Raw genomic sequence first — 61,589 nt, 5'->3', positions numbered from 1 at the left:
ACACTTTCCCATCCCAGCTAAATTTACAGCTACTGACAGATTTCTGAATGAGCAGCTTGAAAAAGTTGGTGTCAAGCGTCAGCTTGCCCCGTTCCCAGCAGCATCAGCACCGCAGCGCTTGGCCTCGTGGCTCTGTCAGTCCCCAGCACAGGTCAGTACTCTTTACCCTTTGGGCGAGAGCTTAGAGCTCCCAACCAACAAAATCACCATTCAGCTATTTCCTCTGCTTTCCAAAGAAAGTCACTTGGACAAGCCAACCAACATTCTTATTTTTTGAGACATTCAATCTTTTGTATTAAGTAACTTGCCTTGTAGGGCAGATTCATTATCCCACACTCCTGACTCGGACATGAGAGGTGAATCTGAGCACTAAGGATCAGTTCTGTGTTCTCTGTAGAACAAGAGAAGCTCGTTGTAGAGGAGCAGTGAAATATCCCCGTCAGCAGCAGGACGTGAGGCCTGAAGGGCCATCCATGCCCCCAGTAAAAGCAGCAGCCGAGACTGAAGATCCCACTGCTGATAGCTCAATGGCCATGTGCTAATGCATTCCTCCTGTGCTGTGGGAAGACAGTGGTTCAGGAACTTCTTCCACCTGTGCCTCTGCAGTTCCCCCACTGCCGCTGCCCCCTGCACACCTCTGAGGACACTGAACTTCCCCAGCCCTATTCTTGCCTTTCCTTCTTTCCAAATAGAATTTCATCCCATTATTCAACAACAACAACATCAAACTTCCAAGACAGCAAGTTGCTAACAACCCAGCTGCTGCTGGATGCTGCTGAGCATTCCCCCCTCCTAGCAGGCTGTGCACCCAGCACCCCACTTCCCATTCTGCTTCCAGGATGCCACCACCAGCAGCCATGGCTGCATGGGAGCCTTTCAAGGCCTGAGCTGCTGTGCTGCGCAGGGAAGCCCGAGCTGCCGCCGGCACAGCTCAGGCCATCACATTAATAGGGGTTGATTTGCAAACGGCGTCGCTCCCCCTGGCCCCCCTCTGCCCGACTCCCGTTTCTCCGCTCAATGGCACAGATGCTGCTTTGTGCTGCCCAGGACCAAGCGGCTATTAGCAGCAAATCCAGTGAGGGAAATTAATGAAGGCGACTACTAATAAAAGGCAGCTCAGGACAGCCGTACCAACTTGCTCCGAGCAGTAATTAACTTTTTTAAAACTCGCAAAGGTAAATATGCCATCGGCTTTGGTCCGGTCGCTCTTCCTTTTAATAAAAGCAGGGGGTGGGAGGAGGCTGGGGAGGCCACCGACACCATCCTGCTGTCGGTCCCGCTGCTCAGAACTGAGCCTGTTTTCCTCAGAGCAGCTTTTCAGGCACCCCAGCAGCGTGTTGAGCTGCTGAGTGGCACAAGTGGTGTGAGAGAAAGCATTGCCAGAAGTTGCTGACTGCCACGAGCAGCCTGGGACTGGCACGGCTTTCCCCAGGCACACACACACACACACACACACACTTTCATGGAGAAACCTGCCCTACACATATTTTGCAGTGTGCTATCCCTAAAGTGCCATTCCATTTCTCTAAGTTATATATGTAACTTCATATGGAAATGAAAGATGCAATGGTTTAATGGCCCCAGTAATCATCCCTTTTGAATTATCATAGAATAATAGAATGGCATGGGTTGGAGGGGACCTCAAATCACATTAAGTTCTAACCTCCTGTCATGGGCTGGTTGCCCCCCACCAGCACAGGCTGCCCAGGGCCCCATCTAACCTGGTCCTGAGTGCATCCAGGTTTGGGGCAGCCATAACTTCTCTGTACAGCAGTGCCACCACCTCACCACCCTCTGAGTAAAAAATATCTTCCTAACACCTAAGCTAAATTTCCCCTGTTTTAGTTTAAAGTAATTCCCCCTTGTCCTGTCAGACCATGTGAATGTTGGCCCCTCTCCTGTCTGTAAGCTCCCTTCAAGTGTTGGAAAGCCCTGTAAGCACTGGAAGGCCTTCTCCAAGTTGAACAAGACCAACTTTCTCAGCCTTTCTTTATAGGAGAGGTGTTCCTGTCTTCTGATCATCTGTGTGGCCCTCCTCCAATTAAAAATCATTATGCAAGACCTAATGTATCCAGTGCTGAAAATTAGCCAGTGTATGCTTAATTACTCAAGGTTATATACATTTCATATCAAAGCCATCAGAGCACACCAGAGGATGAAACCCTCACCTGCTGCTCCCCACCCCAACAGCATTGCTTCTCCACCATCATAAAACCAAAGTACTTCTGTGGCAATGAAATCATTACAAGATGATTTCTGCCCTGAGAAAAGGAAACATATGGCCTGGTTGTGCATCCCACACATGTGGGAAGGAGAGGAAGGGCCACAAAGCTAGGCTGTGGAGCACAGGTGGTGTGCTGCGAGTCCATGTTGGGGTGACAGCAGAGCCAAGGTGCAGGCCTGAGCCATGGGAACAGACTGCAGTGCCCGTGGTCCCTCCACACACCTTCTGGGGAGACTCCTAGCAGTGGGGTTCATACCATGGACAGAGAATGGCACCCTGGCAGCGGGATGAGCCGGGACCCCAATCCCAGCCCACATCCATGGGGCCGAACCATTACAGCGGGTCCTTCCCAGCACCCCCGGGGCCACCGCACTGGCAGGCCGCATCCTTCCCCGTCCCTTCTGGCCCACAGAAGGTCTGGGGGATGCAGCTCCGTGCTCTGGCCACATCAAAGCGCTGATTATGCAAATGTGCCCACTTTTTTTTTCTTCTTCTTCTTCTTCTTTTTTTTTTTTTTCCTTTTTTTTTTCCCTCCAGGAATTATTTATCACACAATAACTCCCCTGCCAGGGGGTGAAACAATAGCTGGGGCTGATAGCTGTGCTCGCCCGAGGCTACGGGGCAGGGGGTGAGTTTTATTGGGCTAACCTAATTTCACTAATTCTCTTTTCACACGTTGGGCTTTTTTTTCCCTTTCTTTTCCCCTTCGGGGATGCTGCTCGCAGGGCTGGGTTTCACGCTCCCGGGGCCCATGTTATTGAATTAACACGTTCGGACACCTCCGCTGGTTCCTAATGATTTCCAGGTGTTTGTGCCCAGAAGTCACCTGGCACTGCTGGGTGCGTACCATGGTGCCCAAAGGCCTGTGAGTGCACCAGACGTACCCAGGCCTCATCTGGGAACCAAGCATCAGTGTGGGGGGGGAGGGTGCCCCGCAATGAGGGGAGGTGGTGGAGTGGGCGGGATGGAAGGAGAGAGGCAGTGAGATGCATTCTGTGCAGTGGCTTTGATAGGGTTCCAAAGCACTACAGAATGACCTAAAATTCAGGTTGGACACTGGGAGAAAAATCCTTCTCTGAGGCATTGGCACGGGCTGCCCAGGGAGGTGGTGGAGTCAATGGTGTTCAACCCAGAGGTGTTCAAGAACTGTGTGGACGTGGCACTGAGGAACACGTGTTAGTGGGCATGGTGGGGATGAATTGATGGTTGGATGAGGTGATCTGAGAGGTCATTTCCAACCTTAATGACTCTGCCACATGGTTCATCCTTCTGCTTTATTTCTAAAGAAGCAAATCAACATTTCAGCACGTCATCCTCCCAGAAGATGCTCCAGCATCTCCAAGCACAAGAGCACAACCGAACCACCCACGCTGCACAGCCCGCGTGGCACTTGGGTTCACCCCCTCCACATCCCACAGCCCCCACGCCAAGCTGCAGTGGGGGCGAGGGCGTTTGTCCCCCCAACAGATGGTGCGTAAGCCATGAAAAAGAGCAACCCCGGTGATGAAAATACGAAAATTAGATACTTTATTTATATTTTATGAGGAGAACAATCCCTTCGCTCTTCAGCTGTAAATACATACTAGAATAGACTCTGTAAATTATACAAAAAAAATACATCTTTTCCATGAAATCTTTCTTTATAATAAATAAATGTGAACACGTGTGTGGCGGATCGCTGTAATGTCCCGTGTCTGTTTGGGTTTTCAGTCCGTTGATTTATTTTTAATCTCCTGAAAGAAGGGGGGAGTTCCTCGTCCCCTAAAGGTCGAAATAAATAATGCATGAGGCGCTCCTCCCTCCCACCCACCCCTTCCCTTCCCTCTACAGTTTTTCCTTTTGATAGAGAGTTCAGCCTAAATTTCCACGCTTGCATTCAGCCTTGACAAAGCCTACAAATTATACAATGACTTCTAACCTGGACCCCTAAGAACACAACTTTTTCTTTTCTTTTTTTTTTTTTCTTAAACTTTTTTTCTCCGCTCCCCCCTCGTAAATCACGGAGACAGCTGCGGAGCGGCGAGGGGCAGAGCCGGGCAAAGTGCACGTCGGAGGAGCGAGGGCCGCCCGGGCCGCACTAGAGGCAGCGATGGGGCGGCGGCGGAGGGGCGAAGCGGCCCCGCGGGGGCGGCCAGCGCTCGGCGTCCGAGGCGGAGCCGGAGGGGCTGCCGGGCGATAAAGTGCAGGCGTAGGGCGAGGCGGACGGCGCGGGGCTGGCTCCGCCGCTCCACGACGAGGCGGGCGAGGGGCTGCCCTCGGCGGCCGCTCCCGGCGCGGTCTCCGCGGCTCCCCCGAGGCGGGCGGCCCCGGCCAGGCGCAGCGTCTCGGTGAGCGCCCAGATGTAGTTGTGGGCGAAGCGCAGCGTCTCGATCTTGGTGAGCTTGGCGTCCTCGGGGAAGGTGGGCAGCACGTCGCGCAGCGCGTCCAGCGCCGCGTTCAGGTTGTGCATGCGGTTGCGCTCGCGGTTGTTGGCTTTCAGCCGCCGGCTCCGCTTGATGCGCTGCGCCGTCTCCGCCGTGCGCGCGGCCCGCGGGGGCCCTCGCTGCCGCCCCGCCCGCCGCGCTCCGTCCTGCGGCCGCCGCGGCCGCCCGTCCTCGTCGTCCTCCTCCTCCTCGCCGGCGCTGGACGGCGGCGAGGCCGAGGGGGCTGGCGAGGCGAGACGCAGCAGCAGCAGCTCGTCCTCCGCCGCGGGCGCCGGGCTCTCCGCCTTCACCGGCATCCTGCGGGGGCGGGGGAGGAGGGGGGGGGCGCGGCCGCGGGTTGACGGCCGTCGGGCGGTCGGGGGGCGGTGGCACGCGCCCCGGCGGCGTCGGAGCGGCCCCGGGCCCGGCGGCTGCGTGTCTGGCACACGACCCCGCTAACGCCCCTTATATACCCCGCGGGGAACAATCAAACCTGCCCCGCCGGCGGCCCCCCCCGCCCCCGGCCCCGCCGCCGCGCCATTGGTGCCTCGCGCTCGGCTGGAGCGTGCCGCTAATTTATTAATGAATGGCGGGAGGGGGTCGGGGAGAAGAGGGGGGGGACGCGAGACGCCGGCGGCCAATCGGGGCGCCCCGCGAGCCACGCGCGCCGGAGCCGGCTCCCTTTCAGCGCTCCATTCAGCGGCCGCGGGCGGGGGGCTGCCCCGCGGGGCCGGGGTGGGGGGGGAGGGATCGCGCGTCCCCACGGGGATAGCGGGGCCGGGGCGGGCGGTACCCGGGGGACGGCGCGCCCCTAAAGCTGTGAGGCGGCTCCGCCGTTCGGACCCGCGGCAGCCCGCTCCCGCCGGCCCGGAGCCGCAGCTGTCAGTGCGGCAGGGAGCGGAGGGCCACTCCCGGGCCCGGTTTGCTGGCCGGGGCCGACGGGACGCGGTGGCTTGGGGTAAAAATAGGAGGCTTTAAACTAGAGCTTGCTTTGCGGCCCGTGGGAAAAGCCCCACTTGGATCTTCGTGACGGAGCTGAGATGTACGTGGGTATCCCACAGTGCAAAACACGTGAGCGCACACAGAATCATTGGCGTCGGATGGAAGGAACCTTCCACCCAGCACCAGCCCCATGCTGTGGGCCGGGTACCTTGCACCAGCTTAGGCTGCCCAGGGCCCCATCCAGCCTGGCCTTAGGCACCTCCAGGGATGGGGCAGCCACGACCTTTTTTGGGCAGCTGTGCCAGGGCCTCACTGCCCTCTGGGTAAAGAGTTTCCTCCTAATGTCTAACCTAAATCTCCCCTCTTTTAGTTTAAAGCCATTCCTCCTATTGCTCTTGCTGTCCCCAGCCCCGTTCTTGCTACTTTGGTGCTGCACAGACTGGACATCCACCCCGTGTGACAGTTAGCTGATCTGTTACAAAAAGCCTGTGACTCTGCCAAGTGCCTTGAATGCGTTTCCCCCTTGTGAGAAAGGGGGATCCCTATGCACGGCACGGGGCGGCAGCAGCCCACACTCGCCCAGCAGGACAGAGGCCCGGCGCTGTGTGGGGTGAGGGCTGGGCAGGGCCGGGGTGAGGGCCTGAACTGTCCCCCGGGGTCAAACTGTTCAACTTCAGCCCCTTTGCCAAACTCAATCCTACTTTATGGGAACAAAGGGGTGAAGTAGGCGATGATCAAGAAATGGGAGCACAATGATTTAAGCTTATCACACGGCCCAGAAATAAAGGATGCTGAGCTGGTGTGCGGGAGAGGGGGTGACCTTCAGAAGGGCTTTGTTTGCTATAAGAAGATTGAACTCAGAGGCGACCCGAGAGCCCTAAAAGTTTAGGGTCTGTGTTGCTGAGAGACCTTTGGACACGGCCCGTCCACGCTCCGACCTCACAAGTTGTGAGTGCCTCTGCTGGCCCTGTGGCCCGGCAGGGTGGGAGCAGCAGGCCCTGGGCTCCTAGGGCTCCAGAGGGTCCGTGGGACTGAGCCCCCATGTCCCTAATACCCGGGTGCCCAGCTTGTGGCACGGTGGCCCAGCCTTTAACCTGGGGGTCATTACACAGCCCCTTCCCAGAGGGTGAATGAAGGGTGCTCGGCAGGGGGGAGGCCTGGCACGCTGCAGCCAGAAACACCGCTGGGAGGGAAGGGCAGGCCCCTGTATTTGGGGTTCCTTTGAGATCAGACCCTCCCAGGCAATGCTGCCCCGGCATCCTGGCCCAGCCCCCCTTGCGGACGAGCCCCCAGTTGGGCTGATTGTTCCTGCTATTTGCATGGCAGGTGCAGGCTGCGGAGTGATTTTGCGATGCGGAGCCCCGCTGCCCCCCCCCCCCCCTCGAGGATTTGCCTCCCCCACCTCCTCCCTGTGAAAAAGGGCTGCCGGTGCCTTCCTTTCCCATGAAGAAGAGAAGAAGCTTGAGGATCGCGTGAACACGCTTCAGTTTTCTTATTCTTTTCTATAGATGTGGGGAAAAGAACAGCCGATTGTGTGAAAAACCCGGTGCCTGCAAAAAGGGACATTGGCCATCCAGGCGAAGGTGCGCGAGGGAGAGCACTAATCGCTGAACCAGGAGACAAATACGATTACCAGCTCCGAGCCTTGAGTCAGAAAGTCTCATAGACTTTAAGATGTTAATCCCCGACATAATCCTTCCTTTGGCGTGTAGGAATAGTGCAGCCACAAGAGTTGTTTTGTTATTTATATTGGCGTTTAATAAAACTCAGCCAGCGGTGAATGGGCTGCCCACTCTCCAATGGTAATTAATTCCCTATTTCAGTGACCCAATTGTGCTGGGATAGAGCAGTGGGACAGTCCCACTGCCCCAACCCGCCTTTGTGCAGCTACACAGCTCTCGTGCTTCAACAGCTATGGAAACTCATTCTTTTGATGTCATTCAATGAGTTTTCCTTGGGCATCTTCTAAACTTCAAGGACCCTTTTCTTTCTCAAACGCATGAAAAGCAGGACTAGCTTGACCACCTCTGTAGAATTTAATGATTTGGTGAAAGGGCCTTTTGGGGGGTTTGTGTAAGGAAAGAGAGAAAGAAAATTTGGCAGGCTGCTATCAAATGGGGCTGTCCAAGCCATTCAGCTCGTGGTGCACACGGGGCAGAGGAGCCATGCTTCCTTACACAGGGCACTGCCGTACCTCTCAGCCCTGGCATGCATGCACGTTTGCCATGAGCACGTAGCGTGCACCCTCGGCCCCAAAAACACCTCACCTTCAGGAAGACACTTTGGTCCCCCAAAGGGAAAAAACGTTTGAGTGCCCCAGAAGGCAACGTGTTGCTGCCGAGCCCAGGGCCTCGTGGCCTGGCAGCGCGTGGCCGTGGGGCGGCCACAGGAGTGTGCAAAACGGGCACGTGAAGGACACGGCCCTGCCCTGCCCAGCGCGGGCAGCCCCTTCTATGTCTTTATACATGCTCCCGAAAAAACCCCTCCGCAAGTCACAAACAATTCAGAATTCACTAAGAAAACACAGAGTGAACCATATGGCCGGGGTGGCTCGAGTTGGCTGCATTTTCCCCCAGACAAAGAAGGGATTGAGAGTTGAAGGAAAGGAGAAAAAAACCAACTTTCCGGCTGATGAAGCTGTTGTCTGGAGGCAATGATCCCAAATCTCAAGGCTTTATTCCAGGCCCCGACTGAGACGTGATATGTCATATGATTAGCATCTTTCATATTTACAAGAGCAGTGTGGGCTGCAGGGCTTTAGAGAAAGGCGAGAGAAAGAGGGGGCATATGCTGAAATGGATTTAGCATTTGAAAGAGAGAAAAGAGATCGGATAAATACACTTAAACGAGGATTTAGTTTTACTCCCGTTGCGTCCTAATGGATTGTTGATTGAGATTTTAGGGAGCGGGAGCCGAGGTGTCAGCATCCCTGCACGGCGCGGTGTGAGCCGCTCCCAGCGGCGGGCGGCGCCCCCTGGCGGCACGGCGGGGCTGGGACGCGCCGGGCGCGGCTGCTGCCGGCAAGGATTTCATAGAGCAAGGGCGTGCCATTTTCTCTGAAAACACGACCTGCGTTAGGTCCTTCTGTCTCTGCCGTGCTCTCGGCTTTGACTGATGTGTAAATACGCAAGGCGACACTTGTTCTTAACAATAGGCTGCTGTTCTTCAGGCTTGATGCAGATATAACAAAACACTAGAAATGCAATCAGGTACTTCATAAGCTTAGTGACTGATAATTAATACTAATATAATTGAAGGGATTTCAGATACCTTGCAGATGCTGTATTCCTTAGTTTTAGTCATTAAACAAGGGGCTGCCAAAACAGAAGAATCAGCACGGATACGAATAAGATTTCCCCACATTAATTTACAGCAGTGCTGGTTCATTTTTCATAGGCACACCATGTAATGCCAAAAATAAAACGTGCACATTTTATTTTTCCTTTTTCTTACTCTTTTCCTCTTCCTTCTTTTCCTCCAAGTAATTGTTAAGAATGTTGTTTAGCTGCTGCTCACACTGGCTCATGTGTTGCAATCCGTTTTCCCATCCTGAAAGCAACATTCAATAGGATAATTACATCTCACTTCACAGCATCCATCATTAGTCTGTGGCAGAGAGAACATTTATTTCCCAAAACATATTGAATGGCTACTATGCTTCTACTTGGAACACTGTTGTTCTTCAGAGTGCAGCCAGCTTCCTTTGATGCCAACCAAGCAGATAGAATAAAATTAGTATTTTGGCACTACTTCTTGTCGTGAATCCTTTACCTGTTCTTCTGAAGACTAAAAAATTCTGTAGTATCTGCTAAAGCGAGGCCCTTTCCATGCAAAGGGCAGACATATCTACAAAGACAGCACAGCAGGTGCTGGGGAGTTAGATTTAAACAGTTTACTGAAGATATTTTAGAAATTGGGACCTATTCTCCTTCTCCCTCCTCAAATTCAATGAGAATTGCTAAGGCTAAAGTTAAGATGAAACGTACTCAATGCTGTGAGGTACGAACTGTCCCGTTTCAAATTAAGTGAGAAACTATGAACTGTTTTTCCAAAGTATGCGTAGCACAGGGAAGTGAAAGATACAGAGAACTAAGGGGCTGTTCAGGCATTTTAAACACCTTCTGGCAAAGGTGCGAGGAGGTGAGAGAGGCACCATAAAGTTTTTTTGGTTTGGTTGTTTTTCAGCAGGATTAGCCTTGGAGTGTGTAAATACTTAGTCCCATTACTGGATAACAAAGATACTTAACATATAAAAGCAGTTTGCAGATAAAACAAGTGACTTTTTTTTGCTGGCAATCTACTTGCAATATGCAATATATGTAGGAAATATACTGTATTTTGTATGGTATGCATACTACACATTATGTAGAGTGTATACTGACTGCATAGTATATATACTGCTATATACATCACACTGTATTATTTTAAAATAGGAGCTACGTGTTTTTGAAAATAAAGGAAAAGGATGTAATACCTTTGCAGTGATTAATTACTCTTTCGTAGAGTCTGTTCTTACTTAAGCAGGCTAGATTTCCAACAATCAGCAAATGCCTCTTTGCCCTTGTTAGTGCAACATTCATTCTCTTTTCTGAGTCCGTGAATCCAGTTTGTTTTGTTCTTACACATGACAGAACAATGATTTCCTTCTCAGCTCCTTGGAATGCATCCACAGTGGACACCTGGACAGCCTTCATTGGAAAAGCCTCAGAGTGTACACTCCTAAGCAAGTTCTGTATCTGTAGACAAATGAATGTGGATGTTGATGAGTTATGCTGCTCTGTCAATTTTTTGTCTTGAGCAAAAGCTTTGAACAAGTCTGAGTCTACACAAGATGCAAACTAAGGAACTGCTAGCTACAGTAAAATATTATGGAATGAGCCTGCATTTGGTAAAACAGCAGTGTACTCAGTGTGGCAAACTGTGCTTGCACTTAGTAGTCACAGCAGCCCATGTCATGCCTTGAATGACTGAGTGGGATACAACTCCAGCCTTGCTATGCAGACCTCCCCATTATCTGTCCTTGTCATGCATATCAATCTGTAACAGCACCCAAATCATATATTAAAATTATCTATTGTTTAATTTTCCAAATTTTCTAAGCATGCAGGAGAAAGTGAATGGTTTTTGTTTGTTTGTTTTTAATTAAAAAAAAAAAAAAGTAAAGATTTGGACCAGAGGAATAAAACAGATGTTTTTAATTTTTTCGTTTTTAAACAAGAAAGATAGATTAAACTCTGGTTTACCTTTCATCACTTGTTTCTCACTTCTAGTTCACTATTCCTGGTTAAAATTGAGCCTATGTTAGAATAAATGCATACATTTAAAACTGTTCTACTGATGGTACATTGTACAAACCTTGCACATCTGTGATTTATAAAAAGTAATCACACCAACTGCAGATCCATCTATTCCACTTGCAATCAGAGACTGGATAAGCTTGACTGTAAAATGAACTTCCGCCATGTTATAAAAGCTGTTGTCTCTTTCAATCTGGAAATAGGGAAGATTTCTAATTTAGCTCTTATTAATAGCAGTTAAAATCCACTTTACTGCACAGTAAGAATGCAAGAAGAATGGAGGAAATCCTACACAATATTGCCTTTTTAAGTAAGAAATTTTGAGAAAACTTACTTGCTCCAGCCCATTAACACTATAAAAACATAGTGTTGGAAGCCAATCCAGTAAAGGACTTCTTTCCTTCTCGGAAACACCATCTATCAGGTTTCCTTCATAGAACAGCTCATTGGCTATGGCACTGATAGCAGGGTGGCATCGGTACTGTGTCCGCAGCAGTACTGTTTTATGTCCCTAAAGGATTATGATGTAGAACATGAACAGGGAGAAGAATTACTACCTACCTTACATACCTCAGTACTAGGTCAAACAAGAAATTAATAGGAACAATTCCTGTAGAAGCTGACTAAACCTTCACACTTGAACAAAAGTTAGAACAAATACAGTAGCCTCTACTTGTTCACATGGATTGAAACCTTCACAAAGAAATCAGAAGAAATAGTCTGTCATTGTTTCTCACTTTTGTTTTACATTTGTTATGTAATGTCTGTGCATTGTGCAAATCATATTTACAGAAACATGCAACAAAGTGGAATCTGCTTGATTGAAAAGCAGGCTGAAACACTGATTCTCTGACATCTAAATCAGAAGTCTCACAGTGGACTTAGAATTTTATCTTCCATCTTTAGAAAAGATGTGGTTAGCAGTACATACCATTAAGCAAAGCCGATCAAAGAGAGTCTGCTCCAGTCCTTTTTCGTGAACACTCTCAGACCCTTGAATAGTTGGTGGTAATTGTTTAGGATCTCCAACAAGGACTAGCTTTTCACACTGAAACCTAAATAAGAATGTTATAAAAAATAAAAGCTTTTAATAAAGGTTCTAAAAAAGGAAGTTAAACTATTTGTAATGAAACTGCAATCTCTTTTTATGGTGCGGGTTGCTTTCTATCAGGCTCCCTTCTCCATCACTCTTCCCCCCAAAGTTAAAATAACACGGTAACTCAAAAGTTTCTAACAGTAGGCCTCAATTTGTAATTGTATTTTACTTGTAAGGCGAGGCCTTAGAGTCTGTGTTCTTAAAAAGACATCCAAGTTTGGTAATTTAAAAATAAAGTTTGGTTTGCTAACTAAAAGTTACTTCTCAGCTGAAACACAGAAGGCTGATGGTACCTTGCAATAGGAAGGAGAGAAGCAGGTTCGGTCATCTGACTGCACTCATCCAGCACTACTACAGGAAACTTAAGAGTATTCAAGCAAGGGAATGGGCAGGCAGCGCAGGTCACTCCAACCACTTTTACCTTTGTTGTTAGTAAAGGAAAAAGTGATAGAGAAACATTATGGTCATTCAGCAGTCTCTTTGCAGTATATAACTATAACTCTGGCAATGGAATACACTTCAATGAACTTTCAGCTGTTCTACTACATGCTATGTCATACTCAGTCTCAAAAAATTAAACTCCAACTCCAGGTAAAATACACCATGTACACACAGAGGTGGATCCAAGGTTAACAGTTCTCATGCTTGGTGTGTTTCTATGTTAGAGCCACTCATAGATTCGTGGATTTTAAAGTCCAGAGCAGGTCTGGCACAGAAAGAGTTCAAATTACCTTCAAAACCCTTTTAGCCCCAGTAGCAAAAATGGCAGCAATGAATCACTGGGAACAAGCACAAAAAAACCACAACGCTCAGATCAGCTTTGTTACGATTGCTCTACAAGAAGCTCAAATCATCTGAGTCTGGAAATGAGGAAAAAAAGCAAATAACTGGAGATCAGAAGGTTTTCCTACAGGAAGCGGTACTTTTAAAATGTAAAGCTTTGTTGAAAAGTCACTTCAAAATATATTTGAAATGTTCGGACTTCATGGCAGCTGATTCTCAGTTCTAGGTTAACTAGATGTAGTTAATTCCTTACCTTTCACCTTTAAGACTATATAAATTTTACTCTTGAAGTGACATTGCAGACAAGCAACATTCAGTATTTTTTCTCTGCCTCTTTGTAGACTGTAGTGGTAATATTAAAAGAGACTGCATTAAATTCAAAATAGATTTCTATCTCATAATTTATCATTGAATAGGAGCTGAAAGTAAAACTCAAGTCACAAGCATGTAAGTCACTAGGCTATACTTGTAGAATCAGAGCTGTCCTACTCTGAACATTCATTTCAAAATTGAGATGCTTGGCAATCTCTCAGCATGAGAGAGGATTTCCAGTTCCCATTTGCTGGCCCTTTCAGTTAAGGCATACCAAAAGATTGCTTTTCCATCCCACCCAGTTGGACTGTACCTGTTGCAATGCAGTTTTATTGGTCCCCAGTTTATGTCGCTCAATGCTCTTCCGTACATATATTCTTTCAGCTGGAGCTAAATTTTCTTTCATGAGAGCAAGAAGTTCTTTTAACTGTTCATTTTCATTTCCTGAGCCAGCATGCAAACTTTAAGATTTCATAACATGCATTAAAATGACTAAAAATAACATTGTTTTCAGTGTTTAGTCAACACGCAATATACAAAAATAATTGTGCAACACAAGTGTTTTACAACAATTTATTAACCTATACCAGCTGAGATAAACTAATAAAATACTTGTTTTATAACAGACCTTCATCCTACCAGCTCAGACCCACTGCTCAAACCAAAGATGTATGTGCAGTAAGTGACTCCCCCAAGCTCTTACAGTTGATATCAGCATGGAGTAGAAGGGTGGAGAAAATTTTCTTTCTATGCTTTTTTTTTGTACCCTTGGTATTCTGTATACACCAAGGGATGGAAATTTTATCTTTGTTCACCTTGAACTGCACTTAATTCCCTCCACTGTTTTGAAAGCACTATGTAAATAGCTTAGTTTTAAATAGTCAGAAGACTGCATGCAGCAGAGAGAACTCGGGTAAGAAGTACAGTATTCACAAGCTGTTACTATTAATTCTCAGAGCATTAAATGTAGTACTTCCTCCTAGTTCTTATCACTACAACAATACATATATATCCCAAGTCTGTCTTTTTTGCTTTCCTCTTGTGTAAACTGCCAAATCTCTGTCGTTAATTTGTTGTAGATTGATTTCCATTTAAAAGCATTACCCCCATTCAGCAACAAGTCATGTGCCTAAATCAAGATAAAATTTATCTGCTGTGTGGGGGTAGGTGGAAAGAATAAGATAGTCATATTACAATCTCATTTTGAATGACTTCAGGATAGTTATTTCATAGCACGTGTGCTGCCCAGAACCATATAACTGGTCAGATCCCACAAGGATTCTTACCTATAGGGAAGAATTGCTTTGGCGATTTTCCTAATACTTCCCACTCTGATAAAATCCTCAAACCCAAGATCAAGTAGACTTCAAAGAAAAAGAGATTATACGCATTAGGAAAAGGTAGACATTAATTCTGAGACGATTTTTTTTGCTTGAAAAGACATCAGAACACTGAAGAATATAAACTTAAGCAACTTACCAAATAAAGTAACATGAACCACAAATCAAATAAATCGAAATCAGAACAAATCACACCTCATTGTGATTTGTCTCAAAAAATGCTCAATTCTTTTATGGTTCTCGATTTGTATTCAGACTTTCTCCCTTTATCTGTCTTAATCTCTTAACATTTTTTCTTTCCTTGGTATTTGGTGAAGCTTCCCAGGTCTGATCTTCCCCCTGCCACTGTTATTTCCTTAAGCTTCCTGAGCATTCCTAATTTCAGTCATTGGTGGATTCTAACAGTAAACGGGAAGACTGTGTGAGATTAGTCTCATATAAAATAGTACAGCTAGTCTTACATGGTCTCCTAGAATAGGCAGACTGTGCAAAGGAGCAGGAGTAAAGTTAAAGCTCTAATTGCAACATTTACAGGGAAAGCATGCAATCTTTCTGAGGTATTATACTGGAAATGCCAACATAATTATCAGTAACATTTAAATGCTTTGTTGTCTTTTGAACAACCATTTGTGAAAGAAATGAAGTTGTGAATAAGAAGTTCAGGGTAACCTACCACAGCAATATCCTGTCAACAGCAACATTAGTGGAAGAAGCAATCAGAAGTTTCCATGGAGCTAGCTCTGGATCCTCCTTAGCTTCACTCCTTTCGAAGAGCTGAACCAGGAACAAGATCACAACAGACAGCAAATAGCTCTTTCCAGCTCCAAAAACACCTGGTACGTTAGAAGAAAAAGCCAGAAGTTAAACATGAAGACTTTCTACAAATACTATAGGTATAGAAATACTAGAAATCAGCTATTCTAATAATTTTATCTTGTGAAAACATTGTGCTATAATTCCCATAAAAACATTGCTTGCACTTGCTTCAGTAGCTGAAAGTATCCAGGGGTAACCAGCTGGCTTACACTTTACTGCATGTGTTGTTTTGTTGTTGCTTCTTATTTGTACACATCCCTCATACACAATCAAAAATTAGAAAAAAATCATCATAATCTCAAATCACATTCTCATTAGATTAACGCACTAATAGCTTAACTAAATTTCAGGCAGTATAAAGGTAATCCATATGAAAACTATTACTATTGCTCATGCATTTATTTTGCCAGGATCCAAAAACTTACGGTAACTCCTTCTCAATACCAATTTGAAAAAAACATTAAAATAAAAGTTTTAATTAAGATGTTACTCATGCAGGCATGCATAACAAAAAGAGATAAAACAAGGATATAAGGAAATGCAGAACAAGGAAAAAATAGTAAGAACAATTGTATATAATAATTTAGCAAAGCTTATACATGACAACAAGTATTTTAATATGAAAAAAGAAGCAGAAGACAATTCTAAGTTAATAGAGATTTTGCTAGGAAAGATATCTATACATAGTGTAAAATACTGCAAAAAGGCAGGATGCAAATTCAAGGATCAGAAGCTCTATGTGGACAGAATAGGTTACAGTTCTAAGTCAAGGTCCCTATCAGAATGGCCTCTTGCAAGGAATGATTTTAAGGAAATGCATGAGCAAGGAGAGTACAGTGGTTAAAGAAGTGTTGAAAATGATATTCCATACGCAGAGGCAGTTGATTCAACACCTCTTTTTTAAAGATAAGTCAATGTTTACCCAGACTTAAGGATCTCTTTTTAAGTCTGTGTAGGACTGTAAATAAATGATTAATAGAAAGGCAGCAAGACTACTGTTTCATCACTGAGAGAATTTAGGGATGTTTCATCAATGCTGGTGTTGCATATCAACGAGCATTTTTGCAAAGAATAAAGCAAAATAGCAATTTTTGCAGTTATTTGCTATATACCATGTATGATTGTGATAGGAAAAATCTGACGTTCTTCCACAGCTTTCATATTTTCATGTGAGGTCATCATCTGAGCTATGTGAATCAGAGAGGTAGCTTGATCTGGATTCAATGAGAACGTCAGGATCATCTTTTCAGCTAGTTCCATTGCTACTTCAGCACTGACAGATCCATACATCTTTTTGTGTACCAGCCTCATGTCAGGTGGAATAAATTTTCTTTTGTTGATTCTCCTAGTAGGTTTTTCAGAATCAGGATTCCTGAGAAAAATACAACAGACAAAAGATGTGCTGTAACACTGCATACGTTATCAATTGCATCTCACTGTTATGACATTCTCTCGCCTGATGTCAAAATGCTGATGCTTTATAACTGTAGACATAAATAGAAGTTGCTGCCCTCTTCACCCTGGACTGTATATTCCTGTATTACCGCCTCTTATTACTTCTTAAGGGAAGCCTGTATCATACAATGTAGGCTTTTGGCTTTTATCCTACTTAGTGGAAGATTATACTTTCCTCTGACTTACTCAAGGCTGACAGAATTAAGAGTGGTAGAACCATGCAGTCAGAGGTAGCAGGGGTTCACGTAAGTACTTGCTTTATACTGTGAATCACAGAATCATATAAAGGTTGGAAAAGACCTCAAGGATCATCTTGTCCAACTGTCTATGTACCACCAGTATCGCCCACTAAACCATGTCCCTCAGTACTACATCAATGTGTTTCTCAAACACCTCCAGGGATGGGAACTCCACCACTACTCTGGGAGTCCACTTTTTAATGGAGTAAACTCAGTGTCATCATCCCCCCACCCCGTACCTATTTACATACGTAAATACATTACATTAACACTGAAACAGTTACTTACATTTTTAATAGATATGGCATTAGTGGTAAAGTAGATGGGCTGAAGTATTCCTCCATATTTCTTAATGATATAAGCTCACCACTGGCATTACAAGCGAGCAAAGCATGAACTGATGCTGAAAAGGCCACAGAAAAATAAAATTAAGAAAAAATGAAATAAGCCAAACTTTCAAATCAGGTAGAGAAATTAATTAGAAAACAGTAAATTAGTCCTGCTGTATTATTTATGATCACAAATTAAGTCAGGATGAAAAACTTGCTAAGGAAAAAATATATGAAACTATGATTTAATAACACTGAGATAATAAAGTTATGTATTACATTTCCCAGACACTGTGAAGCTTGTGAGATTCAGTCCTGCAATTCACATGCAGGGAACAAACAAAACCAAGCCTCCAATTACATTTGAAGTCCATGATTTTGATAGCAAGTATGCCACAAAAACATGTGTGCCATCCTACTTATTTTTATGAGTGTAATTCAGAATAAGTTTAATCTTAACATAGGCTCACAGAAATGTGCTTTACAGGAACTCTATAACAATTACATAGAAAACCTAAACAGGATTAATTTGTTGACTTAAAACACTCAATTAACCTGATTGAGTAGTATGAATAAAAACATCTCTTTGTGATCAAGCACACGATTTTCACACTGTATTCTAGCTCTAGAATGGCTGTGCATTATTATATAATGCATTTATCTCTTTATTTTTAATTAGTTTCATTCAATAGAAAAAATAAACGTTTTGCATCGCCTTTGGCAGCAAATTTGTTGCTCCTCTGTGAGATCTGTGGCAAGACACACACTGTTTCTCTGTACTTAAAGCCCATGCTCACTAACCTTACAAAATGCTTTATTGAGAGAATTTCGAGAGAATATTGAGAGAATTATAAAATGCTTATATTACAAAATGCTGGTGACAAAATATGAAAGAAATACCCCAAACAAAAATGTTAAAACCGAAATACAGGATAGTAGCAATTTACTTGAGAATATCTTGCTAAAAAAATATAGTAGTGGTTTAAAATTAAAAACTACACCAATACTATAATTTTGTTTGAAATATGATGATAGTAACATGAATTAGAGAGTAGTTTGGGGTTTTTTTCTGATTTTTTAATCATTATTTTTTTTCAGTTATTCCAGACTGCAGCAACAAATGCTCCAGGAAGAACACTGGGATGGCCAAATCACAGACTTAATACTCTTTTTATGTAAGTACAGATTTTATGTAGTGAATTGCTTGAGCTTTTTGCATAAGGACAGTAACAACACATACCTACCTGTTACCTCCACTCTCACAGCCAACATGCACTCTCTGTATTATCCTCATTTCCATCATCCACTCAGAGTTTACCAGTTACTTTGCAGCTTTCAATGCATTACGTATGGTATTCAAATTACAGATTAAAAAAAAATTACTGTGAATAAAGTCATACACTAAATTTGAGTTTCTCAATACAGTAGTTGAAAACAACAGTTATATTCCATATTTCTTACTTTTTTTAGAATAAAACTTACTATGTGAGTGCCAGTTTGAGGGGTAATAGCCTGTCAGTGGTAATAATTCTACTTCGTTATTATGGGTTGGTCCAAAGAAAGCACTACTTGCAATGAAAGTATCAAGGGAATCAAAATTCAAAGTCTTCGAAACAACCCAGATATCATCTGTGAAAACAATACAGAGATCTCATAAACTTCTAAATATCTAATATTTTAAAACAAAATGAAGTCAGATAAAAAAGCAAAACATCTACTAGGTTGTAAATTAAATGAGTGCTAACATGAAAGTGAGGGGTATTAGAATGTCCTAAACACTTTTTATTTGGGAACGGAACTAACATAACTTAAATTATCACTTTGTCAAGTCCTCCCTGTATAAAATTCATCGTAGTGGTATAGTTCTCTCCTTAATGCACTTAATGTCATGTAACTTCTGACAAATCCTAAGCATTATCAATTTTGACAGTATTCAGAGCAAATCACTTCATTATACTGAAGATCTAGTTAACTACTTGGTTTTCTCCCCTTTCAAAAGGGGCCCATATTGTAACCCACAAATGTCTGGCTTTCCTAGGCATACCTGCTGAGGCTAGGCCATACAGATTTACCTGTAACAAAAATGGCTTGCAAATTTTCTATTCACAAGTTTTGCTTTCACAGAGTATCAGAATTTAAAATAGCAAAAACCTGATCTGTTTGAATATTTTGGAGTCTGTGATAAAGCATTCACAAACATGTTAGTTTCTGCTTAACTTCTTTATGAAACATTCTATAGCAAAGTTAACAAACTAGGGAGATATCAGGCATTCTACAAGGAGATACATTTTCAAATTTCAATCTAAAAAGAAGTTCAAAAAGATACAACACAAACCTGAACACTGACTATTATCCTGATGCTTAAATTTTCCTTACCTTTGCTATAGAGAGAATAATGCTCCTTTCTGTTTAACTTGAGGTACAGTTTATTTTTGGAGTCACCACTGGATTCGGCATGCACATTCATAAATTTCTCAAGCTTACCACACCATCGTGTTCGAATTTCATAGCCTTTCCTGTTAAATTGTGATTGCCAGAAAAGATGTTTAATCACTTGGTACATTACAGGTTCATAGCCAAAATATAAGAAGATTCCACAGATAGGACCAAACTATACAGCACAGATTTTGGCTGTTCATCTTAGTAAGGCTTAAATATGTATATAGACTTCTGATATTCAGCTAAAATTGTTTCCCCTGCAATTTAACAGCATAGAAGAGCCTTAAATATAGCCTCTAACATTACATTTAGAACATGTATGTTATATCCAAACAGGTGTTTTTTCCCCCCTTTTAAAAATTAACAACCTAATATCCTGAATATATGTCTATTTTAAAAAGCATCACTAGGAAAAATAAGACAAAGTCTGTCCCAAATTCCCTTAAGAAAAATTAACAGAGAAATTCAGTTGCAACCATCATAAGTATTTTTGTTAAGCAATTGATAAAACTGCTGGTAAGCAGTTTTGATTCTAAATGAAAGGAGTACTGACCTGAAATGCCACTGCTGTGAGTAATAATCCTTCACTTATTTGGCTTCTACACAGAACTGCAACCTCTTTAAACACAGTGAACGTGTCTGCTAAACGTTACTATAATACCAAGTTAACAGCATTTTCATAGACCCTGCAATTCACATAGCACCCATGAAAGATGTATGCTACTTCAGAATACCTCACCAAAAGCTGGCATCCATCAAAAACAAAAATCTTTTGACTTTGGAGGTATGTCCCAATACTTTTTACATCATGAAGCACTACGCTCGGTCTGAATGTTTTTATTTGTGCAGGATTCACTTCTTCTATCCACTTGAAAAATGAACACCGCTCAGCTCTTGGGGCATCACAGGCATAGAATGCACGGCCCTAGGAAGGCAGGAGAGGGAGATCATCAGCACTTCTAATGAACAAATTAAAAAAGAAAAAAGACCATTTGACCAGTACTAGATGCTATATAAATAATCAGATAAACATCTGTTTTCAGCTTATTTAGCTGTAAAAAAATGAATGTGTTCCTAACACCTCTCAGTTTCTCAATCCATCTTGTATAATCACAGCTTACAGAAATCCAATATAACCTAAAAATTATAAAATCACGGCTTTTTCTCGCATACATAAAGCTTTTTATTATTACATCAGCAGTTCTGGACAAGAACAATTACAACTAATGATCTTAAAAGCGATCTCTGTAACACATCACTTTAACTTGTAATTATAATTCCTAGAAAATTGTGCTGGAATTGCTCACACAACACAGTCTATATGACAAACATGCCAAATTGCAAACAGACAAGGAATAAACAGCACCTTGTTTTGACCTTCTTTTTTAACCACAAGAAGCTTAGCAGGACGCGCGTGATCACAGTGTGGAACGCAGCTTTCTGTGCTCTCTCTTTGCTCATCTTTCAATGAGGTGTAAAATGATATATCCACTTTTGAAAGAGCGTTGTGTAATCTTTGCGACAACTCAAAAAGCATTATGTTTAAATGTTCTTGACACAGAAAGGAGAATAAAAGAGCAATTAATATAGCTTTAAAATGTTTACATGTACACAGCATTCAGATAAATGCATTTTCATTTGAAATTTTCAGTTCCGTATTTCAATCAAAATAATTAATCTGAGTTGTAAAAGAAAACACACTGCCTGCACAGTTTACATATTGCACACAAAATAAACTAGCTCTAACTGCCTTACTGGTGTATAATTCAAGTTTAATTTTCTATCTCCAAATGATGCAAACACTGTATAACTGTAGCTCAGAAGAAGGTTAGATAGGACTATAGACTGGTAAACAGGCACAGGGTTATATAGTTGCAAAGAACTGTAGTAGCCTTTCAGTTTGCCTTTACAGTTTTGAGTACAGACTGAATATATTTGAGGATATATGTGTGTATGTATATGCACATAAACAGATGTGTATGCATCCAAATTCTAATACGGTTATTCCAACAGATAATGCTGATTACATCTTTCCTTCTCAACATGCTTCTGTGAAGCTGCAGAAATACATGATGTAAAAAATGACAGCAATTTACACAGCGTGGTGTTAAGAGATACCTGTCAAAGCAGCTTTAAAAACCTGTTTGTAGTGAACATGAGACTGAAACTCAGTTGGTATGGCAATCTTTCTTTTAGGAAGAATAGCATGTTTTACTTTATCTGCATTAGGAAAAGACAACTCAGAAACTGTTATGTCCTGTAAATAAATAAATAGATAAATAAATAAATAGATAAATAAATAGATAAATATGTAAGTAAATAAATAGACAGACTGTTAAAAGCTTACAAAACCCTGTGTGAAACAAGTTTTCACAAATTGCTACTCTACGCATCTGTCAAAAACAGTCAGATTTTTCAGGGCATTGTTTTGCAAACAGAAGTTTCAAGATGAAGTTTTTCAAAAGCACAATACAAACCTACTTTAGGGCAAATGTTTACTTGTTAGCTGGAAGTACAGGAACATGTATTCAGGAGGAATAAATTAAATACAGTTGAAACTGCAGCATAGTGAGTTCAGATGCACGCTGAAGTTAAAATTTGTTCCTGGAAAAACAGCTTGCATTCTTAAGAACACAGGTTTGCTTTGTTTGTTTTTTTGTTTTGTTTTGTTTTCTATTTTCTCTAGCATTTTTTTTTCTTTTAAAGATAATCTATCAATCACAAGCAGCTGTGCTAACTGCTAACTCTGTAGGCCCTCACACAATGTTATAACTTGCTTTTCCATTATTAAAATTTATACAATATGAATGTTCATAAAAATGATGCTGACTTTACAATTAAGAAAAATAAACATTGAAAGCATGATCTTAGCAATAAGCAATGCAAAAATCCATTGTTACTGATTTATCATCTCCTCACCATCAACATTCAGACTAAAAAAAACATCTAAATCTGGCACCACGTGAACCAGGGAATTACCTTTATAAAGGTTTAGTCACACCACTTAAAAATTCCATTAGCAGCTGCTGTTATGTAGCAGGGCACCTCTTTTGTGTTACTACATACACAGAAACATTTCATCCTATCATACTGATAATACCTTGCAGGAAATCAGATAAATGAAGATGCTTTGTCCAGAAAAAAAAGTGTTTCTGTAAGTTAAACTGTATCTGCTTGAGTAGTTACACACCTGGACATCTCCTGTTACAGTGCGGCAGGTCAGGTGACTCAACACCTTTTGTGCTGGTTCAGTTAGAGGGGTCTGATTTAAGAGAAGAGAAAGTAACTTCCTCTTTGAAATCAAATCTTCATTGCTGCTATCTGCACAGCATTCACCAAGCATGCTCTTTGCTGTCAGGAGAGGTACAGAGCCAGGAGCATTGTTATTCACAGTGCTGCTCTGGCTCTCTCCTGTGTCACCCATCAGCATTCCAAGGACGTTCTCAGCATAGGTGTCATCAGTCACTTCCACATCATTGCTGTTTTGAGTTATCAAGTCACAATGAGCACTGTTTAGGTATTTTAGCCACTTGCTTTGTCTATGTTGTGAAGTCACATTTGAGAACACTGGGTGTAGAGATACCCTTTGTCTGTCTTCCATACACTCCCCAAACACAGAGGTTTCATAATTCCTGTCCTCAGGGTCAGAAGCACTCATAGGAAACACTGCTGGCTTGCTGCTTAAACTGACTATTGAAAAGCCACTGGATTGCTGGACCTCCTCACTGTCAGTTAGGAAAAAGTCTGTGCTGGGAATCTTCTCAGCAGCAGCAATAGTAACAAGTGGAGTTTGCATTTTAATTGTGGAGTTGCATTCCTCTGGACAGCTCTGTTTCTCCCATGCTGTAGAGCAAATACATCTTATAAACAACTTTCAGTACTTCCAGATGGCACATTAACTTTAAATGCACAAAGAACTAAGATAAAGAAATAATTCCAAGTACTTCCTTTTACAACCTATCTTGTAACTGACAAATTCTTTCTATTGCACCTGTACATTGCCATCCATCCTACATTTCCACATAAAATGAGAGATTTCAAATGTGATTTTTTTAATGTTTAAATTCATATATTCTGAACACATTTCTATAAGCACTTTATTTCTCTATAAGTAAAAGTAAGGTAGGAATTATTCAAATGGAATAACTGCTATGGAAGTTATATGTCTGATACTCTTGGTAGGACAGTGACAGTAGCTAAATGTTTAAAATCTCTTCCTTTTTCCAAAGGAAAATCACCCACAAAATTAATATTAATTAATATTAATCATTGTGGATAAAAAGATTGCTAGTACTGAAATCATCACTGTGGCTAAATACACAGTAAGAAGTGACAGTCAATTATAGGTGTCAATGTAATCAGTGAAAGTGGGTTAGGAGGCAGCTAGACATGGACTCAAACTAAAGCATGCAATTAAGTGAAAACACAAGTAAACATGAATTAGAAGCTTACAGCCTTTTTTCCCCTCTCCAAACAGGAAGGTAATTTTTCTTTATACAATTGGATCAGTATACTTAAGTTTCTTCCACGAGAATAAAAGGGGAAGAGTGGGGTGGGAAGAATGGAAAATGAGGCTATTTGAGGTAGTTTGGAAAAAATGAGAATGGAAAATTGTGCTTAGAAATCTGAAACACGCACAAATGAAGTGTATAAAACAAACCCTGTAGTTATACAGACATATCAGTATATTTCAGGGCTCAGATTTAGTTTTTATAGTGCAATTCACAATGCTTCAAAAATCATCATAGACTTTGTAGCAAAAACATTATAAACTGCAGTTATAAGCTATAATTACTTACTGAAAATGTTTTCTGAAAGTTCTGAACCACTTGGTAGGTTCCCGTGAATCAGCGTTTCCTGAATGTCTTGAACACCTTCCTTTCTTCCTGAAGCTGGACAAACTGAGGAATTCAATTGCACTGATGAAATCATCTACAGAATGAAGAATTAACATTTCAAGTGAATGACTAGAAAAAAAAAGTGGAAAAAAAAAGAAAAAAGCCTACCCTCAATTATAACTCTTTTATCACTATTCTCCCTCTTACCGTTCTGTGCAATTGAAAAGTCTCAGAGTCAAGATGAAAAAATAACAAAATAGACACGAAGTAGCTATCATGAACACACAGGAAGTAAAACCAAAAAGCTCTACAACAGACAGCCAAGTCACACCTTGTCAGGTTCCCATGAAGTACACCATGTTTCTCCCAAATCAGAATGTGATGGTGAGCTTGACACTATCCACGGTGCAACGTCAGAGCATGCATTCAATGCCAATGCTAGGGAAATAATGCAAAGGATAGAAGTGAAGCACAATAATTACTCAGATGCCAATGACTGCCATTCTACTGTTACTTACAAGAGTGATTTATTACTGAGTCCTTGATGTTAAACTTCTTTTGAAAATTCTCCTCTCTGATAAAATCCATATTGTCCTCATGAGGACTTCCTGAATCTGGGGACTGCATCAAAAAAGAATCAGTAAAATCTTGTTAGAAAGTAGTTTTTATCCTCCTTATAAATAACATATTTGTGCAAAGATTTAATTTCTAATTATAAAATAGTAAGTAACCTATTCTGGAATTGAAAAAAAAAGTATCAATTTTCTTCCATTATTTTCAATACTGAAATACATAAGCACATTAGGAAAATGTTTTATTTAAACACTGCACCTCATGTTTCTTTGCATCCATGAGGAGTAATAATAAACTCTCATAATCCAAGAAAGTTTTAATTCATGTTTTGAAACTCTCCAGCAGCTATAGACAAACTTTCAAATGCACCAAGAAACAATTTCTATAAAACCTCCTTGTCACTTCTCTTTCAAGGAATCTCTAGTATCACACACATTAACACGTTTTTAAATGAAACTGATCAGAGTGTCAAGAAAACCTAAGTTTTGTGTTCCAAATACATAATTCTGCAACGAGTAAAATTAATTACACTTAATCACAAAGTTTTAACCACAAAATATTACATTTGGTTCTTGCACTAAGGTTAGTAAGAATAACTCTGAAAAAAAAAATGTTTTACCTGTCTGAAGCCAGAAAAAATATAACTGCTTGGAAACGGAGGTGACAAAAATGTCTCAGCTACAAACTCCATACTGTCTGGGTACTGCTGCCATCCTAGCTGCGAGCAGGGAGCTCTCAACATTACCTCACTAGATGCTGATCCCTTTATTTGGTGCCCTTTAAACTCAACAGGCTATAGAATAGAACTGGAATTATTAACTGTAAATGAGTACTGTTCAGGAACTATGTACAGCCAACAAAGCACTTTTCATGACAAAAATAATCTCTTCAAAACTGTTGGGGAGGGAGGGAAACAACAGACTGTGCTTTTGAAGGTATCTGTATCTTGCTGATCTGCAACGAAGTTTTTGCACAAATCTGTGCCAACACAGTTGTGACATTCTGATATAGTGTGTTCAGTCTTATTTTCATATTGCAAAAGATAAGTTCAAAACTGTCAGCAGGAAATTTTGCACAGAAAAAAAAAAGTACTAAAATGTGGTCTGAGAAGCTGGGTAAATATTTATTAGAATTTACTGTAATGTGTTGAAAATACTAAACTTTTGGCTTGAACATTAACACTGTTCATCACACTTCAGTTTGAAAGAGAAATTGTACCTTTGACTGGCAGTCAGATGTCCTAGGGTCTCTTTGGCCCAGTGCTTTCAGTGGAATACACAGCTCAGTTTTCTGTAATAAATCAACCGTACAGTTAGGCTGCTATAAAAGCATTAAAAGCTAATTAGTTTAACAGTTTAATAACCTTTTAGGGTAAAAAGTTAATACATCTGAAGATTTTTCCAAAGGCCTCACATATTTATAAAAGAGAAGGTATTTCAAATTAAAGCCTTTTTACTTGAAGCCTGGAACAACCCACGGTAGCATTAAAAACTATGTTTGCTTCTCAAATGCAAAGGGAGAAGTAGAAAATTTTACCTATTCTTTTTTTCCTCTTTAGAAGGGATGGAAGGAAAAAGACTATGAATAGTATTTCACAGAAACTAGTGTGCATCATCAAGCATAAACAGACTGATAGTGCATTTCAATGCTAAAACTCCTAGGAAGCCCACACATTCCAAAAAATGATGAAAGGAAATAAAAAAAAAAAAGATGGTAAAATACAGTGGCAAAGTGCTAAAGTAAATAATTACTTGATGTAAAATATAACAAGACAAGTTGTACTAAGTACACTTTTAGCCTCCAGAACATTTATTAGAAATAAGGTCCGCAAGATGACATGTTTTGTTTACTATCAGCTTCTTAGCTGATACTACAAAGCAATTTCCACTTCAATCTCTATGGCTTCACAAACCAGGAACTGTATTCAAGAAGTTTGGTAAGAAATAAAAAATAAAAAGTTTATTTTGTAGCAACAGACATATGTAATCAAAAACTGGTTACCAAATTGCCAGAAGAATCAACGCATGAACATGAAGATGCCTGTATACTTTCTGAGTAAGGCATTTCTGTACACCCTTTTATAGCTACAAGACATGGAAAAGCATAATAAGATACAGCAGTCACTTTACATAAAACAAAACCTGAATAATTAATGATCTTGCACTCCTTACCCATGTAAATAACTGTACAGTTAACTGAATTAAATAAAACAGGGAAGTGGATTTGGAGGCCACATTTGTGCTTTAAAGGCTAAACGTTGTGGGATGTAGCCTTCATATGTGGGATGTAGCCTTCATAACATATTGCTATAAAGTACAACTTCTGAATATTAATTGTTCAGCAGGAGACATGGGAGTGCAGAAGTCAATCAGGTAGAATCAGACATGAAACAGAAACTGATCTAACCTTCATCTTTGATAAATGGTTCAAATGTCTCTTTAGAAGCCTCTTCTTCATGTAACACGCTATTATTTTCCTTCATCATTTGTAAGCTGTCTAGTGCTGTGCTACATTGAGACAAAGTTCTCAGAAGAGTGATACTGTTTACCAAATCGGGAAGATGCAATGATTTTTCAGCCATTGCCATGGACTTCAGGCAATCCATTTCTATTCTTTCACCTTTGCCAACTTCATAAGAGGCATTTGTGCTCTCTAGATTTTCAAGTTCTGTTTCATCCATTTCTGCTTCCTCTGAAGCTGAATGGCCTTTCCCTAAAGAACACATAGCACTTTGGGAAATAAAAGTATTTTCCTTACTTAAAACACCACATACATTTTGATGATCTTCTGTAACGCATTGGAATGAGCCACAGCAAGATTCAGAGTTTTGTGACAATGTCAGCACAGGACTACTCGGTTTGATACAATCACTTTCAGTTCCCCAGAAATTATCTAAATCAGTATCTGGGGATTTTGTGCATCCAAGCTGCATAACGTCTTCTTCAGTCTGTCTCTCTGTTGTAGCAATTATACTACAGGAAGCAATACGTGAAATATTTTCAGTTTCATCACACATTCCAGTCTTAGGGTGACATTTAACATTTATGCCCCCAGGAAAAAGATCAAAGTGCTTGCTTTTTGTTCCTGATATGCCATTAATGCTACGTGCTGCACAACCACCAAGATCCCTCTTATTGTTCATGGCTTCAATACTTATTAGACTTTCATTTATCTCTTTTATGTTGTTTCTACCATCCAAAAGCTTCACCTCAATTTTGGTACAGTTTGAAGAGTTTTCCACAGTTCTCTCTGCATCTGCAACTTTGTCACAGAAGTGTGAAGGCATTTTCACAGTACAGTGATTGCCATCGGTTTCTACATCAAATGCTGAATGCTTTTTACAGTGTGTCATCACTTTGGAGCAAGAATTAAGTCTCAATGCAGTGCCTTGTGCTACATCTTCTCCCTCTAAGCAACCTGCACTTCTTGAAAGCATGTCTTCTTCGGTGAGCTCTTTCGTATCTCTTTCACAGTGGTCTCCGTTGTCCATATCACAAAAATCAAAAGCTCCCAACAGGTCAAAGTTAACCTCCATCACCTGTTCATCTGGACTACGTTCTCTGCTACGTGTACTTAACCCCTCCTTCACAATTCCATTTTCAGTCAATGTTACATCCTCAGAGAGCTCTAAGCTGCTAGACACTCTTTCTGAGCTTTGTCTCAACTGAAGGTCACTTTGCGACTTGATCAATGAATTACCCTGAAGACCATTAATTGCCAAATGCTCTCTGCATCTGGACATATGTGTTTCAAAGGTGACTGGACTTGCTGAGCAAGAAGAGACAAACTGGTTGTCACTCATTCTGCTTATGGTTGATTCAGATAGTAAAGAACTATTTGTCTTGCAGGGATCTTGTAAATCTTGGCTTAAACTATTAGCCTTTTTGTCATGTCTTTGTCCTGTGATTTCTTTATCACATGGTTCAGATGAACTTAGAATCATTTCAACATTCTGTTCCTTTTTATCATATATTATTTCCTTTGTAAAAGGCAAGTGCTGAATATTTTGAGCAAGTCTTTTGTCAGAGTCAACAGAAAAGGTTGTGCTTTTTAGGTTATACAAACTACTTACATTTTCCAGTGCTTGAAATTTAGGACATTCTGTGACTTCAGATGTTGCTTGCTCTCTGCAGATTTGTGTTGTTTTAGACTTCAAAAGAGCTATGATCTGTGCTGTGCTTCTGATATTCTGTGACACTGCCCCATGACCAGCTGACCAACTACTAGATTTGATGTGCCCAGTAATTAGAGGAGATTCTGGCTTAACGGTGGACTGATCAGAATTTTTCTTCTCTGTTTCATTACACGTATGAAGAAATGGAAGTGAAACCACTGAGGAGGGTGTCGCATGATCTCTACTATTTATACCTCCATCTTCATGCAAGTCTGTAGATAGATTTATTTCTGAATTCTTCTTGTAAACAGTAGAAAATAAGGGAGAGGTAATATAAAACTTGGATGGAAAAGTATCCTGACTCCGCTCAGATATAGGCAATATTGCCATTCTTTCTTCACCGTCTGCTGCTGGTACTTTCTTTTCAACCTGACGTGGCCCTTGGAAACCCTACAAGAAGAAGAATTTAAAGTTAATTCTACTCAGAAATCAACTTCATATTTCATAACCAAAAGATGAAAATTGAGTTCAATCCATAAAATATATTCATAGAATCAAAAGGGTTGGAAGAGTCCTCTGGAGATCATCAAATCCAATCCCACTCTAAAGCAGGTTCCCTACAGGAAGTTGCATAGGAAAGCATCCAGGTAAGTCTTGAATTGAACAGCTCCAGAGAAGAAGACTCCATACCCCCCTCCAGGCAGCCTGCTGCCGTGCTCTATCACCCTCACAATAAAGATTTTCCTCAGGTTCAGAGGGAACTTTCTGTTTTGCAGTTTGCACCCATTACCCCTTGTTCTGTCTCTGAGCACCACCATGAAGAGCCTGGCCCCATCCACCTGACTCATGCATCTAGAAATTTATAACCAGTGTTAAGATCTCCCTCTCACTCTTCTCCAACTATAAACTTTCTTGGTTGATTCCGATAAAATAGCACATGTATAACAATTCCACAATTATATAAAAATAATCACAATCCTTGCAATTTTCACAGCAGCGTTAACAATAATAATCCTAATAAACTAAACAACTTTGGAAAAAAATAGCTACTAGTAACATGATTTGACTTACATTTCCAAAAAAAGGTAGGAAGACATTATCTATAAATTCACTATTCCATTTAAAAGCACTCTTCATGTTTTAAAATGTACGTTAACGTCAAACAATTTTTGAAAGAGACATACTGTAAACTTCCTCTTTAAGCCAACAGACAGATGCCTTGAATGTAGAACTCCAGGCTTTACACCACATCTATTCACTTCTACTATTTCAGCTTTCCTTGGTTGATCTTCACAAGATTTTTCATTCATTTTTGCTTCTTCAACAGTAATCAGATATCGTTCACTTTCTAAATTATCTCCAGAATTCACCTAGGAAAAGAGAAAGCAGCAGTGCGTACATAATTGTGCTACTTAAGAAACTGCAGATCTTCTAAGTGTTGTATACACTCAAATGAAAAATTTTTAGAAATGTAACATTTTATACCCAGCACATCACAACCATTATATAAGTAGTCAGATTAATAATGGAAAACATTAGCACCTATTTATGCTCATTGAATACATTACTATGATACACTGCTTTTACCCAGCAAATGTAATTCCATGAACCCTCTACATTGTCTCTGGAAAAGCAATAGTAAGTTTTATCAGCAATTGGAAGCATTTTTAGTTTTCCATTATTTGCATTACAACTGTCATCATGCTGGGAAAAAAGCACTGCCTTAACCACAAAATGAACAGGAGCCTCCTGAAACACAAACCACGATAATAAGCATAAAAATCAAGCGCCAAATAAAATATACCTGGGATTTTACAAACATACTCTCCAAATATTGTCCTTTATCATCAAGCAAGATTGCCTGCAAGGAAGAAAAAGGAATTAAAAAAACAACAAGACAAACAATTCTACTTCACAGATCAGCTAACTGGCCACTGACTGCCCAGCAGATGACATTAAATCTAAAGGTGCTCACCTTATTTTCTCCAGGTCTAATCCTCAGAATTCCATCCTGCCATGTTTTCGATTTTTTCATTTTTTGGTGAGTGTATAACACCTAATTTGAAAGGGTGAAATGTTGAAAGAATCATCAATGAAAAAAAAGCTTAAATAACGCAGCAGTGTCATTTAGTTGATTTTTACTTGGTGGCACACTGTTTAAAGACTTACAGTAAATTCTTGAGAAGCCATTGCTTTGTCAGAAGGGTCCTTCAGTGGCTTATTTCACAAATGCTTCATGCATCCTGCGGGACAGGGAAAGGTGCAGAATGAAACTCTGTTGTGAAGGAAATGTACAGGCAGAAAAACTGACATCCGTTCATTTTTAGTCTTCCATTGAAGGCTAACTACAAGGCAAGGAAGTAACAGCAGAACAGAGTTGACGCAGGCGTTTTAAATACGTAATTCGGTAATCATCTAACACTAAGATGAAGGGCAACATAAAATAAAGTGACGTTTTAATAAATGACAAATAATATTGAAGTTTCTGAGGAACTCACTCCTTTTTCATGAATGGTGGACAACACTGACAACTCCATTGAACATACTGCAATTCAAAGCCAACTTATTTATCTACATGTTCATACCAAACAAACAAGCAAACAAGCAAGAAAGAAAAGCAATCTCCAACAGAAGAATCCCGTCTCCAGTGCGTGAACTGGCCGTGCAGCCGCACCCCCTACGTGCTGACAGTGACAGCTCAGCAACAGCCACCCTGAGGAGCTCAGGTGCGCTCCCTCAAGCCTACTAGCCGCGGGAGAGGCGCACATAAACGAGCAGCCCAGCGGTGACCCAGCACGTTACGTACCCCCCGCCGGGGCCTCCCCGCCATCCACGCAGGGCCGCCGCCGCCGCTCCGAACTTCCCGCCACAGCGCCTGACGTCACCACACCCTCCCCCCGCCGAGAGGAAATCACGTGCGTCCCGCGAGACGCCGCCGCTGCTCCCGCTCGGCGCATGCGCGCGTCGCGCTTTGGGGCTTTTCTCTCGGCGGGGGCCGCGCGTCGCGCCCGCACTGACGGCTGTCGGGGTAGGGAAGAGGGAGACGAAAACGGCTGTGAGAGGCGGGCGGTGCGGCCCGGCGATCCCGCGGTGACGCCTCCCCACGGTAGGTCAGTAGCGCTCGGCAGGGGGAACCGTTGGGGACTGCCGCAGTGGCGCAAAAGGGGGCGCTGTTGCCGCCACGCGCATGCGCCGGCTGCACCTCGTCGGGTGGGGCGGGGCTGCTCGGCGCCGAGCCGTTGGGTGGGCGTCCTCACCTCGGCGAGACCCCTCCGCGCACGTCCAGTAGGAAAGGACCGTAACGTAACGGGGCCTCAGGTAAATGAGCTGACCCGGCTTAGGTCGTTTTCTGTAGGCTCAAGTTAGGAGGCAGGGGATGAATTTAAAGAGGTGCAGCTCTCTCTTAGTGTATAGCAGAGTGCCCAACGCGATCTGCGCAGTACATCTCTGAGAGCAGTTAGAGGGGTGCTGAGTACTTGTTTGTGCTTTGTCCAGAAGGTGAGTTATTGTCACTTGCTGCGTGAAAACATAGGAAACATGCTTTACACTATGATTTCTCCTCACATCTTGATGCATAAATACCCACAGTAAGCAAGCAAGCTTTGATATCACTGTTTGATATCACAGAAGCAGATGTTTTACAACTGGAACCCTCTTCCTTTCACTCTTTCGATGACAGGTGTTGCCATATTTCTCTAGGTGTATGCAATACTGGAAGTTAGAGTTAGGATTTGTGCCGTTTGGCACCAGTATGACCTAATATTTGCCTCCTAAAAGGATATAAGTTGCAGATTTGGGTGAATCTGTATCATTTTGATTTACCTTATCTTTGTTTTACTAGGTTTTTTCTCACCCAATGAGTTACCTCCAGTACAAAAAAGACAGGGATCTTCTGGCAAGAGTTCAGCAGAGGACTACAAAAATTGATAAAGGGCGTGGAACACCTCTCTTATGAGGAAAGGCTGAGAGACCTGGGTCTGTTCAGCCTTGAGAAAAGAAAACTCAGAGGGGTTCTGATCCATGTCTATAAATATCTAAGGAGTGGGAGGCAAAGGGATGAGGCAGACTCTTCTCAGCAGTGTGTGGTGATAGGGTGAGGGGAAATGGCCACAAACTGAAGCATAGGAAGTGTGTGAACTTTTTCACAGCAAGTGTGACAGAGCACTGGCACAGTCTGCACAGAGAGGTGGTGGAGTCTCCTCTGGAGATGTTCAGGGCCCTCTGGGATGCCTACCTGTGCAACCTGGGCTAGGGAGCTGCTTTGGCAGGGGGGTTGCACTTGGTCTCTAGAGGTCCCTTCCAATCCCTACAATTCTGTGATCTCTCCTTTTCCTGGTTCCTCTTTTGCACATAGAGACATTGATAATTTCATTTCATTAGAGGAAAGCTAATGCGTGTAGCTGTTCTGCCTTAATCAGCTGAAATCTAGACTCTGGCTTTGGCTTTCTTCTGATTTTTGTTTGTGGAACAGTGCTTGCATATGTGAGGCTGGCAGCACAGCAGCTGGCAAGGCAGCAAGAATGTGGACTGCCTTACACCTTGGCATTGTGACTTTTGTTGCTGGGTTGAGATTTGTGAGATTCATAGGTTCATAGCTTCATTAGGTTGGAAAGGACCTTCAAGATCATCTAGTCCAACCATCCTCCTATCACCATCCCTACCCACTGAACTACTAAATCAAATCCCTTAGCACCTCATCTAAACGCTTCTTGAGCAGCGCTAGGGACGGTGCCTCAACCACCTCCCTAGGCAGGCCATTCCAGTGCCTGACCACTCTTTCAGAAAAAAATGTTTCCTCAGGTCTAATCTAAATCTTCCCCTGCGCAACTTGTGGCCATTCCCTCTCGTCCTATCATTATTTATCAGGGAGAAGAGGCCCACCCCCTCCTCACCACAACCCCCCTTCAGGAAGTGGTAGAGTGCAATAAGGTCTCCTCTGAGCCTCCTCTTCTCCAGACTAAAAAGTCCCAGCTCCCTCAGCCGCTCCTCGTAAGACTTGTGCTCCAGACCCCTCACCAGTTTTGTTGCCCTTCTCTGAACACGCTCCAGGGCCTCAATGTCGTTCTTGTAGTGAGGGGCCCAAAACTGAACACAGTACTCGAGGTGCGGCCGTACCAGAGCTGAGTACAGGGACATGATCACCTCCCTGCTCCTGCTGGCTACGCTATTTCTAATACAGGCCAGGATGCCGTTGGCCTTCTTGGCCACTTGGGCACGCTGCCGGCTCATGTTAAGCTAAGCATCAACCAACACCCCAGATTAATTGCAAAATGAAAGAATACCACTGAAAAAGCAAGTGCCTTGAGTTAGTGATATGCTTTCCAATGAATATTGTGCTTAAATGCAGCGTTTCAGTCTCAGTGAACTCTCAGGTCTGTTTCACTACTGAAAGTAAGATTGTATACAGATTCTAATAATAGATTCATAGCTGATATTTGCTCTGGCTCCAGGCTCCCTAAAGCCCTGTTTGCAAAGCTTTATTCCTAAAGCACCACCGAAAAGTGGGTATGAGGGTGGAGGAGAAATAAAACAAAACAGAATACAGCTTGTAGCTGTATTTCAGAGTGATTCAAAATGCATGAAATGCTTTAGATGACTTCTTAAAATAAAGCTTTGCTGTATGTAAGCCGTATTTCTTATGTGTTAGTGGTGTCATAAAATACTGTTCAACTAAATAAATCTCCTGTAGTGTAACTCACTGTAGCTTTCAGCTAACAGGTATGTTGTGCTGGTATTTACTGTAAGTTGCTGAAGGGCTCGAATGTAACTTGAACTTCACTTGTCAGTTCTGCCTGGCTTATCTTTTCAAGGTAATTGCCCTTTCACTATCTTGAGTGGTCTGCTCACAGCAGGGAGAGAAACTGATATCCGGCTAAGGAGGCCCGATTTGCATAATAATTTGAAGACCATTTCCATTGTTGCTGTCCTGTTGCAGATGTGAGCTTCCTCTCTGATGGCTGTACTTGTTTCCCTATGTTGCAGAGGGAGAACAGAAAAGTCTTTCAAATGACGATTTCCATATTTCCATATTAATCACTATTTTTTTGTGTTAATTTCATTTCTAAAAGCTGTCTGCTTTTGCCAGTATTGCTTTGTTTGGCTTGAATTAAGTACTCCGGTGACTCTGGTTTTCAAGGACAGCTGCATACCTCCAGTGAACTGAAACATGAGACAAAAAAGGTGAATTGATCTATCTAGATGTTTTGATGTTTTTTCAATGTAAAGCTGTAAGTTCAAGTCACTTTCCTATAGTTTATTCCTTTTTTGTAAAGGCTTGATTCTGAAGTTCTTACAGAACTTGGTTTGCCATTAAAATCAGTGACTCTTGGTGAAAGATCCCCAACTGGAGAAAGGAATAACACTGAATGGCACCTGGACTTGCAAGAAGGATGGTAATTGTACTTAGCAATAATGATTAATGGATGCTTCTCGTTTGGAGATGTTACCATATGTTTTTGCAGTGAGCCCATCAGCAGCTGTGTGTTAGGGTAACCTGTTTGCAAATGCTGGACTTAACATAATAAACCTCCTGAGTGTTGTTCTTTGGGCCAATCTGTAAAAAAAAAAAAAAAAAAGTTGCCTAGATAACCTAGCTTTTTTTCCTCTTTCTTTACCTTCTACATAAAAGGTTAGCTTCTGTATTGCTCTTTGACAAGTTGTTTCCTTCTCTGCTGACAACAAATTTGCCTTATTGAAGGGCACTTTATGACCTTCACAACTGCTTCAAATAATTAGAGAATGTTGTTAGTTAATAGTTTTGCTTTTCTGACGATGCATGACTTACTGAAATTCAAAAGCTTCCTTTAGTAATCTAATGGGGAGAGCAAGCTGCTCACAATGTATTCTGGGTTAACACAATAGCACAAATTTTCAATGAAAAGTCTGTGTTTTGGTACCAACATGCCTGCAATGAATTGCAAGGAACTGTGAAACTTGGGTTTCAGTTTAGTCTTCACTACACAGTTATTCTGTGACCTGAAGTTTCTCACCTTTTCTGTACTTGGTATTTTTTGTCAGTACCAGTATTGAATGGCATGTGTTACTATAGAGGATGCGTAAAGTTAAGATCCTTAACATGTTATAAAACTTTTGAAAATTACTATGTGGAAGGGCAGTGTTTGTTCCATACTATAACAGTACTTTCATTTTCTCAAAGGTTACGTTTAACTTTCAATTGACAGAATGACAGGAATGGAGACTGAAGCTGTAAGAGACAAAGCCATGGAAGAGGAAAGCACTGAACAGAAGAAAGAAAGGGAGAAAAAGAAGAGGTCAAGGGTTAAACAGGTGCTTGCAGATATAGCTAAACAAGTGGATTTCTGGTTTGGTGATGTTAATCTCCACAAAGATAGATTTCTTCGAGAACAAATAGAAAAGTCCAGAGATGGATGTAAGTTTGTATGAATTGCATGTCAGTAAACAGATATGATTTTGTTTTTCTTCTTTGCTGTATTGCTGGGTGATGTACACTTTATTTTTAGGTGCATATCTGCTTGTCTGGAAGAAGGAAGTTGTATCCTGGAAATCAACATTAGAGCTTGTTAATCATTATTTGAAACTGTATATGTCTTTTTTGCTTTCCTTTACTACCAGCTGTAGAAGTTAGAGGCATCTGCAACAGTTGCAGTTGACTGTTCGAGAGACTTGAATTGATTTTTTTTTTAGTATAATTAATAGTATAAGCAAACAAACGAGTCATTATTTCCCTTAGATGAACAGGATTTCAATTGTAGAGTAGATGTATGTAGGAATGAAACTGTCACTTGCTTCTGCAGTTTGCTATACTTTGTTCCTTTTTCTTGGACAAATTTGATATGTGAGAGATTGTGCATTTGCTTGTAGGGCTTTTATAGGTCTGTTTCCTGCTGGCGATTTTTGACATGGTTCATTTAACTTCAGAGTAGGAGATAGATTGATTCTGGAACTACTTGACACATTCTGAAGTAGAAGTTAATTTACACATTGGCTGCACTAACAAGTACACTTTTTGCTTTAAGAGTAGTAAATTTGTGGTTAAATTAATAAGAAGTTAATCTATAGATATATTTGTTCAGTTAATTGTGTTACTTCAGATATATTGCATCAGTTGTGCTATATCTGTAGAAAGACAGTCCTCTTCCAGCAAAATAATATATTTCAGATCTTGTGTGTTCTTACTTTTGTTTTCTTAAGGACTCCATACTTGTTCGAAGTACAAATCATTAGGCAATCTGTTTTGTGTGTGAAATCTTATCTTCATATCACTTAAGTGCCCTCAATTGCATTGAACTTGAAGTCACTTTTTAGAAGGAAAAACTGTTCAGAGGAACAGTCTTTACATTTTCTGTGGTTATTAGAGTTTAGATGTCTTGAGCAATTCTTAACTAAGACTAATACTGCATAATTTTCTGTTCAAATGTTAGCAGCATGACTCATCTCATCTAAAGTAAAAGCAAGGCTCTTTTGTGTTGGAAGGACTAGGTTAAACACTCAGTTGAGTCCTTGCAGGAGAAGCATGTTTTCACTGCAGATTATTTCTGTACTGTAAAAGTACTTCAGCAAGCCTTTTTCTTCCTTTCTTTTCAAGGACAATTATCGTTTTGGAGGTAAAAGGAATGATAGAAATTCCTTTGATAGATTAGCACAAAATGTTAAGTATAGGATTCTTTGAAACCTGATTTCTGATGATAACAATCTTCTGTAAATTTTCATGAGCATGCGGTGTATTTGCGTGCTGTAGTAATGACTTGCACATTCTTTTCACAGGAATTCTAGCTCATTCATGAGCTAGAATTAGTAGGGTTTTCTAGATTGCATTGATTTCATCATGTGCACCTTTTTTTCTCCCCAGATGTTGACATATCACTTCTTGTTTCTTTCAACAAAATGAAAAAACTGACTACTGATGGAAAATTGATAGCACGAGCAGTTAAAAGTTCATCTGTTGTAGAGGTGAGTGTTTTAATATTTCAGTCTTTGTGTTTGCTGCAATTGGATTAGTAATTTTAGTAGAACTGAAGTCGTCAATCATGGAAAATGCTTTTTTTGTGCTTAAATTCTAGTTGGATTTAGAAGGAACTAGGATTAGAAGACGCCAGCCACTGGGTGAACAACCAAAGGATGTGGATAGTCGTACAGTCTATGTGGTAAGGTACCTGTTATATATGCCTCCTGTCTGACAGAGCACTGTATTTCCAGATATAGCAACTACTTTAAACTTATATTCTTGCTGCAAAGTCTTTTGGAGTGCAAATCCACTGTACTTTCTATGTTGTAATATGATTGCAAATCTTGTTGTATGTCTCGTTCTTATTACTACAAAGCAACCACGTAATTTTACCTGAGTTAGAAGGTGGTTTTTCTTTGAGAAGATCATGGATTTAATACAGGAAACATTTTTTTTCCTTAAAAAAAAAAAAACAACAGTGCAATGTGGAGAGAGATGCATTATAGATGTACTGAGCTTGTAATGATGATGCCCCTAGATTAGGCTTAATATGTACTTTCAATGCAGTAAAGATTTTTGTTTTGGAAACACCTGTGCATCGGTATTTTCCGTAGCACAGAGAGGGCAAGGGCTGACTACTACTGCTTGAGCAGAGTAAAGGAAGTAAAGAAAAAGGAGGTAATCACTGGCAGTGACTCCCCACAAAAGGAGTGGGGTTACTGTGGTATGCTGTCTTTCATCACTAACTTGATCTAAAATGCTGAGCAAAGAGCTGTTTCACATCCCATCAAGGAAATGGTGTATTTTCATCCATATATTTCATTGGGTTTTTCTTGTTAATGTTGCTAGAGGAGTAGCAGTGGTGCTAATAAATATTTATGAAGTACATTTATGTAGTCAAATCTTTAGAATAATAGTTTTATCAAACAGCAGGTGCTAAAGACAATCAGGCATGCCTCATAAAATGCAATCTGTTTATAAAATCTGTTACTCCAAGTACTTCTGGCTTTGTAGCACTAGCGTTCTTCTAGTTCCAGAATTCACCTAAATGGGCTAACTTTATGTTAAGGTTGCTTTTTGAATCTTCCTACTAGCACAGTATGGCTACCTTACTAGTGAAACGATTCACAAACATAAATGAAAATAGCTAATGCTGCATCTCAACGTGATATTCTAGGTCTTGCAGTCGATTTGCATTATCATATTGTTGAGCCACTTACGTGGCAATGAGGAAGGAGACCTGATGGTTGTACTATCACTTATTTAAAAATCCCGTGCATTTCTTGTAGAATTGAAGCCAGTTAGGAGACTTCCAAGAGATCTTTTTGTGGATGTTGCAGTTCAGGTTTATGCCCATAGCTGTTAGCAGCTAGATCTTCTTGCAGTTAGTAATTTCAAGCAGGTGCCAAGCTTTCTGTGTTGAAGATGTGTAATAGTCATGTCTCAAATGCCAGGTAAATAGAAATTAGCTTACTCTGATATTTGAGTTCTTTAACAAAAACTCATACAAGCTTGCTTCTTGTTTGCAGTACCGTATGTCAGTCACAGTATTTCTCTCGTATGATGACAAAAACTTCTCAGATGCTTCCTCTATATAATTTTCAGAGAAGATATTCAAATTTATCAAGTAATATTAACCTAATGATATAGTTAAATGAGTGTTCTTTAATTTTAACTTTCTGTAAAACCAAAGTGGGTCACTTGTCTTGTAATTTGTTGAATTGACAGAAATCGTTTTTAGAGAATACGTAGCAATTCAGTATCCTCTCCTTACTGCCAAAAAAAAAGTACAGTTGTTTTGTTGTTGGTGGTTTTTTGAGAAGGGATATTGTTTTTTCTCCCTGTAAAAGACTGGTGTGTGAGATGCCCTCCCTTTATTTTGTTGTCACAAAACTGAAGCAGTGTTAAATGACTCCCTTAAGTAAATTAACTCATCAAGCCATAAGGGGGAGCAGTGCACCTTTAGGGAACAGTGACTTCATTAGTTTGTATTTTCAAGAGTTTTTATTTATTTGATGTTTTCTTTTCTCCTAAAAGAAATTGTTTGAAAGCTTATGAGTACTTGAAGAATATTATGAAAAGTTTGAGAAGAGCACAATACAAAAAATGTACTTAAAGAATAACAAAAATAAGGAAAGGCACTAATCATAAGATCATTTCAGAGAAATCTAGCTTTTTCATATTGTACCAAAACCATAATGTTTTTTTCAAGCAGACAAAGTTCGTGCAAGGAGTTTTCTACCCAAATAATATGATTTCTTAGAGAAAAGAGCTTTTAGTGCAGTAAGTTGTCATGGGGGGAGGGAAGAAGGAACGGATGCAATTCATCTGCAAGCTGCTGAAATCTGTTGCTATGTGAAAAAGTTCGTAGAATTAAAACCAATTTGGGTAATGCCTCTTTAGTGACCTGCAAGAATTAAATTGTGTGATACCTGATTTTTCAGCAATTTAAAACTGACAAAAAAAGGTCCTTGTAATCTATACTGACTAGTTTGAGATGATGCAGTTCTGTTTACTCAGATCTTAACTGAGATAGATGGTTTGTCTTTCAAAGATGCAGTGACACGTGAAGCCTTGGTGTTTTTGTCAAGAGATGAGCCTCTTTAATTCTATACAAATTATTTGTTAAGATTAGGTGAATGGATAAAGATTCACTTTCAGACCATTCTTTACAGTCCGAATGTTATGACCTCTTGACAGGAGTATTTACTGAATTATTTTTTTAACGTTACATCAGATGTATTCTTTCAGAAGAATTCTAGTTAGATGTAGTAAACCTTCTGATAAAATGATAGTACAATACTGAGTAAACGAGTTTCCTTTCTATTTTTATAGGAGCTTCTTCCCAAAAATGTCAATCACAGCTGGATTGAGAGGGTGTTTGGGAAGTGTGGCAATGTAGTTTACATCAGCATACCCCGGTATAAATCTACAGGCGATCCAAAGGGATTTGCTTTTGTTGAATTTGAAACTAAAGAGCAAGCCGAAAAAGCTATTGAGGTGAGTAAGGGCGCCTCTAATCTGTCAACATTCCTCCTGTTAGTCTGTCAGTGATATGGACACAGTCTTCTTTAGTTCACCTGAATTTTAGATAAAGAAATTACTGAAGTATCATAATTGAAATTCTGAGCTAGGGAGAGTTATATCCAGATCTCTTCCCCTCAGAATTTCAATTCCAAAGATCTTTGAGAGTGTAAATTCTGTTAATTACTTGGAGATTTAATAGCCTCATGAAGGAGGGGGGAAGCGTTGGAGTAATTTTATTGACTAGTATTGTCATCTTTTACAGAATTAGAGATCTCTGTAACTGTAGAATGGCTTGCTTAATTTATTGGCACAAATATAGTTGTAAAAATGTAACTATAAATCTACATTTGAACTTTTAACAGAATGCATGCTTCAACATCATAATGGTAACAGAGACACAAATATGTCACACTAATAAGGTGAAATAATTGAGCTCTAAGATTTCCTAAAGACATGAAGGGCTTCATTTCTCTTGAATGAATGTTACTCTGCTGGTATGGGGATTCCTTGCTTGGAAAAAAAGATGGATTTTTTTTTTAAGTGTGAATTTAATTTTGCTTTTAAGTTTTTGAATAATCCTCCAGAAGAAGCACCCCGGAAACCTGGGATTTTTCCCAAAACAGTAAAGAATAAGCCTGTCCCTGTGCTGAATACAAGTAACAGCACTGTTGTGGGTAAGTGTCAAGTTGGTGGGATCAGGACCAAATATTTTGTTTCAGCCTCTTACTAATTGCTGTTATAATCTAATCTCGTGTTTCTTAACCTTGTAGAAATAAATAGTACTTCTTGTTGCTGCTTTTGTAGGCCAGTGCAGGCTTAAAATGGAATTGTAAAATTCAAATGTAGAATTCTGCTTTTCTGTTATCCTGTTCGGTAAAGAGTCAGGCATCTTTTTTTCTGCTCTTGCCAGCTACAGTCATTAGTCATTGTTATACTAGCAGGACAGTTTTCAGACGATGTAAGTACTATCTTAGCGTTTAGCACTAGGAAAAAGAAAATTGGAGACATTATTAGGAATATTTAGTATTGAAAAGAATGGTGCAGACAAAAAAAGGAAGATTATTTTTGAACTTTAGTGCCATTTAGATAAACTTGTGATAGCTGACAACAGAGCAAACTTTGTGCTGTTTTTCATTCCTCACTGAATTCTCAGTGAGACTACTTTTTTGAAAACTATGTTTTTGGAATTTTTCTCAAACAGCTGAAACCCTTGAGCAGAGCAGCCTATAGCTGAATGAACCTTTTACAGCTTATTTTAAATTTCACTTTACATGATCTATAAATGTTCACATAAACCTTGAGGATATTACTGAGAAGATTCATTAATTTGCAGTTAAGTATATTTCCAATAAAAAATAGCTACTAATTTATAATTTACGAAGCTGCATAACAAGGTATGTTCTTTTTCACTGAATTGTTTTTCCTCTTGTTTCTGATGGCCTAATAGTTTCCTAGACTTCAGAGAACTCTGTATGTTTTTCTTTAGCCTACTGATGAGTTATGTTCTTCAGTACTGTCACTGTTTCTTGTTATACTATTAGTGTAGTTAGGACTAGAAATATCAGGGGAAAAAATGCCTTTTAAGCAGTGTTTTAAACCCTTCTGAAGGATGCTCTTAACGCTCCATGTTGCATCCTACCAACAACAGTTTTGAAGCAGTATTATGAACAAAATCATTTTTTTCCTGTCTGCTTAAGTTAGCATTCTTTAATGGGCAGCTAGTTTTATAGCTCCACGTTGTTGAGTAACCCCTTTTTCTTGGGAGTACAAATCAGCAGTCTTTTATGCTTCCGTGTCTTTTTCTGGCCTGGAAGTTGGTGTGTGTTTCTTCTCAAAGACAAGGCAGTGACATAACATCTTAACTCCTTTCTTCTTAATTTGAAAACAGGTATTTTGGGGGAACTTGTCACATGCAGTTTGACTACAAGAGTCCTTCCCATTTTATGTTTTTTCATTTTTTTTCTGCTTAGAATGCCTATGAGGAGCTTTGGGACAGTGTATTGTATCTTACCTGTATAGCTAGAGATGGTAGAGGCAGACATCTTATTTAACATCTCAGATTAGCATGACAGTGGTACTGTTTATGTAACTATTGTTTACTTGAGACGGTTAATCTAATCTGGTTTTTAATCATTAGCAGTTGTATTTAATTTTATTTATTTATTTCTACGTAGAGGAGAAGAAAAAGAAGAAAAAAAAGAAATCCAAAATTAAGAAAGAAGGCAATGTACAGGCAGCTGTAGAGACAAAGGAATCAAATGTGAACACTTCAACAGAGCAAATACCCAAGTCAAAAAGACATAGGACTTCATCAGAATGTTCAGAAATGGGGGGAGCTGAGATTCACAGGCAGCTCTCAAAAAGAGAGAAAAGAAAATGTGACAGAACAGAAAACTCAGAAGTACCCTTGGAAAGTAGGCCAGGAAAGAGAAAAAGAAGTAGCTCTGGAGATGGTGAGACATCAATTCCAAAAGTCAAGAAAACTATTCAGAAGGATGAAGCTAATCCTGTAAAAGAGGAAACAACAGAAGCTCCAAAAGATTCTAATGGTAAAGTTTACTGCATGTCTTTTTTCTTGTCATATAATGGAAGGGCAGATGTGGGCAATGTGTTATAAATGATTGCTAAGTTTGGGAATGAGGGGAAGGTTTAGGAAAGGTAAAGTTGCCTTCCATGCAACAGGTCAGCAGCTTCTTGCTGTGCTGTAATCTGCAATACAAATATATTAAATTAACTATTGAAGGGTAGTTTACTGAATTAAAAATGTGTAATGTTCGAACTGGGGTCGATTGTTAAAAATTGGTAAAAATTGGTGTAGTTGAGGTGTAACAAAACCAGTTTATGAATATTTGGGATTTTCTGCAGTTGAAATTTAACCTGAGTTATTTAAAGGAGATAACCTACAGGGAAAATAGGGAAGATCTTTTAACACTAAAGTAGGTCAATCTCATCAGAAGTAAAAATGGTTCAAAGTAGTTCACTATTCACTGAAGATAAACTGGATTAAACCTAGACAAATGGTGGTGATAATAATCTAGGTGAGGTTAAAAATACAGAAGGGAACTGATGATCTCAGTTTCTTAGAAGTGATAAGGGAAGATGTCAGTAGATGGGATTAAAAGTTGTATTGCAGTCACATTTGCATGAATCCAGTAGAGATCTCAGCTGATAAAAGTGGACTAGAAATAAGTTGTGTTTTGAAATGGTGGCTGAATGGAAGAAAAGTGGTGGGGGAAAAGAAACTGTGTGATACTCCAGTTGTGTACTAAACTTTTTCTTTTGGGTTTAGAAGTTCCTGTGGAAGATGACAAGGATGGTGATAAAAAAGACACATCCCTTTCAAAATCAAAAAGAAAGCATAAAAAGAAACACAAAGAAAGACACAAGATGGGTGAAGAAGTCATTCCACTCCGTGTACTCTCAAAGTAAGTTTGAGTGGAATTGTGGTGTAACACAAGGGCTTAATTTACCTCACTGGTTCAGGTTCCTTAAACCCCTTTCCAGTATTGTAACTCAGTTTAAAATTATGCCTTTGTTATTTTAGCTATCTGTGCTTGGTTGAGTCTCAGTACAGTAGTTTTTAGTAGGGGTAGCTTTTTTTGCCAGTGAATGTGTTATTTTAAAATGTTCAGATACCATAAGCCTTTGCCTTGGAAAGTAGTTTAATAATAATGTTAGTTTTTAATAGCTTTATTGAATGCTGGCATAGTGGATGCAATTGCAAGTAATTTGTATATATAAAAGGGTTTTACAAGGGTGTACACAAGGTATACAAGGTTGGTTTTTTTTACACAGTACTTGTAGAATGCTTGTAGAACAACACTTTTAATTTGATGTGCATATCTGACAGTCCATCACCATTGCTAAAGTGCAATTCCAATGTTTATCCAACAGAGTTGCATATTAGCAACAGTATTAGCCTGTAGTTGAGAAGGATGAACACCAGAATTCGAACAATCTGTTCCTCTTCAGTCGGGTTTCAGGAGACACCACAACTAAAACATGGAAGCACTTACTTTTTCAGGTGTCCAGCAAGTACCTCCATGTTAAAGTAGAGGGGGTCCTCACCACCTGCACTGGTGCTGCGCTATTATTGGGGTACTTGAACAAGTCTTATACAGAAAAGTACTAATAGTCATGCTCCCTCCCCCCATAGCACGGAAACAAAAGGGTGTTACATCTGGAAAATGCAGATCTTCTGTTCTGGAATTCAGTTGAGAAAAGGAGTTCACCATCACTAAAACATGGAAGCACTTTCTTTTCAGAACAAAGCAAGCGCATCCACATTTAAGTAGTGGGGAACCATAAGTGGGAAAGACTCCATTTCTTTCTGTAAAGAACTGGAAAATTGCTGTAACAGTACAATCAAAATCATGCAACTAAACGATAGTTTAAAAAGCCGACATTGGTTGTTTCAGCGCTGGGTGCATGCTGTGTGGAGATCCCCATGCACCCAGCGCTGCAATAAACCATGTCAGCACTGCATTATAGTGCTGCTTTTCTTTGTCAGAAAGGTATTTCAGACATTAGGATCCACCACCACTGAAACATGGAAGCACTTACTTTTTTAGGCAGCAGGTACCTCCATGTTAAAGCAGAGGAGGTCCTTTAAAAATTCTTCTGAACCTACGGACCATAAACTGCCTTATGCCTTAATGTCCTTAAAGCCCAAGTCTTATCTTGTGGTGAGGAGAAAATCTTGACCGAAATGAAAACAACGAAGTCGTGGACAGCATTTCAGAATTGAGAACAGGATTCACCTCTACTAAAACATGGAAGCACTTACTTTTGTAAAATCACAGAAAGCACCTCCATGTTAAAGTAAAAGGGGTCCGGGAAAAAAAAAAATAAGTCTCAACGATGCTTGTCTTCTTCCACGAGGATCCTGAAAATAGTGTAAATACAAAGAAATAAGCTACAAACTTTAGCAAAGTAAAAGAAGAAAAAAAAAATCAGAAGAGGATAAGCATTGTAAATACTTGCCTGACTCATTCCTTGCGATCTCTTCTTTCCAGACAAGCTAACAAGTAACTCCTTGTGCTTGTATTTATACCATACCTTGCTATGGAATGGTGTTGCCTTTTTATCTCAACGAATCATTACGTGGGTCTTTTGTTATTTTAATGTCTTTGCTCTGCTGAGAATGTATGATCCTGGGTGAGTCTGGATGCTTTTTTTGAAGTACACAGTTGTCAATGTTAACAGCTAAAACCATTACCACAAGATATCCTCCTCTTTAAAAATCCTCTATCAGCTTGTTTGATAGTACAGATTAGGGTAACAATGAGTCGTTCTCACAGTGGCACTATAGGCATTGTGTTTCTGTGGAGCAAAGCTCCAGCTGTTTGCAGAAACATCTCCATGTTAAATGTATGTAAATATATAAATTGCTTCCATGTGGTGGTATTTTTTAACCAAAGTGCATTTGAATAGTAAGGAATGTTCTTATCTCAGTAGGTTTTTGGTGAGTTTAACCAGTAGTTGATTTTCGATCAATGATTTTTCTAGAAAGTAAATGACTGATTCTTAATATAGTGACACAGAAGTGGTTTCCCTGAACTAATTCGGTGAATTCAGAGTTCACTGTCTCTGAATTAACTCTGAATATAGTGCCTTTGTGCTGCGTAGTTCAGCAGATTACAGTTTACTGCTGTTCTAAATATTTTTCTGAAAGCATAAAGAATTTGATTCACTCTACAAAGGAGAGGTTACTCTTGTTATAAGTTGCTTGAAATACTAAAAGCTAAAGCAAAATTAAAAATGCAGATGTTGACAGAACTGAAGATGAGCAAACTGCAAGGAGACTTCTAACAGGAAAGATCTGCACCGTTTGCCGAGTTTAGTTTAAGATTTATCTGAGTTTCTAAACTTTTTTTTGTTTACAACTAACATACTACCCCTGTGTTGCCACTTTACAGGACTGAATGGATGGATTTGAAGCAAGAATATTTGGCTCTTCAAAAAGCCAGTATGGCATCCTTAAAGAAAACTATGTCTCAAATCAAACCTGAGGCTGTGGGAGAGATGGAAACAAATAATTGTGCACAGAAAATGCTTCAGTCTAAAAATGGCAAGTGTAACTGTTTATGATGTTCTTTGTTTTCTTTTTATATGGTTGAGTGCTTAAATCAGTGGTCTTCCAGAAACATAGGAAAATAAGTTCCATTTTCTATAATGCAGTTTTCTATCCAAGATTCCCTCATTCAGATTGGTTTAGGACTAAGGAATTTTATAAGTAAACAAGTGGTGCAAGAATGCTCGTTTTACTTCTTAAGTATAAAGTTTTTTGTTCTTTTTTTTTAGGTAATTTTAATTGTAGAAGCCTTGGAGAAATAAATCAAGAATGAATTTCTTGATATCTCTTGGGCCTGCTTTGCTTAACCATCCTTTCCGAGATAACTATAACTATTACTTGAATATTTAACTATTTATAACGATTATAACTATTACTTGAACTATTACTTATTAACCATAACTATTACTTGAAGGCATTCAGAAATGCCTTGTAATTGGGTTTGATCAACCTTATAGCTAGAAGTTGTAATTGCATGTTCTTGGTTCTACTCCTATATTTTTCTGAAATAGGATTATTCCCCCTCCCCCCGTGGATCCTCTTCCTTTTCCTGTTCACTAGCTGCTGTAGCAGACACATCACTCATTTGAAATCGCTATAGAATTCAGGGTTTGATTATTAACCGTGATTAATAATATAAAAAATAGTTGTGGGTGCTTGTGGAGTGTTCAGCTTCTTTTTCTTAAACATAATGACTGTAGTGAAGAATCTGGATCCATGATTTTAAAATGTGTACTTCTTTTTTTCGTTTCTGTGTGCATCACATTGCTTATGTGCTTTCGTTGAGATTTTGGCTTGTCAAACTGATAAATGTGAGTTTTCTCCTTTTTTTCAAATTGATCAGCCACCAGTGAAGATGGTGCCCCTCCTGTCAAGGCTAGCACAATGGGGCCGCAGTTTGTGAGTGGAGTAATTGTGAAGATCATTAGCACTGAGCCCCTGCCGGGCAGGAAGCAGATCAAGGTAATGCCTTTGTAACCTCAGGGTGGCTGTTAGCCTTTCCTCTTACTGTGCCCCCCAAATGTTTGAATATGGAATACCATTTAAACAAGTTTTAATGATTTTTTTCTTGTTTGTTTGTTTGCCTGTAGCTGTGTAGGGATTCCTCTCTAGTATCTGTTAATGGATGATTTTAGAATGGCAAAATAGGGTGAAGAGTGTTTCAAACCAAATGTAGCCTTTTGAGTGTTTGAACCAAGTCTTCAATGAAAGTAGGGGCAAAAATAAATAATGCTGTGGCAGATTGGGTAGTTGTCACCTCTGTGTCCAGCCCTTCTGGATCTGTCTTCATTTGCAGTATGAAAAATGTGGTTAATATTATGTTGGTTAAAAGTAAATCCTCTGCTAAGATCAGTCTTCCATTTCAGAAAGAGGAGCTTGAAGTTAGTGGGCACACCCTTTTCTGTATGTAATTGTGCCACAAATTTTGGTGCAAATCAAATTAAGGAAAACATAGTGGTAAACTTTTTTTTCTTAGTATGTTGTAACTAGTTTCATTTTCTTGCTTTTTTTTAACCATTAGCGGGAATTTGGAGTCAAGGAAATGTATTTTGTATGAGAAAGTAGTCTTTTGGATTTAACTCATTAGAATAGATGTGTTCAGATCCATTCTCATTATACATGGTCTGCACAAGTTCTGAAGTAGCTTACCGTACTATATATGCTTCTAACAGAGAACTTTGAAATCGTGTTCTACTTGCAAGTGTGTGCATCAATATTAGCAAGATTGGAATGGGTATCTTTTACTGAATAAAACAAATTGGTGGTATATGAGGTTTCAACTTCATCAGCCTGATCTGCCTTGGTATTTGTAGTCCACCATCTGAGTGCTGGAGGCACTGTGAAAACGAGGTAGTTGTCATTATGAGGTTTGAAGGCCAGTTCAGTCTGCTTAATGTATTTTCCAGAGTTGAGTTTGTGTTGCCACACAGTGCACTGTGATCAGGGAGAAGGGAGTTTGTTTTCAGCTGCTGCTGAAATGACAAACGTCAGGTCTGGTATTTCCATATAATACAAATATAGTTATTTTCTTTAGTTTAACAGGAGCATTTCAGGGAAATGAAAGTAAAGCCAAAGTAAGATTGGGGTGGCCTTTGTTGTTTTGGAAACCACAACAATTAATAACAAGAAGGCAAATTGTAAAATACAACTGTAGTTGGAAGAAGCAACCTGCAGGATGCTCCAGCTGTTTTTCAGGCTGACAGTGGAAACTGCTAACTTTACTTGATGCTCTCTGGATGACTTCTGGCTATACCAGTTGCTTCTGTGAAATGTGTAACCTTTCCCTTTCCTTTCCTTTACTCCTATCTATCATAGCTACAGCACTGCTGCTACCAAGCAATGCATCTAGTTTTATTCAAAATAAATTTCCAGCGTTCATCTCTATCTTGTTGTATGACAGGCATAGGGAACTTCCACACACCTGAAGGATCTTTCCAGAGCAGTTCTAATATTATCTTGACGTTTTAATTTTTTACTTTACTCCTTCCATTTGCTCCACTGTTTCTCAGAGATACTTGCCAATTATACTGTGTTGTGAGTTGTTTTTTTTTTTTTTGAAGTATGACTTTGGGGTACTAGAAATAACAGTGAAAAGTAGTTTTGGTTATCAAATGATCTCAACAATATTGGTACTTAATTTTGTTTGGCTCTGAGGTTGTGTTTTGTATGGATAGGGTTAAAAACAAGTAATTCTTGAACAGTAGCCTCTTGAGCTACCTGCTGTGAACAAAATTGACTAGGAATGTCGAGGTTTTAGTTAATTTCCCTAACAGCAGGTATTACAAGTGAGGTACTTCATCTGGAAGAGCATGTGTGACTCTTCCTCCTTCAGTTATTAGTGAAAATTTTCAGGTAAAGGTCACTTCATAAAGATTGGAAGGGCTGGTTTACTTCACTTTTCAGATTATCTGCCTTGAAGGAGCTTGCATGTGTGGATTTCATATGTAGGAAAACATCAGATATTTTCCTGTTGGAATGACGTTTATCAGTGTTACAGCACTCAACTTAATTTTCTTTTTAAAGAATGTCAGTACAGATATAGTATTGAAACAAAATGGAAAATAACTAGCATTTTGTTAGTCAAAATTGTTCTTAAGCAAAAAGCATCTGTAGAAATTACTGCTTAACATTGTTCTTGGGAGAACAAAGAAATTGATAGATGCATTAAAGTTACGACCTCATCATTCAGAACTCTATCCATCTTATGAAAATATATTGACTCAGAACTATTAGACAAGGGATTTTTTTATTTAAATTACAAAATCAGTTACTTCTTTCTACTTCATAACCTTTTTTGAAAATGAGAAGTGTTCTACAAATTGTATGATCAAAAGAGCCACGGTTCTGTAATCTTAAGTCTATTTCATGGTCTGTGTTCTCACATGCCCTGATAGGATGCTTTGGCAATGCTGGCTGATGTTGCTTATGTAGACATGCTAGAAGGAGACACAGAATGTCATGTTCGTTTTAATACACCTGAGGATGCACAGACTGTTGTGAGGTCACACAAAGAAATACAGATAAAAAACAACTGGAAGTATGAAATTCTTACTGGTAAGTCTTGTTACCTTTTCATTGCTTTTTGTGGGCTTTTTTTGTTACTTTTTTGTCTTAGTGGAAGGAGGTAATTTAAATATTCTCTTTTACAGCTTCAAAGACTGACTATAAGTTGTATCCTTTCTGTATATTGTGTATTATTGTGGTACTTTCATGAGTATATTGAGGTATCTTTGTAGCTGTGGAACAGACTGCATTGCATTACTTGTATATTTATTTCCAATGAATTTTCTTAATTGTTGTCTGTAATGAAATTGGTAAAACAGTAAATGTTCTTAAGTCACTGTTTAGAGCAAAATAATTGCTTTACTTCCTGTAATAGATTTAATTCTGTTCTTATGAGACTGGTTTCATCACTTCTGTAGATTTGGACTGTAGAACTTAAAGCACATTTCAACCTTAGGGCTGTAACATTCTGATGACTGACAAGAATTAATCTTTCACTTTTTTTAGGAGGTTGAATAACTTTTGCCAGGATAATGCTTTTTTAAGAAATACATTTACACTAACATTTCTACTGGCTTACTTATGAGACTTGTAATGGTTTTTTTTGTCCTGTAATTACTCTGGTGTTCTAAGTTCTTATTTTGTTTTAGATTGAAATAGTTCTCTGTGTATAGAGAAACATTTTCATTCAAGTGAAAAGGAGGAGGAGGTGGTGGAGTTGAGTGTTGCCTCAAACTTCATTACTGAATTCATACTTTCTTTAATTCTAAACATTAAACATCTTAAATGTATTCCCCCCGCCAAAAAAAAAAAAGCAAGAGTTCTACAGATGAGATCATCTTGTCTGTGTTTAAATGTTACTATATACCTTCATAGAGCTTCGTGAGGTCCAGTCCCATGCATGCATAGATGTAAACCCACATAAAGTACAATTAAGGATTGCAGAAGGAAAAACTGTGATGAAAGCATTAACCTGATACTGTGAAAGTTAAAGTTTAGGCTTGGTGAATGCTACTAATGTCATTCTGAGATTGTCTTGCAGAGTTTTGTGTTCCAGAGATCCAAAAAACTCAATATGATATTTTACAACTTTGTATTCCTTTTCCATCCTTATATGAATGAGCACGGTGATTTAATTGGGAGTTCCTAAATACTACTATGTAGGATCGTTCCATTCATAGTTTTAATTTTCTTTCTGAACTGGTTCATTGAAATGAGAATGGAAAGGCTTTTGAGGAATGCAAAAAGAAAAGCAAGGATATACACCTTTTCTTGCTTGTGTAAGGGTGAATATAATGAATAACAATAGGGAATCTTTAATGCTCCCTACTGCTACAGGGACTTAAGTTTTCCTAGTAATATTTTACTAAATAGAACTTTTGACTATGCTTTTCCTCTGACAACAGATTAAGCACATATGGTAACGTTTTGATATTGTGATTGAATGTACATAAAATGTAGTTAAAATATATTTTGAATTGTTTATCAGAATTCCATAATTTCTGCAGAAACCCTTTTCAAGATAACCTGGGGTCTTACTCATAACTGATGATTTCTCATTAGACTGTATGGCATTTCACCACAAAAGACCTATTCTAGTAGTTACTGTTCACACCAAAAGAAACAGTGGTAAACTGCTTATTTTACTGCAAAACAGTCACTGAAGAAAACTGCTAAACTGTTCCTGCTCTTCTTCTGTGTTCTGAAAGTACCCACACAATCTACAGGTTGCTTGCCAAAGTGTGATGAAGCCAAATAATCTGTCATTTTTACAGTTATTTTTTGATAGAGCACTCGAACTAGTTGGACTAAGTACCTCAGTGGATTATAGGGCCTCTGAATGAGTACTGTGGTGAAATGTTAGTTAAAAATGATCTCCTGCCAGTTAGGTGTATAGAGTTGCTTATTCCTTCAGTTCTTTCTGTTAAGCTTGTAAAGCTTCTTGCTTGGGGATACCTAGCTACCTTGGCAATCCAGTCCTGAAGTTAATAAAGTTTGTAGTACCTTAGAATAAGGTCCTGTCCAGTCCTACAGAACACAGGCCCTTGTGTCAGTCCTAAGATTCTTCAGGCAGTCTTTCTTAACTTTGTTCACCAAAGTGTGTGTTGAACAAACGTTGCAGGACTTAATTTCTCTAAAATTTTGTGTAGGCTGGTTTGTTTAGCTGTAGGGATCAGATGCATGAAGACTCATAGGGGAAAAATAGTTGAAGCCTACAATGGTACTCAGTTGATCTGTTTTGAAAACAACTTTGTGATAAGCAGAAGAGGGTTTTGTTTGCTATCGCAATAAATACATATATTTTAATTTCAGGATTCTTTCTTATTACAGATGATGTTTACGTTTGCCTAACCAGTTATTTTTACATGGGGTTACCTGAGTTAGAAAAGATTTTGCCAATATGAACACAGCATGCTGTTATACTGAATACCTGTATTCACATCCTATTATGTTGACTTTGTTTTTTCAAGGTGATAATGAACAGCGTTACTGGCAGAAGATTTTAGTGGACAGACAAGCTAAACTTAACCAGCCTCGAGAAAAGAAGCGGGGTACTGAAAAGGTAATGTTCGTTTGTTCTTCCCTTTGTACTTCCGCAGTTGAAAAATAGCTGCTTTTTCGGAATCTTTGGCTCTAATTAGTCAAGGAAGATCACCTTCTACCTACTTTGCAGCATGGTTTTATAGGTACAAAGTATGCAGCTGACCTGGTCCAATTGCTAAAGGTTTTCTTTATGGAGATGAGAAAGTTTAAACCACAACTAATTGCATGAAATAAATTTGCAAGCTGATTTTTCCTTTTAAAAACACTTCTGGATGAGCTCTTTATAAAGCAGTCTTCTGTTTGCTCTCAGTTATTTGTGAAACCTTTCACAAATGAAACCTTTTCTCACAATGATTTAAACAGCATTTAATGTAGAATTCTGTGTTGTGATGAGAGGTTGTGTGATTGTAGTGTAGTTCTGAATCTATGCAAAAACTGTCTTGTATGCTCCAGTCCAGACAAATCCACATGCTGCTACCAGCATCTGTGGTTAAACAGCTTCCAAACCAAAGCTGTCTCACATCTGGTGAACTCGAAGCACACCTAAGGTGCTTGTCTATTTTTTTTCTAACTGTCAAACGGCTTAATCCTACTGTCTGTAGCGTGCAGTATAATTTTACTCAGTGCTTACTTGAAAATTTCTTCCAACCTTGACCTTATTGTGCCATTAGTCCACAGTGTTGTAGTGAACTTGGCAGGGAGCAGCCTCAACTGCTCATGGAAGATACTTCCAGGCACGAAGGGTTCTTTATCAAGGGAGTGTGACCTTTCACCCTACAGAGAGGGGCCAAACGGTATTTCAGGAGTTCTTCTGCTGGGTTTACTCAACACATGTATTGCAGATAAGGCTTCCGAGTTGGCTTTAACCATGGCTTTAAATGTCTTTGTCATTGCTTGCAAAATTAAAAAATCATCTGACCTTGTTTTACAGTGACTATACAGACTTTTGGACAAGTTCTGTTTCCAAGATGCCACATTATACATATAATACTGAGTTTCCTAGTTGTTCCACATAATTAAAAGAAATATTGTGTTTACAAAAAAAAAACCCACAGAATTATTCTTCTTCAAGCTGTACTGTCTTGTTTCTCTAAATGTACTTCCACAGATACCATAGATACGTGAATGAAGTCCTTTGAATAACAGATGTGCAGAACATTTTTCTAGAATAAGTGATCTGATTTTTCTGAATGCATAAGAAATGTCTTTAAATCTTAGCCGTGACTTCTTAATATAAGCAATATACTCTGTGAATATGAAAATTGAAGTTTTAGGGATTTTGACTGAGTACTGCCAATTTTAGATTTTTTTTTTAAGGAGTCCTTATTTTAAAGGTCCATTTTTCCAGTGACTTTGTTCTCTACTTCATACTGTATGTGTCCTGCTCTCGTGATTCTAGTTCTTCGTCTTTTTGACGATTGTTATTTGTTTACCAAACTGGTGTAAAGTGGCCAGTAACGCACTTCATTTAGGCTTGCAAATATAGACTGTCACAGTTCTGCTTAACAATAGCAGCAGCAGGGATGCGAACTCCTGCTCCTCCCCCTTACCCATCACCTTACAATGCTGGGAGGTGTTAACTTCAAAGCTTAGCAAATGCTGTTTAAATGCTAACTCTGTTAAGCAAGACATCAGTAAAAGAATGTCTAGCTCTAGTCAAGAGCATTTAACCCTTTCTTTACTTTATGCAGCTTGTGTTCCAGGAAAAGATATTACAAAAAAAAAGCATTATTGCTTTACTCAATAATATGGAAGGATTTTCAAAATAAAATATTAGATGTGTACTCCCACGCTGGTTCAAATATCAGGGTAAAAGCAAGGAAAATATGCATACATACAGCTCAGTATGCCATTGCTATATTGTACAAGTTTTTGTTGCTTTTTTTTTCCTAAGATGAGCACTTAACTGTTTGTATTAGTTTTTAAAGCTTAAAAGGCTCACCATAATTTGTGACTGATACCTAGCCACCTACCAAAAATACCACCCTACCAAAGTACATGGGAGAATTAAAAGGTGTCACTATTGTGATGAACCTTTTTTTATAATTTTATAATTTGTCTTTGCCCCCAGACTTTTTAGTTCTTTGTCATCTCTGTTCTTGCTTCTTCCAGACCTTCCAAATCTACACTCTAGCCTGTTCAATTACATGATAAACAACTTGAAGTGATAAAGACTGGAAATCTTGTCAGAAATGCATCTTCAGGACAGTACCAGTTCAAGCAAATCTGAAGCAATTACTGTATAGCCTTAGACTATAGACTGATTAGAAGTTTTCTGCTCACAAAGAGGTGCTGTAAGCTTTCAATCTGGGTAGGTCTGTGTACTTGACTTCTGAGGGAGTTGAAACTAGCTTGTGCTTTGTACACTCTTTTTTTTGCAGAAGGAAAGAATGAAGTTCAAGAGGATAGGAGTGATGGCATTTGAGGAGGAAGTGAGAATTGGGTGCTAGTGAAGGGAGGAATGATTTGCAGAATATATGTGAGAAGGGGGTAGTAAAGAATAGTGTGAATGTTTGGACACAGCCCATGCTATTCTTTTCTTAATATGCTCAGGGGCTGTGTCTTTGCAAGATTGTTTTGTTCCCTGCCTGCTCACTGGCAGCGGGGGCTAATAGTAGAGGAGGAAAGAGGATCCCACTCTAGAGCACACATCAGCTTCCTTTCATACAATCATAGAATGGGGTTGGAGGAGACCCCAAGGATCATCAAATTCCAACCCCCCTGCCACGGGCAGGGCTACCAACCTCTAGATGTGGAGCAAGTCACCCAGGGCCTTGTCCAGCCTGATATTGAACATTTCCAGGGGACAGAGCATCCACAGACATCCAAACTAAACTGTCCCTCTGTGACCTTAAAACCATTCCCCCTTGTCCTGTTAGTGTCTACTCCTGTAAGGAGTTGAATCCCCCCTTGTTTATAAACTCCTTTTAATTACTTGAAAGCTGCAATGAGGTCCCCTCACAGCTTTCTCTTCTCCAGGCTGAACAAGCCCAGCTCCCTCTTCCAGTCTTCGTAGGGAAGGTGTTCCAGCCCTCTTGATCATCTTTGTGGCCCTCCCCTGGACCCTCTCTAGCAGCAGTACATCTTTCCTGTACAGGGACCCCCAAACCTGGATGCACTACTCCAGATGGGGCCTCACAATGGCAGAGTAGAGGGTGGCAGTCACCTCCTTGTCCTTGCTGGCCATCCCTCTTCTGATGGAGCCCAAGGATATCATTGTCCCTCTGAGCTGCAAGAACTCACTTTTTCATCCATCGGGACCCCATGGTCCTTCTCCACAAGGCAACTCTCAAGGAGTTGTTCTCCCAGTCCATATGTGTATCTGGGATTTCCTCAACCCAAGTGCTAAACCCTGTGCTTTGCTATGTTGTGGGCTCGCCTTTCAAGTTTGAGATCCTTCTGCCTGGCATACCATTTCCCTGCGTGCTGCTTTAGCTAACGTCTCTGGAAGGCTGGGCTGCTCTGTGGGGCATGAATAGTGGTTCCAGTTTGGTGCAAACACTGAGAAATAAATGCTGGTACTGGATTGATTACATGGGAATGAGAATTCTTGAGGCCCTTTTGCAAAAAATATGAGGTGCTGGTATAGAAATATATGCTGGTATGAATTGGGTGGTACATATTTTTAGGCTTTTGTTCTGTTTGTGATTCTCCATGCCATAAATTAACTAATGACTTTTCCCTTTTTGAGAGCTTAATTCTCCTAGTCAACTCTTTAGTTACTAGAGAGTAAAAGTAACTCTTGGTTTTATATTTCAATGAACTTTACTTCTGGAGAAAGTACATAAACGAGTAGAATTTGAGCCGTTGGTGCTGTTGAGAAGATATTAAGGAGTGCAATCAAGTTGCATGTTAGAGGATGAGGGAGGACCATATATAACTGTAGAAGTGTAATTATATAGCAGTGAGTGGGAAAACTATGCAACAGTGTAGCGTGATTCCTGACTGCTATAATCACTGAGCAGCATAGCATAGATTTACCATGCTGTGTACAGGAAACAATGTCTACAGGGCATAGCTTTGACTGCAGTCACGGAGATAGATAGTAAATAATCTGATTTATACATGAAACTTTTCAAATCTAAGAAACTGTGATGAGCTGCCTTCTGCACGGGTTCCTTCCCCCCATGCTTGACCTCAGCAGCAGCTGATGTTCTCCTAGTCTACATCAGATAAGTTAATTTAGGTTTATGTTGGTGCTTTGGTGAACCTAGACAAATCCATAGTGTCCCCTGCTTTTGCAACTTTTATCCAGACAAGGAAGTCTGTCTTGTTCCTTATGTATTTTTTTTCATCTAGCTCATGTAACAGTTATCATGAGCTTCTGTTTATATTTGAGGAATCATCCCAGCAAAAATGCTTGCATCTTTGCTTTTGGATCTTATCATGATGTTGGTGCAGGGCTGTAGATAGCTTGGTGAGTGTTCTAGCATGGGTGCTTGAAAAACAAGTGTGTTTTTAAAGTTGGTGGCAACATTTTGTTGTCAGCAAGTTTTTTGTCACAGAGCACACAGGTTGAAAACTAGTTATTTATGTTCCACATGAGCATTTCTTATGCTTACTTTTTTTTTACGGGGAACAGTTAACTTTCTAGTTTACCAAGAAATTTCTTCAGTACCACTAGTGACTGCACATGTGTATTCTGAAGTGAATGCATGAAAGAGAAACAAACTGGAGATAAACTGGTCAGACTATCAAATTAGGTGATGTTTTGGAAAAATATGTGTATTTCCATTGACTTTTGCAAGGAAGCACAGGAACTATTTTACCTGCAGGAGCTGATGTGTGTGAGAATTACTACTGAGATTTTTTTTTTACGAAGTGTAGTGTAAATATCCTACAGGAACACAGGTAGCCAATTCAGAGTTTACTACAGAAATAATGGGCTATGCTGAAATCTGGATTTGGTTATCTCCTTGAAGTTTGGTTAGTTACAGAAACAGGGGAAAAAATGTTCTATGCTGGATGGAAATCATGCTGTGAGAGTCATCTGAACTGATGAGGAGCAGCAATTGTTGAGTTAGCAGCATACAGGTATCCTAGCTGGTCATCTCTGCAAAACAAGAAAGGCTGCCTTTTCAGAAGTCTGAATTACTGCCATGAGTAAAAGATGGCATAGTCAGAGACATGAGTCAGAATCACCTGCAACACTGCTGCAATCAAGACAAGGAACTGAGGCAGGCTATTTCAGCAATACAGCGGTTCAGCAGTTACAGCTTCAAATCAAGTGGAAAAAGTAAAAGGAACCCAGATCCTCTAGTAATTTTATCAGTCTGCCATGGAATGCAGACAGCAGCAAACAAATCCCTGGTCAGACACAGATTTGAGTTAGGGATTCCTAGCACTCATATTTTTCCTTACCACGCTATTCTTTAAGAGTAATTTTCAGCAGAGCTGTGGTGTGCTGTGCTGTGCTGTTTTCCCAGTGTGCTCTTTTCCATCAGGATTTTGGTGTTTGATACCTGTCTTTACAAAAAAAAAAAATGACACAGCACTCACATGGCTTCTTTGTTTGCGTGTCACTTTGTTTATCATATATCATCAGTGACAGCATGAATCCAATAAATGGATGTATATATTCTTAATTTGCTGTATAGCACTGCATTTTGTGATTTCTTAATGCATAATTTTGTTCTCTACAACCATGGTGGGAGGAAGGAGGACTGGGGTAAATGATGCTGCAATGTCCAGAAATGGAAGGGATGCCATATTTTATTTTTGAATGCTCTGAGGCCATGCTGAACTTCAGCTAGTTGGGGCTGCTTTCAGCTTTTGTTGCATGTGCAGATTAGCTCATCTGTTCAAATAGTGCGTTATTTATTAGAAGATTTGGTAAATCAGTGAATATTACAATTGAGATTGCATGACAAAATGGTAATTTATTCAAATCATAATTTTCTTGTAAACATTCTTAAATGTTTTTCGTGTTTTTTGCAGTTGATTGCCAAAGCTGAAAGAATGAGACTTGAAAAGACTCAACAGACAAGTAAACATATTCGCTTCTCTGAAGATAACTGACCAAGACTGACCATAGTCTTGAAATTGAACCATGGATTTAAAAAAAACACCAAGCCCATCACTGCTTACAAACAACTAAACTGTTTTTCAGAAGGAATCAAAAGCCCCTTCATTTGAGTCATATTTCAGCATACAAGTATGAGCATTACTCTGAATCCCATTTTTAAATAGGCTGAATGTTTACTGCTTCTGAGCCTTTAGGATTGAGCTTTATGGAAAAATGTATTAAAAGAGATCTTGCTCTATTTCACTGAGTTCTTTTTCTATGTTGAAGTTTTATATACCAGGTTATGAAATAAAATGCTTAGGAAATTTTCAGTTGTGCTTCTCTAGTTTGGTAATTTGACACTGTAAATAATAAAACCATTTAATGGTAAATGAATCTCTGGGCCTCTATTTAGTTCATCAGACCATTGAAAAATGCATTAGAATGAATGTGTACTCCTCCATGTGTTTTAAAATGAGCAGGACTGTCCGAAGATCTGTTGCTAATTTTTTTTAAGCTTCTTAACTCGAGGTGGGTGCTTAATGGGCTTTGTGGTTTAATTTTGAGACAAAGGTGAAGGGGAAAAACACTTTGTTACATCTGCTAACTTCAGTTCCAGAAACGATTCTCACTCCCACACAGGTACTAAAGTTGTGTAGTTCAGGTAAGATACTAATCTTAATGTGCTTGATTTCATTGGTAACTGGTAACAATAACATATATTAGTTGAACTTGCATAGTATACCTTCAGGGTTCTCTCAGTTAATGAGACATTCACACACTTGTTCATGAGATGTAGGGAATTTTGTTGCAGGGCAAGGAAACTAATGCACTGGTTTATAATGGTGTGAATTTTTGTTTATAAATAGAGGGATGAGCAAGATACTTGGAAACTAGAAGTACATTCCTAAAATACCACCAGCCTCTTGAAACAAACTTGGAATAACACTCCAGGTATTTTTGTCTATAGATGTTGCTTATAAAATTGGTTTAGCATTTAAACTGCATGCTTTCTAGTTATTTGACTATTTTAATGCTACATATTAATAAAAGTTCTGTTGCATTGGTGTTTTCCTGCTGCTTTACAGCCCTTAGGCTCCGGCATCACCAGTGTAAGCCTCCATCCTTTACTCCCACCAGACGCAGATTAGCATCTGAGCCGGCAGCAGACAGTATCCCTCTCCTCGGGCAGTAAGTGAATGGAGAGGATTACCACAAATCAATGGAGGGGGGTATAACGGTGATCAAACTGAAGATAGCGGGAGTACAGAACAGAAAAAGTGCAAGATAAGGGACGAGCTTTCAGGGGAGGGAAAAAAAAAAAAAAAGCCTGCAAATGGTTCCTAGAAATTGCATAAGGACAATTCCTTCCAGAGGGATCTGGAAAAAAGGTGGGGAAGGCATAGGTGCCAGTCTTTCATGTGTGGACTTCTGCAGTAACTACTTTGGGTAAAATGTCTTGGATTTCTCTGTAATTGGAATTGAAATTCACATAAGCTGAAATTCATCCATGTTATAAATGATTCACATGATAAATGATTCAGACTTTTTATGGTTTATGGGGAGTGGAGCAGAGCAGCACAAGCAGAATTCTTGGAGCTTTGCTGCTTTATTAATAATTCCTGATTCAAGCACACAGCAAGTTGTCCTTCTGCTCCTTTCCATATTTATATAGGTGAATGTTTACTGTTAGGCAGCAGTTTTATTCTGCTTTTTCCAAAGTAGTGTGGAAGTCTTCAGCAAGAAAGGAAGGTTTACTGTTTTTGTTTTTTTTCCTGAAGGTGTTTAATAGAGTATTATTATTATTAATTGTTGCCCCTTATTTCAGAAGTCAAGCATAAAAATCATTGGCTATATTAAAACAAGCAACAACAACAATAAAAAAACAACCTCTAGGATTCCTTATTATGCCATAATGGTTTCTGTGTTTTTTCCTTTAACATGACAGTTCAAATGTGCTGCTTCTATCGTTTTTCATCAACTGAGCTAAGTAGAGGAGACCATCTGCTGAGTTTTACAATCCCTAGAGTGTTGCATCCCTGAAGTACTTCATATTTGACCGAGGCTGCCTTCAGTACGGTCTGGAATGTTTACCTGCAGCAGTTTTTCTGCTTTTTTTTTTTTTGCTTGATTACGATTAAATGTTCTGTTCTTGTTTCTAGGTTCATCCATTATAGAAGTTGCTAACCTGTGGCTCTAATTTGTTTTTGCAGCTTCCTGTCTGCTTGCAGTATTTGATGTTGAACTTCAAGAGCATTATTGTATATGCAATTAGATGTTCTGTTCTGCTCGTCTCTAGGCTCATTCTCTCC

General features: G+C 39.9%; 3 protein-coding genes across 4 annotated transcripts; 1 reads left to right on the top strand and 2 right to left on the bottom strand.

Moving 5' to 3' along the window:
• Positions 1 to 4,301: 4,301 nt before the first annotated feature.
• NEUROG2 (neurogenin 2) lies at positions 4,302 to 4,943 on the bottom strand. The gene has a single exon (XM_065736109.1). The coding sequence runs from the start codon at positions 4,941 to 4,943 to the stop codon at positions 4,302 to 4,304; it is 642 nt and encodes a 213-aa protein (XP_065592181.1).
• A 3,977-nt stretch (positions 4,944 to 8,920) lies between these two features.
• Positions 8,921 to 31,465, bottom strand: ZGRF1 (zinc finger GRF-type containing 1). The gene is made up of 28 exons (XM_065736855.1): positions 31,369 to 31,465; positions 31,175 to 31,255; positions 31,004 to 31,060; positions 30,384 to 30,569; positions 27,492 to 29,649; positions 27,087 to 27,169; positions 26,304 to 26,375; positions 25,705 to 25,878; positions 25,031 to 25,133; positions 24,844 to 24,950; positions 24,474 to 24,606; positions 22,865 to 23,517; positions 21,793 to 21,931; positions 21,041 to 21,225; positions 20,409 to 20,599; positions 19,612 to 19,751; positions 18,718 to 18,864; positions 17,195 to 17,309; positions 16,325 to 16,584; positions 15,070 to 15,229; positions 14,343 to 14,420; positions 13,370 to 13,517; positions 12,255 to 12,382; positions 11,797 to 11,920; positions 11,200 to 11,376; positions 10,924 to 11,058; positions 10,043 to 10,304; positions 8,921 to 9,117 (listed from the first exon to the last, which is right to left on the bottom strand). Exons 1-28 carry the CDS (start codon positions 31,387 to 31,389, stop codon positions 9,002 to 9,004), a joined length of 6,333 nt encoding a protein of 2,110 aa, XP_065592927.1. The 5' UTR covers positions 31,390 to 31,465; the 3' UTR covers positions 8,921 to 9,001.
• A 689-nt stretch (positions 31,466 to 32,154) lies between these two features.
• LARP7 (La ribonucleoprotein 7, transcriptional regulator) lies at positions 32,155 to 59,512 on the top strand. Of its 2 annotated transcripts, none has more exons than XM_065736860.1 (13): positions 32,155 to 32,309; positions 36,381 to 36,589; positions 38,030 to 38,130; positions 38,241 to 38,324; positions 40,961 to 41,125; positions 41,718 to 41,826; positions 43,327 to 43,701; positions 44,442 to 44,577; positions 47,071 to 47,228; positions 48,070 to 48,188; positions 50,621 to 50,780; positions 53,201 to 53,292; positions 59,211 to 59,512. In XM_065736860.1, the coding sequence occupies exons 1-13, from the start codon at positions 32,155 to 32,157 to the stop codon at positions 59,289 to 59,291; spliced, it is 1,944 nt and encodes a 647-aa protein (XP_065592932.1). In that variant the 3' UTR covers positions 59,292 to 59,512. The 2 variants fall into 2 exon arrangements, with proteins under 2 accessions (XP_065592932.1, XP_065592933.1); XM_065736861.1 differs by lacking the exon at positions 32,155 to 32,309 and adding an exon at positions 34,928 to 35,009.
• The last annotated feature ends 2,077 nt before the right edge of the window (positions 59,513 to 61,589 follow it).

This window comes from Cyrtonyx montezumae, unplaced genomic scaffold (assembly GCF_038088225.1).
Source record: "Cyrtonyx montezumae isolate F1298 unplaced genomic scaffold, pur_monq_1.0 scaffold_2, whole genome shotgun sequence".
Taxonomy (NCBI): domain Eukaryota; kingdom Metazoa; phylum Chordata; class Aves; order Galliformes; family Odontophoridae; genus Cyrtonyx; species Cyrtonyx montezumae.
Note: the sequence above shows the minus strand (reverse complement) of the source record. Positions and strands in the feature narration are given on the sequence as shown.

Bases quoted from the DNA above. Each gene is read 5' to 3' on its own strand.
- NEUROG2 (XM_065736109.1), bottom strand. From the start codon at position 4,943: ATGCCGGTGAAGGCGGAGAGCCCGGCGCCCGCGGCGGAGGACGAGCTG.
- LARP7 (XM_065736860.1), top strand. From the start codon at position 32,155: ATGCGCGCGTCGCGCTTTGGGGCTTTTCTCTCGGCGGGGGCCGCGCGT. The intron at 47,229-48,069 runs GTAACTGTTTAT...CAAATTGATCAG, and splicing joins TCAGTCTAAAAATGGCAAGT to CCACCAGTGAAGATGGTGCC. The intron at 53,293-59,210 runs GTAATGTTCGTT...TGTTTTTTGCAG, and splicing joins AGAAGCGGGGTACTGAAAAG to TTGATTGCCAAAGCTGAAAG.
- ZGRF1 (XM_065736855.1), bottom strand. From the start codon at position 31,389: ATGGCTTCTCAAGAATTTACT. The intron at 31,061-31,174 runs GTGAGCACCTTT...TCTTCCTTGCAG, and splicing joins TTAGACCTGGAGAAAATAAG to GCAATCTTGCTTGATGATAA. The intron at 20,600-21,040 runs GTGCTGTTTATT...CTGCCTTCCTAG, and splicing joins AAAAAGAAGGTCAAAACAAG to GGCCGTGCATTCTATGCCTG.